We start from the raw sequence: 65,472 nt of genomic DNA on the forward strand, positions 1-65,472 counted from the left end.
TCAAACAAATGTGAAACAAATAGATATTTGAATTAAGATATAAGTAGATATTTGAATTTCTTAATTATTTAATCGAAAGTTTGATGTATTATTTATCGATATCAGAAAATATATATTGAAAAATTTCAACCACTTAAATTAATTTGAACTATTTTGTGAGATCAGTAAATGCGTATAGATAAAAGATGAACTTTAGATTTTATCTTTTTTTTTATATATTTTTTTTCTTTTGTTATTATAGTTTTATGTTTATACTTATACACTTTTTAAAATATGGGACATAAATTACATATTTATTAATTTTATATAAAAAAATTATAATAATCATAATTTTAAAATAATTTCTTAGAAATAAAAATGATATGATCAACCAATGGGAACGATGGTTTGGTTTACCAGGCAAGTCAACAACAGCGAAATGTGCCGTTAGCTATGGTCAAAAAGAAGGTCTTTTTATAATATATATTAAATTACTAACTAGCATCATCATTTGGAAAATACTTTAATCGGTGCATATCCATGATGAGAAACATTTTCAAAACACCACCTACCTCAGCGTGCCCATCAAAATTATACTAGTACTGCAAATTAGTAGTAACATGCTTATGCTTTTCCTGTGAGTGATATTTTTCAGTTGTATATAGTACTTTACTTTTCTATATTGAACAAAGAAGAATGTGCCAAGGTTAACTTATTTATATTAGGGTGTGATTTTGTGACATATAAACTGATTTAAAAGATCGGGTAAATATAATTCAATTAATAACAACAAAATATTATTATGTTCTAACTACTTCACATATATTATTTCTCAACATATAAAATGTGGTGAGTTTAGTTTAATGGTTATTTGGTTTTAAATAAAATTGATTTGCAGGAAATATAAAGTGGTATTGAGTGAGGTTCCGTATAGGTTATGAGGTATATAAGGGTTCAATCCTTGTTCACTAATTTTCAAATAAATACAAACAACTAATTTTGACTATTAAAAGAAATACAAACTAATTTAATATTTCATTCAATATAAATGATATATAGTTTTAAAAAACACTTAAATCGCCCTGTTTTGAAAAGAAAATAAATTAAAATCAGATATTGCTACCTCTATCTCATATAGTGTTTTATTAATTATTATTTATAATATTTGATTGTCTCATTATTTCTCTTTATAATATAAAGAAAATATTAATTAATTGTCTCTTTAGCAATTAATTGTCTCAATGAAATTAATAATTCTTTTAATAGGTGTGCACAACTAACTAAAATCAACCAATTGATTAACATTTATTTTAATTATAAATATAAATAATTTAAGGTCATCTTGTTGGATCTGACCTAAATTATGAGTGAGAATATGTCATGTTATGTAAGACTTTGAAAGTCTGGTCTGACTTGAAAGGATATTTAAAATTTTTATTTATATTAAAATATTATATTTTATATTCTTTTTAAATAGGTTAAACTATATATTTATATAAAAAAATTAATAAAATTATAATTAAATCTAATAAAATAATAAATAACAAGACTGCACTGACAACAATTACAAGAAAACAAAAAAGCAAAATGAATTCATAATTAGTCTCTATACACATATCAAGCTACATGCTCTATCCATACTAATTTACATGATGCTCTACACATATCTATATATATTGAACAAAAAATGATTTTTCAAACAAAATGATTTTAAAAAAATCTGAAACAAATACCATTTAAACCATAAAAAATGATTTTTTGTTTCAAAGAATATATATTTTTCCTAATACAAACGAACCCATTATTATCTCTCTAACAAATATGGAACGATTATTGAGTGATTGCCTAATTGAACGACTACTGAATATGAGATCGCTACCGAATATGGAACGGCTACCGAATGATTGCCTAATTGATAGACTTTAAAATATGAAATAATATTATTAATAAATAACAAAATATATATGCCGGCATGTAAGACCTAATAGGTTTTTTTATATGTATGAGTCTAACCTATTTAAATAAATAAGCTTTAAAAATAGTCTGAATCTATCATTTTTATTAAATAAGTCAGGTCAGATCAACTCATAACTAAGTCAAACCATAAACTCCCTTAACGGATGGTCTAACTTATTCCATCCTAACCTAAACTAATGAGAATTGATAGTTTTTTTGAATAAATAAAAAAATCACGCGGTTAATAATTTTACTTCCATAATGCAAATTATATTGAGCAAATATGCTCCTTTTATGAGTCAGGCTACATATAAGTCAAGTATCTAAGTATGTATCACTCATTCACCAACTACTACTACGAAATTTCATAGTTAGGTATTGGTAGGTAGGTCACTAAGCTATGTCATGAAAATTAACATTCAAGTTATATTTTCTCATCTTGAAATGACCACGCTTCTTTCTTTCTTGCCTGTCAATGACAGTAATTGTTCATCAAAAAAATCAATATATGGATTTTATGAGTATTCATATTTCACAACTTAAGAAAACTAATTGACTAAGGAACTAGTATTAGCTATCCAATTCTGATACCACGACAATTTGGTGCAAGGTCAATTCCATTTGCATATAAAAATTCTATAAATATGTATATTTCGTAATTAATATATTGTATTTTACCCCTTTTTTTCCTTACAACTATATTATATTTTACAAATTTTTAGATATATTTATTACTTTTTTAAAATATATTTCATATTAAATATTCTATTTATCTTAAAATAATTGTTATATTTGACAATTCTACAAAAATTATGAAAATAAGATGATAAATAAAGAAAAGAGAATGATTATTTTATTCTATTATCTCTATTGATTATTAATATATTTCTATTATTATAAATGTAAAGTAAAAAATAATAATTTAAAAATAATGCATATTGTATTAATTAAAAGATACAATTAAAATAAAATAATTAAAATTATATTAAAAATTAAAAAAAATTAAACAAATGTTTACTTCATTCATCTCAAATTATATTTTATAATAGAAAAATACGTTTTTCTCAAATTATACGTAGTTTTGGTATATCAATTATTCATTATTGGTTTTTTCTTATTAGATTGTTTATTATTTATTGTTCTATATTTTTTAAATTATTTTAATTTATCTTTTTCATATAATTAATAAACGATATTTTCGTAAAATAAGTTATAATGGAATGTCATTTGAATTTGGCAAATGTTCAATGGAGGTGGGGATGGAAAGGTGAGTTGTTGTAGATATAATGAGTATTGACCAACCAAATATACATTTTGGGTATAGGACGTGCACTTCACACCACCCACTACTACCAAGCTTTTGCTTTTCTCCTAATCACATCGCTCATCACGGATACATAGATTTAGATACCCCTATTTCCCATTGTCGTTTTCTAAGAATCTGGTTTCCCATTTACAACTATTAATCAATCACTCACTTTTTCCTTTTCCCAATCACACTTGCATGTGGGTTTTTATGACATCATATCTTTTTTTTCTCTCTTTAATTTATTATAAAAAACAAATTCACAGTTTTCTTCATCTACTCATTTAATCAATCCACTCAAATTTGAAAAAGTCATATCTAAAATAAAGGAATTATGTGGCAGTAGGCCACACGCTTATATGATATCAAAACCCAAATTATAAAACATATCTGAAATCCATCGCATGAATTCTCATTCGTTCCATTTTCCTATCATTCCATCCACCAAGCACAAGCCATGCAACACTTTGGCATCAATTTCTCATCATCTTCCTATGAAAATTAATTAGACCTAAAAGACATCTAATTTTATTGTTTTATTGTTGTTAATTTATAAAAATGTTACGACACAAATTTAAGGTAGTCATTGAACTCTTAAAAAAAGTTCATATTTATGAAGGGTTTTAAAATTGATCGAAAATCAAATACGTAAGTAGAACATACAAATATATGTCTGTTATTTTATAGTTTTTAAATGTTAGTATTTATTAAATTCTTCATTTCTTCAATCCAGTAATTAAAATAAAATAATTAAAAGAATTTTACAATTAATTATATATCATTATATTTTAAGATTATCATTCATTTAAAAAAAATTTAAATAAAGCTGCAAAAAATGAAGCATTGAGTTTTGTGACACCATAATGATGTTGTCTATTTAGTTTGGTGCTAAACTAAAAAAAATCCATATTATGTTCAGTTGATGCTCTAAAAATTATATGAACTAATTGGGGGAAATGTTGGTGTGAAATTCTCTTTAAATAATTTTTGAAATGAAAATGAAGTAATAAAAAGCTGAGGGCAACACCACTCAATCCTTCATAGAAAATGTTATCACATACTACTTTCATTATACCCCTACTCCTTCATTCTATCTAAATTACTCATTTTACTTTTTATATCCCATCAGATTTCATTTGTGTTCTAGAAACTTCAGAATTTGAAAACTTAAATTAAATTATCCTATTAAAAAAAAATTTCAATCCAAGCATTCTGAAGATTTTGATTTAAATATAGGAATAGAGATATAATTTTTGGATTACAAAGTAAAATTTTCCCATATACAAGGCAAAAGAAAACAGGGCCCAAACATCACTGGCCCACAAATAAATTGGATGAACTAACCTTGTAATTATTGTCCATGGGTACGAGTCATACCCCCAAATCATCCCAAAAATGCATATTTGTCCCAAACTTTAAAAAAAAAATTTAAAAATTAAAATAACCCCTCAAAATGTCCTTAGACAAATTTAAATTAAGTTGTATAAAACATAAATATGGTCTAAAACACTCCATTGAAGTTTGCCAGTATCAAATTTGTTCCATAAAATAGAATTTAAGTTTTTTACAAACAAATATGCTTTAAAAAATTTAAATTTTGAATTATCTAAAATACATTTAAGTTTCAAAATATTTAAATTTAAATTTCAATAAATATTTTTAATAAATTTATGTTTCTGAAATCTTGTAGAGTGTATCAATTGTTACTTTTTTTTTTTAAAGGATTGAGTTTTATGTATTTCGAAAAGTTAATTTTAAATTTTTTAGAATAAATTTAAACATAACTTAAGTTTGTCATAGCCGTTAAAATCAATAATTTGATGAAAATACGATGGTGTGAGTATAATTATTGGGGGTATTGTGTAAGAAACCGGAGATCAATATAAGTCTTTTCTCAATCCAAATCGAAATGGATCTTATTTGTAGTCTAATTTATGTTTGCTATTAGATTATTTTACCATGTATTCTTACAATTAAATATGTCACTTTCAATCAATGTAAAAATACAATTTTATCTTTTTAGTTATTTATAAAACTTTCAATTTTTGAGTTTCTTATTTTTTCACCCACTCTTTCGAACTTTAGAAAAATTATTTTAATCTTTAAAACTTTCAAAATCTTCGAAATTAAAAGTAAGTGATACTCGAAAATTTCAAAGTTCTGAAACATAAAATTTTTAAAATATTCGAAACTTTCGAACAATTCAAAACTTTCAAAAAAAAAAAATTATGAAAGATTAAAAAAACATCTATTGTTACAAAATACCAGAAAAATTATTTCATATACCACACATCTAATCTCCTTGCCACATATTTTTTACAAGTTATATTTTACTACAAATAATTTTTTGAGATCAAAATTTCGATTAAAAAAAAAGATTTATAATTATTTTTGTGTATACTTTTGAAATGGATGTAATTATAGAATATAAAGAGCCAAAGAGCGATGGAAATAAATATGTACGGCTTTTGTGTATATTTTTGTGTCTCGATTTTAATTTTGAAATGCCTCTTCTAATCGGGTGGGTCCATCAATCAATACTGCTCAATAGTATATACTTCCTATAACTCATTGGCTTCGACAATCAAGTTGGAATATTCATTCAGATCAAATAATTAATATTTTAAAATAATTTGGCTGAATAAAAATCTATTATTAGATATTAATATAAAACTATTTTATATTAATAATACATTTTCTATTTATTTTACACAAAAATAGAATAAATTGTGTATCATTAAATTGGTAGTATCATCAATTAATTATATGCTTGTTTCAGACGAGCGGTTGACAAAAAAATTATGAATAATTTTTTTATTAGAAAAATCAACTATAAAACTTATACTCTTATAGTTACTAAAACGAAGATGATTAATATTACAATATTTATTTGTATTTAGATTGTTTCGATTCAACGTATTTTTCTCTCTTTTTTTTAAAACCAATTATTCGTTAAAAAGAAAGTTGAGTAGACTTAAGCACGGCCAAGTTGATAACAAAGTAGATCAAGTATACAAGGAGTACAACATGAACACAAACTGGGTTCAAGAGAGACATATTTTTATGACATACCACATCATAACTTGATGATTTTTATGCCTTGATTATCGCTAACAGGCTTATATTAGTGTCAATTGTGAGATAAAAATTTAACATTCGTTACAAAAATAAATGTTAGAAAATATATAAATGAAATAACTTATATATCTATTATCTCAAGGTTTTAAATAAATATATGGTGTATAACTCACTCGTGTGATTATTCTTAGTATAATGTCACAATCATCATACTTCCCTTATGACCCAAAGTAAATTTTATTAAATACTCCCTTAATTCCACAATGATCGTGATAGTTGCTTTTTTCACATAACCATTTTACTAAATCATCGTTATTAACTATTAGAGTATACAAAATAACTAATTACACTTATATTAAAAGTAATGGTTAATTGTATTAAATGTTCTCGGCGAAGTCAAAATAATTATTACATTTTCGAAATTACCTCTTTTTATTTAATTTTATAGAGAATTTGTTATGTTTGAAGGATATTTTCATAATAATAGCATTAAATACGGTGAAACTAATTAAATTTTTGTCCACCAACTGTGACTAATTTTTTATTATATTAATTAAGTCTATATATAGGAAGTATTTTGGGTCGATTTTTACAATATTTTTCAAGAATTTCAAACTAACCAAACCAGTAAAAAAAGATGTTAATTTAGTTCGATTTAATCGAATTAACATTTCAAAAAAAATTAAGACATTTATTTTTTAAATTGTTTCAAATATTATAGAGTTGTTATACATCAAAACAAGGTTATGATATATGCAAAGGAGGAGAGTGTACAAAGTTATGGTCAATGCATGTTCCACCTAAAATCAAGAATTTTATGTGGAGGTTGAGAAGCCAGGGAGTGGATTGTGTGTCAACTTGTGTTGTATGCCAAAGTCATTCTGAGACAAATTGGCACACTTTCATTGCATGTGTTGGCAGCATCAAAATCATGTGTGTTGATGGAGAATATGGTGAAGGATTTGAAGAAGTTTTTGAAAGGCATATGGATTTTTTTGAGACATTCTCGGGTATTGGTTGGAGTGTATGGAAGAGAAGAAACAAATTAAATAGTATGGAATGAGAAAGAATGAAAAAGGAACGGTCGATGTGGTGCTATTTGATGTTAATTGATAATAGTAATAGTAATAGTAATTTGATGTGGTGCTATTTAAGTCTTGAAACTATATACTTGTCAGTCAAACACCAACCAATCACACCATAAAACGGTTGTTAGTTGGTTGAGTAGAAAGCTAGCTAGTAACAAACAACCAACATTTCTAATTTTAGTTCTAATTCTTTTCTCAACCTACAAGTCTTCTCTTCTTCCATTTATTTTCCATCTCCCACTTAATCAACCCTCTCTCTTTGTTGTTATGCAACTCACAACTCACAAATGCAGAGATCACTATGGTTGCATCAATATTCTCCTCTTACAACATACCAATCTTTAATCCATCCAATTCCAACACACTACTATACTCGATGCCAACACATTTGGCCGTTATTTCTTGCTACTCTCTCCATTTATTTTTGTGGCATGTATACTTTTATTTTCATCATCTTAATTATATTTCATTCTCTCATTTTTTTTAACCACTCTTTCTAAAACATTGTCACTTTTTTTTCTTCTTCTTTTTTTCTCTTTTTTATTTTGCAGTTTCAGCTAGTCTTTTATATGGTTTTTATGGTGATTCTCGCTTGATTCTTGGTCCTAGCTCATCACGTTTGATCAAAACAAGTTCACTTTTTGTGAAACAAATTGAAGTAACAAATGAGTATACTAATAATAATAATAATAATGATGATGATGATGTTCATCTTTATGGCTTCAATGAGAAACCAGAGTTAAGTTCTCAAATAAATTGGACTACATCAAAGTTCCTACTTGTTGAACCATATAGTCGCAAGGTAACAAAAATGCATTTTATACTTAACTTTATCTAAAGTAATTAATGTTGTGTTACTTGATTTTTTTTCTTCATATATAGGGAATTTCTCTGTGGTTAAATAAAGGTTCCACTATTTGTTTGAGGTGGGAAGCAGAGGCTAGTAGTTTAAATCAGCTTGAAGGCATAGTGATTAAAGGTTAGTTAAGGGGAAATGTGTCATCATGGTTCCTATCTTTGTAATATTGCTTTATTTTCTTTTTTTTTTTAATCTGTTTTTTATTTCATGAAAGATAGATTTTTGTTTCACAGGAGAAAGGAGGTTAGAAAAACTAAAGCCTAGACAAATGATTGAGGCAACAACAATTGATGTTAGGGAGACTGAGAATGGTGGTAAGTGATGCAACATCAATTATAGTCGTAAAAACGTTGATGTCACAGTTAGGAATTTAATAAAACTAATTTAAATGTAAACATTAGAAAAGGCAGAGTTTGTGTTACAAAATGTTCTGTTAATTAATTAATACTGTTATTGATACTACAATTGCTAGGTAAAGTAGCTGAATACATGGTTGAGGAAGATGATAGATACCACATTGGAGTTCTAAACATGAATCCTAGGAACACAATCTCGACCATGAATATCAATGTTTCTGCAAAGGTATATGATACTACCAAAGCCAAGAATATGTGTTCAACTAGGAATGGATCGTGCAAACTTGGCCTTTTTTTCCCTACCACATATTATGTGATTCTATCAACACCAAAAAATGTAAGCCCAATTAATTTAATTACATACTTTATCTGTCACATATGCTAATATTTTTGCAATTGCTCATACAATATTCTTAATGTAACTTTTCCAATGTAAATTCATTATGGTTCATACAAATTGACTACAGGGAGATGATGATGATGATGGGGGAATGTTTGTTGACATTGCTTTTATGGCTCGTGTTTTTGCCTACATAATTCTTTTAGGTACCTTAAATAATTTTATTTTATTCTTGTGGCTTTTTTTGTATTTATATATAAGGAAATATATGGGATATATTTAAATTTATAACAAAATAAAGATGTTTGGGCATACTATTGGAGATAAATTATAAGTTAGATTTAAATATATTTCATTAAGTATTAAAAAAAAACCTATAATTGGTATCAGAAGAGTCTGTTAAAACATGTTTGATTTATAAAAAAAGAAAATATTCGTTTTAAAAAAATTTATATCACTCTTTTTCTGTATGTGACTTTCACCCTTCTGATTTTGAAGGAGTTTTCATGATTATCATTTTTGTGATATTGAAATGCCTTGAAGCCGGTAATGGTGATAACGAAAATGTAGTTGCAACACAAGAAGTAACTGAAACTGAACCACTCACACGTGTGCAGTCAAATCCAATGACATATGGAACAATTAACAAATTTCATATGGAAGAATCAGATGGTTCAAGTAGCTCTTCAGAGGAGTTATATGATGAAAAATTATGTGTAATTTGTTATGATGAACAACGTAACTGTTTCTTTGTTCCTTGTGGTCATTGTGCTACTTGCTATGACTGTGCACAAAGGTATTTATATATATATATACACTTACAATGTTGAAGATTTTCATTTTCTCTAACTAGGTAAGAATTTAAGGAGATTCACATTTGAGTGATTTTTTTTCCTTTCAGGATTGTGGTTGGGGAGAGCAAAGTTTGTCCAGTATGTCGGAGACTTATTCATAAAGTACGAAAACTATATAATAGTTAGATTTATAATTTTAAATTGCAATTTGCACCTTCTATAGAGGATGGTTGCGCAAAAGCAACCACCATGGTACAATTGCAATTTAAAATTATAGTCAGACATGCAAATTGATGTAGAAAGATCATGTTAATTCAATTGTTATATTATGATTTTGACGGTGCAATTCGCAAATTGATTTAGAAAAGTTTATTTAGTATGTTTTGGCTTCAAAATGCAATTCTATTATCACCAACATTTAATAGAACTCTTCAAAGTTGCTAGAGAATATTCTAATATTTAACCAAATATGTCTCCTGCCAACAGGAACAGAGCCATATATTTTCAAATTTTGAATAGTGTCCTTAATTGAAAGTGAGTCCTAATATCTTTTGACCATAATAAGCTAAAAGATTTATGAATGTATATTGCGTTAGTTTTTTTTTTTTTCAAAAAGGAGTGAAACCCAAAAAAGAAATTAGATGACTATGCGGATACTTCATTTTGTGTAGATAAATATGGAGATATGTGGAATGCTTAATTTATTTAAACGTTTTTTTTTTTTACAAATTTGTTCATATTCGTTTGAAGAAGTTGTATTAAACAGAAATATTAATATATAAAATTTACTTCATATATAATCAACTTGGAAAATTAATGTTGAATAATGATAAAACATTAATTTAAAAATAATAAAATAGAATTAAGTCACATCAAATTATAGAAACTACAACAATATGCTTGCTATCAAAGAGACTAAAAGTCTCTCTTAAAGAGTATTCTCAGCTCAAAATACAGAATAACAACAATATGTGTGGAAGTGTTGCAGGACTTTGAAAATACTATCTCAATTTGTTTCACATTGAATATCATTTTTAGTTATTTCATTAAAAAATAATTATAAATAAAAGAGAAACAAGGTTAATAGTCATTTTATTAGATTATCCTTATTAATAATTGACATATTTTTAAGATTAATTTTTTATTGATCTAAAATTTAACAGTTGCATATCATCTTCTTCTTATTCTTGACTCTTTTTCATCTATCCATTGGTGGTTCAAGGTAATTTTTTTTCTTAAATCACTCCAACTTGTTTTTTACTTCATTTTTTTTAATTATATAAGGATTTTTCGCATATATTTAAGTTTTTTTTTCTAAGTGCAGCTTTTGATTTTCTATGTGAATGCAGTGTTCGCTCGTTTAATTCAGATTGACATATTAACTATGATAAAGTGCATATTCAAATTCAATTAATGACTTCAGCGTCATCAACGTTACTGCTATGAAGATATGTATATTATGAATATTTCAATTTTAATATATTTATAGATTTTTTGTCACTATTATATGTATTTTACTATTTTATATTATTAATATAGATGTCTTAAATTTGTTCGCATATTCATCTTTTTTAGTTTTTGCAATTTTAAATTGAATTAATCTCGATCAATGTAATTTTTACAAACTTAAATGAATTAATCTAATTTTTAGTATAAAAAATGGATGTATTTTCCATTATCATAAATATAAATTAAAAGATAATACTTTGAAAACAATGTAATAGCATTAATATATGGTTCGATTAAATTATAAATAAATTTTTTACTTAAAGATACTTTTATTAAAAATAACACCGAATGACATAGAGAATATAATCTAGTTGACTGTATCAGATCTTGTTTAGTCATGTTATACTTTGAAGACAGGGTGGCAACAAAATGAATTTTCAATTTTAATTTGTAAAATAAGTATTATTTTATTACTTGTAATAATTAACAAACCTCCTTTGCACACCTAAGCATAACTTTTTTTAAAAAATAAAAAATGAAAGTTAAGAAATTAAAAGTTTACATGACAAGCAAATACAATGATGAGTTACTTTTATTAACTAAAAAGGACCACAGAGGGTGATTAACACAATACACAAAATGGCACAGAGAACACTGATTTATTCCCTTTTCTGATAATCATAAAGATAAATTAATCAGGTAGCAAGGACAGGGTATGTATATCTCATAAGATAGAGATACCTGCAGGACAGTAAGGTGCATTTTGTATAAGAAATTAAGGGCATTTAGGCTTTCCCTTAGAGTTCTTCATGTCCCTATAGCAAGGGCACTCATGTTTGTTACCGTATGTTCCTGATGGCACACACTTACATTTACTGCAGCAGATCCCACAAAACTTCAAGCATCTGTCCCTCATCCCAGCTTTTGAACACCTCATCGCACATTTTGGAGAACAGAAACCTGAATCTCAAACATTTATATCATCGCTTAATGTTCTTAACTTCATATTCACAAATACACTATTGTTAATTTTTGTTTAAACCGACGGTTTATTAAAATAAAGTGAATATAATAGTATGTTAGACTTTTATTACTAATGGTATCCAAAAAAATTTTTATTGATGATATATTAAAACTATGATATATATATTTTTGATATCTTAGAATTTTGTTAGGTACCAGACAAAATAAATTCAAAAATTTTAATTTAATTCAAAGTAATTAAATGTAAACAAATGATGGTACTAATTTCAATAAAATTCTAAAAAATACTACATTTTAGGAAAAGAAAAATTATTAATCATTTTACAATTATGCTAGATTTGAACCCTTAAACTAGTTGTATATATTATGAATGATTTGAAAGGAATTGGGTATTAATAAAGTAATGAGTATTAATTAATTAATGAATTAATTAATTATAAAGTAATTATACAAGTAGTAATTGAGCTTATGACTAGTATACCTTCATAACCAGCGAGTGAGATTTCAAACATAGATGAGCTGAGGATTAGACACACAAGTAGCAGAGTTGCAAATGCTGGCTTCATCTTGGTGTCACGATGTAGAATAATAAAGAACAGATTAATTATAATTTAGGTGAACTATATGTTAAGTTTAATTAGAGTGGCATTCACTGGAGCAGAGGAGGGGAAACTCACACTGTTGGAAAATTGAGAGGTTTATGTGGTTTACTTGTGTGACTGAACGAGATGAGATTATTTATAGTAAAAAATTGGTAAACTCAAAAGGTAGAATGTAACTTTTACTAAATAACATTGAGTGAATGTGATTGTACTGAAATTCCATCAAAAGATGCACTAAATCTATTGGCATCAAAATTGCAAGTAAAGAGACAGCTGGCTAGTGGGGTTGGTAGTGTGGTATATTGTGAGGAAGCCGCGTACGTATTTTTTGGCTTTATTAATCCAATATTTGATACTACTAGCTACTAGATACTATTAAATTGTCGTTTGTCCCCTACACACATATATCATCAACATGAAACGTTGCATTTCTATATTGATATTGTCAATTTGCCATATTCATTGCATTCTATGAGTTGTTCCTTGCACCAAATACTTTGTTTCTTACGTGCCTCCTTCTCTGGTCCCTCACACACTCACACTCCTTTTCAATTCTCTCTCTTTTTAGTGTCCATCTATGTATACATAAGAGGAACAGAAAATGCCAAATTATATTTTTTATCCTTTAAATATAATTAGCCCACTAAAAATAATTAAAAGATTTAAAATTTAGAGAGAACAAGCTTCATATCTCATTGTAGATAATGATTTTAAAATCCTTATATATTTATAAGTTTGTGAATCTATCAATAATAATATATTAATGTACACAATAAAGAAATTTATTTTAATTTAATGTACACAATAATATAATAATATCTCATTTTAATTTATTTATTTTTCGTACCTTTCCTTCCACAATAAAGAAATTTAAACATATGTACTAAATAATTTTGGAGAGTACTAATATCATTGTCCTAAGGCAAAGTTGATTTAGCTCGTTAATGTGTAGGCCCCATAAATATTAGAAATGAAATTGATTATACATATTGGAGTGGATGGAGAAAAGTTATGGCTGTTTGACACCTGCCCTAGTGTCTCAAATTTTGCAATAAGGTGAGCACAGCATGGTGTAGTAATTGGAGTGGCAGTGGTAGGACATGCCATGAGATGGAGCTTCTTCATTTAAACACTCTCTATTGCCATGTAAGAAAGAGGATGGTTCCACTTTCCTCTAAAAGATATGGTGCTATTGCCAGTGTAGTTCAATTACTAATTTGTACCACTTCCTAAGAATTGGTCCTGCTAATTCACGTGATGTGTCGGTGGACTTGGTATTCTTCTCTAGATGTCTCCATTCCCAAATCCACCTATTTCACCAACAATTTGTTTCTATCAAAAATCTAGAGAATATTCATCCACAAATGTTATTACAATTCTAGATATAAATTATAGATAAAAAATGATTTTTGCATTTGTTGTTTTAAGAATAGGATCTGCAACAATAATAAACCAACAAAACAAAATACTAATAATTGCAGAATCAGAATTGAAACGAAAAATATTATTCGTTTTAGCTTAAACGAAAAATGTTCTTCAACTGCAGAACCACAACTGGAACGGATAATGTTCTTCCTTTGAACTTAAATGAATAATGTTCTTCACTAGGACTGAAACGAATAATGTTCATCGTTTCTACTATAATGTAGTTTTTGAAATCAATGTAAAATAAAAATTAAAGAAAGATAAGGCAAGAATAACACCAAGATATATGTATTCAGACTCAATTACTTGAGACACACATCACATGCAAGAAAGCAAAACAATTCACTATAAGTATTTGAATTTACAAGATTAAGGCTTCTTCAATTGTAATCTTGTAGTATATATCACTATTGAGAATACAACAATACTAGTTTCCTCTTACAATCTTTCTTTTCAATCTCCCTTTGTCTCTAGTTTCTGATTTCTATGAATCCCTTTTGATAATTGCATAGACTTCTGTTTTTCCAGCAATACAACTCAATGCATTTAAAATATATATAGTCTTCAAAGGCAAATTAGCTTAACTAACTATAACTACTTTGTCATAACCAAATTGGCCAAATTCAGTTATAAGAAACACAACAACATAACCAACTCTAGTTAAAAGATTTGAGGCATATCTTCACAATTCTCCACCTTGACTCAATATAAGAATAATTAAATAATTGCATTTGCTCCCATGCCATAGCTTTACTCTTTGCAGAAACCAACTATGTATAAGCAATGTTTGAACTTAGTTTGTCAAAGTGATTTTGTGAAGGCATCAACATGATTCTCCTCAGTTGCAATCTTTTCCACTGAAACCTATTTTGATTCAGTCACATCCCTTATGAAGTGAAGCTTGACATCAATGTGTTTATACTTATCATGATACATTTGATGCTTGGATAAGTGAATTGCACTTTGATTGTCACAAAATTGAAACACGATTTTGATTTATTCCAAGTTCACCAATCACTCTTTTCACCCATATAGTTTCTTTAACACCTTCAATAAGAGCAATGAATTCAGCTTGAGTTGTAAAGAGAGCTATCATTGACTGCGTAATTGCTCTCAAACTCACAACAGTCCCGTATAATATGAAAACATAACCACAAATTGATTTTTGATTATCAATGTTTCCAGCATAATTTGAGTCCACATATCCCTTGATTGGTTCCTTGTCATGATGAGCCTTTTTTAATTTCAAACTTGTGGTCGGATAGTCATTTAAGTACCTCATAATCCATTTGAGTGCTGACGGATGCAATGCTCCTGGATTAGTCATAAATCTGTTGACAACATTCACATCATAAGCCAAATATAGTTTGTTGCAAATCATACCATACATTATGCTGCCAACTCCACACTAGCATAAGGAATGATACTCATTATTTGTCTTTCCTCATCAGTCTTAAGTGAGTCGTGCATGGACAATTTGAAATTGTATCCTAAATGAGTATTAACATGTCTTGCATCATGTTTTCTATATTTAGTGACAACTTTCTTCACTTTGTTTCTTCTTATGTCCATACCTAAGATCATTTTGGCTTCTCCAAGTTCATTCATCTCAAATTCATTACTAATATCATATTTGAAGCTTTTAATTTGGTCCTTATTTGAACTTGCAAGAAGAATATCATCTACATAGAGTAATAGGTAAGTGATAACTTGTTCTTGACCTTCCCTTTTCAAAATGTAAACACAACTGTCAAAACTACACCTTTGGAAACCACTCTTTATCATAAAATTATCGAACTTCATGTACCATTGTCTATGACTCTGCTTTAGGCCATACAAAGTTTTTTTCAGAAGACAAACCTTGTTGCTACTTTTAGCAAATCCTTCAGGTTGTTGCATATAAATGATTTCTTCAAGGTCACCATGTAGAAATGTTACTTTGACATCAAGTTGTTACATTTCCGAGTCTTGTTGAGTTACAATTGAAAGCAGAATTATGATGGAACAATATTTCACTTACATGATCTAACCTCATATGCCATATTGTAGTAGATGAATGCAAATTGGAGCTAGCAACATAAGCTTGTGCAATTATGGTAGAACCATCTAAAATGTACAAGTCATTTCTTTGTATACCTTTAACAATGATATCATTTGCATTAATAATGGTCATGACACCATTCTTTATATTCGTGAAATATCCTAATATATCAAACATGCCAACATAAATTAAACTTCATTTTAATTGAGGTATGTAACTTGCATCCTTTAGCAGTACCTCTTTGCCATTGAACATTCTGAATCTAATAGTTCCCTTCCTTGTACCTTGCATAGTTTGTTGTTGCCAAGCAAAACGACTCCACCATCACGAAGATCTATTGATTCAAAATAATATTTTCTTGGACACATGTGGAAATTACATCTTAAGTTTAATACCTAGTTCTTTTCGCCTTCAGAATTTGAAATCATCAAGGCCTCTGCAAATTCATAACCAGTATCAACAAGTGCAACATTTCCAGAATCGTGAGAGTTTCTTGATTCCTTCCTTTCAGGGCAATCTTTCTTGAAATGTCCCTTCTCGTGACAATGGAAACATTTATACTTTCCCTCAGATTTAGTTATTGAATTTGACCTATGCTTATTCCCATTTGATAATTTCTTACCAGTTCTTCCTCTGATAACATTCAAACTTTCAACATGATTTTCATTCTTGATGTCGTGTCTTTTAGCTTTCATTTATCTGAATAGAGGTACGCACTTCGTCAAGAGTAATTGTTTGTTCTCTTCCAAACATGATGGCATCCTTGAAGTGTTCATATGAACTTGACAAGGCATTAAGAATGATCATAGCTTTGTCTTTATCATCTAACTTAACTTCTAAATTTTCTAAATCATCAAGAATCTTATTAAAATCAACAATTTGTACTGGAATAGGTTTCTCTTCATCCATTTTAAAAGAGAACAATTGATGCTTCAAGAAGACCCAATTTGAAAATGATTTAGTCATATAGAGAGACTCAAGTTTAAGCCATAAGGTTGTTGTTGTTAGTTCTCTTGCAACTTTCCTCAAAGCTTTATCTCAAAGACACAAGGTGATATTACTCTTTGCTTTTTCAATCGGTTCTTCCTTTTCATGAGTAGTCATTGTTGCAGGAAGAGTTGATCAACCATTCATTACATTCACCAAACCTTGTTGTACTAGAACAACATGCATCTTTATCTTCCAAATACCAAAATCATTTAATCCATTGAACTTTTCAATATCAAACTTTGTGGTTCCACCCATTGTTGCCCTTGTCCCCACAGACGGCGCCAACTGTTGTTTCAAGAATAGGATATACAACAAGAATTAACCAACAAAACATAATATTAACAACTGCAGAACCATAACTGGTACGAAGAATGTTTTTCAACTGCATAACCAGAATTGAGAATGTTATTCGTTTGAACTGAAACAGAGAATGTTCTTCACCAGAAATGAAACGAAGAATGTTCTTCGTTTTTGCTATAATGCAGTTTTTGAAATTAATGTAAAACGAAAATTAAAGAAAGGTAAGGCAAGAATAACACTAAGATATACATGTTCAGCCTCAATTACTTGAGACCTACGTCACAGACAAGAAAACAAAACAATTCATTACAAGTATTTGAATTTACAAGATTAAGGTATCTTCAATTGTAATCTCGTAGTATCTATTACAGTTGAGAATACAACTATACTAGTTTCCTCTTACAATATCTTCTTTTCAATCTCCCTAATCTCTAGTTTCTGATTTCTATGAATCCCTTTTGATAATTGCATAGACCTCTGTTTTTCCATAAATACAACTCAATGCATTTACAGTTATATATAGTCTTTAAAGGCAAATTAACTTAACTAACTATAACTACTTTGTCATAACCAAATTGGTTAAAATAATTTATAACAAACACTAAAGCATAACCAACTCTAGTTAGAAGATTTGAACATATTTTCACATCATTAATAATTAATAAGTACAATAAAATTTTTATAGTCAATAAAAATAATTAATTAGTTTAATTAATTAATTTAATAATTAATTAGTGTGACTAGTATTATATTTAATAAATGTGGAGGAAGAGAAAATTTTCTAAATTCAAACTTGCACCCCCAACTTATTAATATTGATAATATATTTATTATTTGAGCGGAATGATTTGTTTATTTTTAAATTACAATTGTTACGAACAGGGCTGGACAAGATCTGGTGGCCCAACCGAAACCGACCGGTCCGAGGCTCAAAACGTGCATACGAGTGGATAAAGCTGGGACTAACGGGTAAGTGGGTGAAGAAAGGCGGATTGGGCTGGTTACACGCGGGCGGGTTTAGGTTGTAAAAGTTGGACCGTAATAAACTGAACTCGACCGTATATGTATGTGGGGGCGTTTGGGCCACTAGAAAGCAACATGCCCAATCCTACCGCGATCCAAAGTATTATAAATACTTAACATTAACAATCAAACCTTAGATTTTCATTCCGCATCCACACACAACTCACTTGTTCCTCTTCGCCATTTCCACCTTTAAACCCTAACTGTAGCACCCCATTTTTCAAAGCGAGGGTATATTTTTTTTTTCAAAAGTAATTAAAAACGAACAAAGAATTAAATCAGGAAACGCCTTTGGATAAATAATTCAGTCATTATAATTTACAAGCAGCGGAAAAGTTTCTCCAATTATAAATCCAAAACATTTACACAACATCAAATGGTACATAGAACCCATTCGAATAAGAAGTCAAACTGACAATATTAGTATAAATACAGTTTTCCAAACTAAAAATACTCCAATCCAAAAAGAAGTACACCTAGTTCCTATACATCATCCAAATCAGATCATCCTTCCAATGCTCTGATACCACAATGTAACACCCCGTTTTTCAAAGCGAGGGTATATTTTTTTTTTTCTAAAAGTAATTAAAACGAACAAAGAATAAATCAGGAAATGCTTTTGGATAAATAATTGAGTCATTATAATTTACAAGCAGCGGAAAAGTTTCTCCAATTACAAATCCAAAACATTTCTACATAAACATCAAATGGTACATGGGACCCATTCAAAGATGATATAAAACTGATAATATTTGTATAAGTACAGTTTTCCAAAACTAAAATACTCCAAACCAAAAAGAAGGACCCCTAGTCCCTATACATCATCCTAATCTGATCATCCTACCAAAAACTATACACCCTGAGTAATCTCCACGCGCCCCGTGAGATCCTCCTAACACAACAGCAGTCAAGCGTTCCCATCTCCATCCCTGTCCGTAGGGTACGAACCAGTAGGGCCGTCCTGACTCTCATCTGAGGGCAAAGCCCAGATTTCCACAATAGTGTAAAGGGTCACCAACCAGAAAATAACAGATAACACATAGCAATTAAGTTTTTGAATGCTCAAAACAACTTTTTAACTAAGCATGCACCTTAACAGGATTTTCAATGTGCGAAAAGTTCATACATTACATTGCCAATGAAAATGAAGGTAAAATGCAGTTCTCGATCTCCTAATTAACACATGATAAAACAAGGCATGGATAGATTCATGAGCAATTAATCATACAACTAAAAATGAGGATTTTCACTGAGCCAATCGATTGGGCAATCGATTGGGGTGAAGATTTTTAATGAAAACAGAATCCTGGGCTGAATTCAATCGATTGGTAAATCGATTGATTGGTTCCTGAGCCCCTGGTTTCGAGCCAATCGATTTCCTAATCGATTTGGTGAGGGATTCTTAATGAAAACAGAATCCTGGGCTGAATTCAATCGATTGGTAAATCGATTGATTGGTTCCTGAGCCCCTGACTTAAGGCCTAATCGATTGGGCAATCGATTTCTTAACTGATTCCTTTGAAAATTGTTTTCGAAATCGATTGGCTAATCGATTTGTTAATTGGCCAAGTCCCTGTTTACCCATCCAATCGATTGGGAAATCGATTTCCCTGATCAGTTTTCCAAAAATTCATGAATTAACCTAAGTCATTCCTAATCAAGTTCACCACTTAACACTTAGCAATTTCTACGCGATTACTACGACACACAAAGGTTCGATAACCATCATACTCACACACAATACACAACACATAGCACTTAACACCTTCATCTCAGTTATCACGATAAATCAAAATTCGAATCACTCAATCATAAACTCAAATCAAACATGACTCGCGTGCCAGGCACCCTAATGCAATGCGTATATGCCAAAATGCATGGACTCGGAATTCCAAACCAAAACCCTCCTCGAAGGGCCGTAAATCATAATTGTACCGCCTATCGCATGCCAAAGTACCAATTACCGAGGTGCCACCTATCACGGGTCAGCACGATTTACTAAAATGCGTAAATCATAAACGTACCACCTATCACGGGTCAGTACAGTTTACCGAGGTGTCACCTATCACGGGTCAACACGATTTACTAAAAGAAAAAGCGGGAATCGTAAGTGTACCACCTATCACGGGTCAGTACAGTTTACCGAGGTGTCACCTATCACGGGTCAACACGATTTACTAAAAGAAAAAGCGGGAATCGTAAACGTACCGCCTATCACAGACCAGTACTGTTTACCTAGGTGCCACCTATCACGGGTCAGCACAATTCACCAAAAATGTAAATCGTAAATGTACCACCTATCACGGGTCAGTACAGTTTACCAAGGTGTCACCTATCACGGGTCAACACGATTTACTAAATAGTAACTCGTAAACGTACCACCTATCACGGGTCAGTACAGTTACCATGGTGTCACCTATCACGGGTCAACACGATTTACTAAATAGTAAATCGTAAACGTACAACCTATCACGGGTCAGTACAGTTTACCAAGGTGTCACCTATCACGGGTCGACACAATTTACCAAATGAAATGCATGAGCATACACAGACTCCATTCACAACAATCGTTAAGCAAATGCAGATATTAAAAGATTCCCCATTTTTAATACCCATTTAACTTAAACGACTTTCAAACAACATTAATTAAATAAGTCATTAAGAGATTCCCCGTTCTTAATACCGATTTATCTTAATGATTTTCAAAACAAAACGTTAAGCAAACAGTCATATTAAGAGATTCCCCATTCTTAATATACTTTTGACTTAAACGATTTTCACACAAAATATTCAGTAAACGAGTCATTAAGAGATTCCCCATTCTTAACACTCATTTACCGGAACGATTTTCAAAAACGATCGTTAAGTAACCGGGACATTAAGAGATTCCCCATTCTCAACGCCCAGTTAACTTAAACCTTTTCCTCAAATGCACATTAAGTAAACCGAGGTATTAAAAGATTCCCCATTTTTAATACTCGTTTAACTCTAATGGTTTTCAAATTCCACAGAAACAAATTCAAACATACTTTCACATTCAAACCATAATTCACAACAACCACACCAATTAACAAACATCAAGTATGAACACGCCAAATACGGCGAACACAAATCAAAGCAAACATAACACCCAGATACATCAAATTTCATTTACTCATAATCATACACAAGACTTCAAATTCATTTACCACGAAACATTCATCATTATAAACAAAACCTAACTCTAAGGTTTTTACCCATAACGCACTAGTTTCGTTTTTCCCCAAATCGATACATTTAACCCTAACAAATTCCTTCCCACACAACCACAGATAAGTCCCTAATGCAAACTAGAAGTTTGGAAGGAGCCCTTACCTCAACGTTAGCTTTAACGTGCGTTTCCGGTACCGCGAGTAATTCCGGTAAAATCTCCGCTCGCAACGCCGCTTCCAAATTAGTTCACTAGCACCGTAGCGTGGTGGTGAGCAACTTTCCCTTCTATCTCTTCGAGAAATGAGGTTTGGATCTAGGAGAAACGGAGGGGTTTGTGTTTGGATCTCAAAAACCGTTTTTCTTCGTTTTCGAATCAAAGAGGAAGAGTGGAGTTGCGAAATCCTTGATCTAACTCTCACCCAACCTTGGGTTACTAGTTTTGAAGAAAAGAAAGCGACGAAAGAGAAAATGGGAGAAAGGAGGGATTTTGGCCGCGGGTTCAGAGGAAGAAGACGATGGAATGTGTTTTTTAGTTTTCTTTCCTTTTTCCTTTCCTCTATTCTCTTTCCTTTCTATTTCCTTTCCTTTCTTTTCTATTTCCTTTTCCTTTCCCCTCAAACAAACATATATACATAAATATATATTCATATATATGTGTATATATATATATATATATATATATATATATATATATTACTTACTTTTAATAAATATCTCCAAATACCTTGATATTTATTAAAATTACCATTTCACCCATAAGGCATAAAATTCTACGTAAAAGGTTCATCGCAGTTAATTTTAATTTATTTATCGACGAGAAATTCTAATTGGAATCAAAATATCTTTTTGATTATAAAACTCCCAAAATATTATTAACTTTGGCTTAAAAGCCTCCGAGCCAAAATCCAAAATACACAAAATACATAAAGTACACTTTAAAATTACGGGTCTTACACTAACTCCTTTGTTTTCTTCAGTTCTCTCTTTGAGACCCTCTCGTTCTCGTTCCAATTTATGTTCGTTGTGGTTCCATTGTAAGTCTCACATCCTTCATTATCTTAGTTATTTTGTAGCTTTTTTTTATGTCTTTCAAATTTGGGGTTTTCATTTTCGTTCAACATATTTGGCTAACATGTATTTATTTTCATTGTTTTGGTTAATAATCGAACAAACTTGATGGATTGAAGAGTTGAAGTATCACCATACATTTGCTATTAAAGGTTATATCTTTTAATGTTTTTATTTTTTTGTTTATGATGTCTTTTGATAAAGCTTTTTTAGGTTTTGATTTTAGAGTCGAGACTTAGGATTTTTGTCATTTTTATATTTTATTTAAGACTTATGGTTTTTGGGTTTTGTTATTATGCATGTTATTCAAAGAACATTTACAGGTTTTCTCTGTATTACTGATTATGGTTTGTTTAAAGTGTTCTCTATTTTTTTTTATTCCTAAAAAAATGTATGATGTTCCTCACAATTTTATTTCAAGTTTAAGGCTTAGATATTGATTATGATTTGTTTAAGTGTTATGTTTTTTATTTTATTTTATTTTAATTACATTTCATCTATTCTTAGTAATTTGGTTTCTAATTTAAAATATGCTATAGTTCATCATCAATCAATGAAAAAATAAGAAAAAATAATCAATTTAAAAATGAGACAAATTTAGATTAATATATTGATAAATGAAAGTATTATTATTCTGATTAGTTTTGCATTGTAAAAAGGTTAACAATAAATTAAATAAGGTTAACAAAGGAAAACTGAGTCAAAAATAATTTAATAATGAAAGAATAAATTAACAAAATTGTTTTACTCAAATTAACCTCTTAAGTAAATATAAAAAATGCTTGGTAAAATTAATTGGGGAAATTTTTGAATGGGCCAAAAAGAATTTCAAATTTTATTGGACAAAAAAAATTTATTGGGCCAAATTTTTTTAAATGGTCTAAAAAAAATTACGGACTTTATTGGACAAAAAAATAAATTTAAACAACAAATGCTACATAGTCCAAAAAGTGTCTTACCCGAATCTACCCACCCGCAAGACCCGCGACCCGTCACCCGCCCAAACCGAAAATTTAAATGGAGGGAAATTGGGTCTCTTTTGACCATATGTGGATTGAAGCGGATTCAGAATTTGAGCCCAAAACTGTCCAGACCCGCCCGTTTTCCACCCTTAGTTACCAAGTTTGCCAACTTGTGTTGCAGTTAAAGTCAAATATAATTTAGGATGGCTCTTAGCGGAAAAATTCCGGTCTTTCTTGATGAGGGAAAAATACATATCGATTTAAACTGTAATATATCCTTCAGATATATTGTTCTTAAATCTTCTCTTTCTAATCGATTTTCTTTTTTGGCTCAACAACTTCAAATCGATTAAAAAATTGTAAATCGATCAATTAAAGATATTGAGATGAAATTGTTTCAAATTGAAAATCACTAAATACTTTTGGACATTTTATGAAAATCGATCGAATAAATATATGTTCATTTAAATTGTATTATTATTTATTTTTGGTATGAATATTTTTTTTCTTCTTCTATAAATACAGTAGTAACACCGTGTGTGTATATATATATATATATATATATATATATATATATATATATTTTGCAAGAAAAAAAAAAGTAGAGGTGACTTCCATGAACTTGTCTTCAAGATTAATACCATAAAATTTACTTTCTTTAACTTGGACACCAAATCAAAACTTCTCAAGATCGATTTTATACTCCAAAGATTATGTCAACCTCCTTCACCAATTAAAATGGTGTTGTCTACAAACTGCACTATTTCAAACTTAAGTCCATCAATAAACTTATAGCAACTAAACAAGATCTATAAGTCCTTCATCAATAATAAGTCCTTCATCAATAATAAGATACAAAAAAGATGATAGTGGATTACTCTGTTGCAATCCCTTTTTCAATTTAAAATTCTTTGTGGGACTTCCATTAGCGTTAACTGCTAAATACAAGCAAATTCTTTCAAAATATTCGTTGTGTTGAAAATCTCATCCTTCCTAACCTATACTCCCAATATGGTTCCATCAACTGTGTAAACAATATGTATTTAAATTATTTTTTGTAATTCATAAAAAATAATTCATTTAATAAATATAAAGGGGTATTTTTGGTATATGTTGATTGGTCTGTGTGATTTTATAATTTTTATTATGGAAGAAGCATTTTGTAAGTGTGTAAAAATAATAATTTAATTTTAAGATGAGTCCATAGTGCTCACATATTTTTTAGATTTATTCATGATGTGTTTCTATTGTCTTAATATGTGGTATTCAATTAAAAGACTTTGGAGATATAGTTACTTGCAAACAATCTGTTTTGAGCAGTTAGCTTCAGTTAATTAGTTGTAACTACTTTTGTTTTTTGCTCATAAATTGTAATCAACTAGTATATAAGCCAACGTAAGCAATGTTGGTTGCATCTGAAGGCAAGTTGCAGTTTCGCATTTGTGCAGAAAAACTGGCAACATAAGATAGAAAACATTGTAATCATTTCATCTCATATTAGTGATAATTTCGAAATCGAATCTAGTCCCATAGACGTAGAAGTTTTACTTTGAACTGGGTTAACAATTGTGTGTGTTCATTTTAACAATGAAAGCTTCAACTCTATTTCTGTTTTAATTGTTGCAAAACTGAAACCAGTAATATTTTTGGGTGAAAATTGACCAATCTTCGTTTTATTGAAATCAATAACATTTTTGGGTGAAAAACTAATCAATCTTCATTTTTTTTTACTTTGATCTTAATTGAAATTAAACAAAAATTGGTATCAGAGCACGAGTTTATTTGATTTAAAGAAAAAATGGCATCAACATAGTATGTACTCGAAAAATTCGACGGGAATAATGATTTTAGATTATGGCGTCTCAAGATGAAAGCTTTGCTGGTTCATAAAGGTTTGGCAGAAGCACTGGGAGGAGAAAAAGACGTGACATCCACACTTCCAGAAAAGGAGAAGGAGGATATCACGAACAAGGCTCATAGTGTTTTAATCTCGACTCTTGGAGACAATGTTCTAAGGGAAGTGTCAAAGGAGACCTGTGCAACAAGCATTTGGCTCAAATTACAATCTTTATACATGACAAAATCATTAGCTAATCGTTTATACTTAAAACAAAATATATATACTTTCAAGATGCAATCTGGGAGGTCAATTGAAGATCATATGGATGAGTTTAATAAGATTGTTTTAGATCTTGAAAATATTAATGTAAAATTAAATGATAAGGCTCATACCAACTATTGATAAATTAATTACTAAACTCTCTTGAAAATTTGTGTGATATACTCTTTTATGGTATAAATTCTTTGTCATTAGAAGAAGTGTAAGCTACACTGATCTCTAAAGAATTAAAGAGGAAGTCATATGGAAAAGAAGAAAACAATGGTGTTGGACTATTTTTCAAGGCCAAGGCAGCGAAGAAGAATAAAAAACAGAAGAATAAGTTTAAGAATAAAGAAAATGACAAGTATAAAATGAAGTGTTTCATATGCAAGAAATATGGTAATTTCAAGAAAGAATTCCCACATTGGAAAGGAAATAAAGGATCAAACGGTGATGATGATTATGGAAATGCATCTATAGCCTCTGAAGGATATGAAAGTACATAAGTTCTTATGGAAAATTCAACTGAAATCATGGACGATAATTGGTTGCTTGACTTAGGGTGTTCATTTCACATGACCTCAATTAGAGATTGGTTCCTTGACTACAAAGAAACTGATGGAGGCAAGGTTATTATGGGGAACAAATAATCCTACAAGGTAGTTGGGATTAACTCAATCAAGGTGAAGCTGGAAAATGGAACCATGAAGATTTTGTCAAAAGTCGGACATGTTCCAGAGTTGAAAAGGAACTTAATTTCTCTATGAATGCTGGAAGAAGTCGACTTTTTATACAAAGTAGATAAAGGTATTCAAAAAGTGATAAAAGGATCATTGGTAATCATGAAGGGAAAAATTGATCATGGTATTTATCTTCTCAATGGTCAAGCGGTAACAGGATTGGCAGTTGTGGCAGTCCAAGCATCAAGCAAAACCAACTTGTGGCATCAAAAGCTGGGACATGTAAGTATGAGAGGAATGCAGGTTCTGGAAAGACAAGGCATGCTAGGTGGTGACAAGATTGGTGATCTGCAGTGAAGTTGTATGCAGTAAAGCATTGCTCAAAAGGAATCCTAAAATATTTTCACAATGATATATGGGGCCCTGTCAAAATTGCTTCACATGGAGGTAACAAGTATTTCATTATATTTCTTGATGATTATAGTACAAAAGTATGGTCTGACAAGTTGAAAAGTAAGGATGAACCACTCAAAACCTTTAAAGATTGGAAGTCTATGGTTGAAAACATGACTGACATAAGAATTAAAATAAGGACACACAATGGTCTATAATTTTGCAGTGAGCAACTCACTAGTTTTTGCAAAACTAATGTAATGAGCAGGCATAAGGTTATAAGACATACACCTCATCAAAATGGACTAGCTGAAAGGATGAATAGAACATTGCTTGAAAGAATGAGATGCATCTTGTCAAATGCAAGTATGCCTACACAGTTTTAGCGAGAAAGTTGTCGATACAACTTGCTATTTTATAAATTTGAGTCCTTTAACTGCGATTAAACTCAAAACTCCTCAAGAAATATGGACTGTGCATGCTGCTAATTACAATCATCTTAAAGTATTTGGGTGTGCAGCATACTATCATGTAAATGAAGGGAAACTAGTTCCTAGAGCCAAGAATGGGTATTTTGTTGGATATCCAAGTGATGTAAAAGGTTTTAAGATATGGTATTCTGAAAGTAGGAAATGTATCATCAGCATAGATGTTAAGTTTCAGGAAGCTGGCCTATATAAGTCCTTTGCCAAGACAACTAATGAAAGTTCACATCAAATTGAAGCTGAGATGTTTGATCTTAAGGTGGAGCAAGCTACAAAAAATGAGAAAGATCAACAGCAGGCTCAACAAGACAGAACTGGTGCAAACCCAACTTAACATGTTATGTTTCCAGACCATGATAATTCAACATAACAAGAATTAGATGATTATAACCTCATCAGGGACAGAGTAAGAAGGACATCAAAACCCCCTCAAAGATATGATTATGTAGACACAGTCAGTTATACATTACATGTTGTTGAAGAAATCATACAAGAAGAACCCAAGAACTACAATGAAGTTGTCAAGTCTCAAGACAAAGACACGTGGATCTTAACTATGACTGAGGAGCTGAACTCACTGGAGAAGAACAAGACTTGGGAACTTATACCTAAGCCTGTCAACTCCAAAATTGTAGACAACAAGTGGATCTTTAAGAGGATGGAGGGAATTCTATGAGTAAAACCACCTAGGTTCAAAGTAAGGGTAGTAGCAAAGGGATTCACTCAAAAGGAAGAGGTAGACTACAATGAAATCTTTTCTCTTGTAGTCAAACATGCATCTATAAGAATAGTCCTAGTCATGGTAGAACACTTTGACACGGAGTTATACCAGATTTATGTGAAAACAATATTTCTCTATGGTGATCTGAATGAAACAATCTTAATGCAACAACACGTTGTTCATTATTGTATCTTTAAACTAAAAATATTAATTTTTAAATATTTAACTTAGATATAATTTTTCTTTTATGCTAAATATTATATTGTGTTGATTCAATATGTTTTTCTGTTGAATTGTATGCATTGAAATTTTGTCTTTTATGTCCATTTTATTTACGGTAACAAAATTGAATGTGGTGAAGTGTGTTAGGAAATGGATTGATGATGCGTTTGATATGTGCAAATTTCTTTAATTTGTGTAAGATAGAGATAGAGAAATATTGATACAGATATTGATTTTAAGCTAAATTATATTTTTAGTTTATCAAAATTTATTTTGGTTTTTTAAGTTTTATTTATTTTATTTTGATTTCTTAAGTTATCAATTTTAGACACTTTTATTCTTGAATTTTTTTAATATATTTTAATTCCTAAAATTATAAACGTTATATATTTTAGTTTTTTAATTTATAAAAAATAGACTTTTTTGTCACTTACATTATAATGTTAGACACTAAAATATATATAATATTTATAATTTAAAGGACTAAAATAAAGTAAAAATAATTTGATGAACTAAAATATTAAATGTTTATAATTTAAAAAAATTAAAATGAAATAAATAAAATTTAAAGAATTAAAATAAAAATTAAAAATAACTCAAACGACTAAAAGTATAATTTACGCTTGATTGTATATGAGTTCCTTCATAATGTTACTTTATAGTACGTTATGTATTGGTAAAACCTGAATCATTTGATTCTATCCAATGTGTATATAATCAAATTCTTTTAAAATAAAACAATCTTTTTTATTTTATTTAATATTTGAGTCGAATTACTTTTTGTCTTAAATAAGCTTTTCTCTGTGGTCAAACCTATTGACAAATATCAATTACTTTGACTCCATTCAATAATATAAGTCATACTAATATAGTGTATCACATGGTAGACATTTGAGTTCCTCATGATCAATAATTGAATATTTAATCGGTGTGTATAATAGTAGGCGAGACCAATTTCAACAGTTATACGTGCATTTATGTTGATTTATGGAAATAATTATTAAAATATCTCTTAGTTAATTTAAAATTTAACATTCTAATAACTTCTTTTAATCTCTTGAAATAAATTTCTATAAATATTGATTTGATAAATATATTTTCTTTAATTACGTATAGCAAAATTGTATTATATACTCTTCATATTTTATTATTCAAGGCCATAGATAAAAGAGAGTCAACTTATATTTTTGTCATTTTTTTTTTAAAATATAAATGACTTTGTTTAACATTGTCATTGTTATTTTTCTATAGACAAATGTTACAAGACTAGAGGAGTGTTTATGTTGGAGGAGATAGAAAAAGACAACATTCAAATTAACAACACAAAATTTAACCTTGTGTGAAAATCCCAAATTGTCCTCTGTCTAATTTTTAATAAGTTGTTATATACGCATTTACATTAATTCATTGGTTGTGTTTTTCATCTCACGCACCTCTTGTTTTTTTTAACCCTTACATTCTCACAAGTTTTGTTCTCTTTTTTTATTTTTTCTATATCAATGTTTTTTTGTTACGTGTGTTTATTAATTGGTTTTTGATAAATACTCACTTCATTAATTTTAAAATGTGTTTTGGGAAATGAATTAAACTAATAAGTTTGTTCAATTTAAACTATTTCTAAAAATTTGCATGAAAAAAGTTGAGTATAATATATATAGAGCATTGTGTAAATTAGTACGAGTAAAGAATGATGTAAATTGGTATGTAAAGAGTATCATGTAAATTGGTATGAATAGAACGTAAGGTAAGATAAGTGTATATGTAATAAAATTTATTTATTTATTTTTAATTATTAAAATTATACTTTTTTATTAGATACCCAATTTTTAAGATTAGAACAAGACATCCAAAATCAATTACTTTTTTCGTGATGATTTATTTATACGTTGATTTTTTGTGAGAGAGATAGTAGATAGAGGTGTAGAAGAGAGTACATACACATATACATTAAAAAAATCACGTATTTAAAAAATGTTTTTTTTAAACAAATATAATTTCTTAAAAATTATTTTTGATGTCTTTTTATGATCATTTTATAGTTTAAAAAATTATTTTTACATAATTGTATACAATCAGATTAAAAATCATTTAAATAAATTATTTTTATAATAATAAATAAACAAAAATTAATTTTTTTTTTAAATATCTTAAAAAATAATCTTTAAATTATTTTTATTTAAATTAAAAAAAAACGCACTCTAAATTAAAATTTTTTTTCTTAAAATTCCTTCTATTTTGAGAACCCAAAATACTAGAATCCGAAAAGCGGGCGGGAACAGCGGCCACTGGAAAATATTCGAACACGCGCTTCCGCTTCAAAATCTCCCAAACACCACACATCACTGCAAATATTTCCAATCACCCCGCCTCAACTCAACCAAAAAAAAAAAAAAACCATTCTCATGCGTCCTTTCTTAAACCCTCATTTTGCCTCTTCTTTCCATTCTCTTCTAATAACAACTTCTTCTTAAAAACTTCTCAATGGCTGATCAAGATAACTCCACGCGCCGTCCCCAACGTGAAGCAAAGAAAAGAGCAGCCGCTGCATTATGCGAACAACGAAAAAAGAAGCGCGTCGCTCTCAGCGACTTAACAAACACTAACAACAATATTAACGACGTCGTTTCACAAACGGAGAAACCTGTTTCTGATAGTCAAAAGCAGAAGAAGAAAAACGACTCTAAATCAACTCCCGTTGAATCTCCGGTAACGGAGAAATCGGAAGATCCTCAGTTATGTGGGACATACGTTTCCGATATTTACGATTACCTTCGTAAATTGGAGGTACAATAATACGCCGCAATTTCACCGCGATTTAATTTAAAGTTTAACTAGGGTTTTAGTTTTTCCCAAATTGGGGTTTTTTGAAACGCTGTCATTTTTTTGAAGAATATGAACTATTTTTATTTATTTGGATTTACATTGTTTCTTTTGTTGTGTGTTTTCAGGTTGATCCTAGTAAAAGACCGTTACATGATTATATTCAGAAAATTCAGAGGGATATTAGTGCTATTATGAGAGGTGTTCTTGTGGATTGGTTGGTTGAAGTTTCTGAGGAATACAAGCTTGTTTCAGATACTCTTTATTTTTGTGTTTCTTACATCGATAGGTTTCTATCATTGAATGATTTAAGTAGACAGAAGCTTCAATTACTCGGTGTTTCTTCAATGTTAATTGCTTCGTGAGTTTCCTCATACATTGCTTCCTTGTTTTTATGTTTATTGTTAATTATTGTTTTGATTTGTAATTAAATTGTTTAATCATATTGTTTATTTAATGTGGAAATAGGAAATACGAGGAGATAAAGCCACCTGAGGTGGAGGATTTTTGTTACATTACCGACAACACATACTCCAAAGAAGAGGTGATTTTTTGTAGTTTAAAGTCTTCTTGTGTTTTGCCATTTTCTCTAAGGTTTGTTATTTTATTTTTTTGGATTTTGCTAATTTTGGATAGTATTGTTTTATTTTTTGTTTGACTGAAGGTTTTGAGCATGGAAGCTGATATATTGAAGTCTTTGAAATTTGAATTGGGTGGCCCTACAATAAAGACATTTCTAAGGCACGTGTGCTTTATTGATTCTGTTCTTTCTTTGTTGAATGATTTTGTTTTAAGCATGTTGACTAACTCTTTCACTTTTGTGTTTGCAGAAGATTTACTAGAGTTGCTCAAGAGGGCGTTGATGTAAGTTAACTTATTGTTAAATTTATCTCATAGCTGTTATGACATTGACTTGGGTATTATGGGGTGCCTAAGTTTTACAATTAGTTGTGTTGGATGTTTGGTATAGTACTTAAGTGACTTGAATCTTGATTGTTCACTCTTGGAAACTAGTTTTTAAGCCAGTGTATCCCAAATAGCACTAAATGTAGGGAGATAGTTTGTGAAAATAAGAGATGTTGCTTGCATTTAAATTGAGACTTTTTTTAGAGCGCTTTATCTTATCATTTGGGAAAATAGTTGGGACCTACTAGCATTCGGGATGTCTGAGTTTGTTATCAGACCTTCTGGATTTAAAACCTAATTTCTATCTTGTACTATAGAGTATAGGCTTGGGAAAATCATGCAATCTCAGTACTGCCTTTAAGAATTTTGATGGTGAAGGGATGTTCCAATGCTACAAAGTTGGCAAATTTGGTCAATTGAGTTATAGGAAATTTTGCTCTGTAACATAGAAAGTCCTCCAATTGAGTTTTCCCGAAGTTTGAAAGCAATTTTACTTGCATTATTACTCATTAAGTTGCATGCAGACCCATTTCCATTTATGGGTGTTCCAGATTTGGTGACTTCATCATTTGTTTAATACTTTTATCCCATGGTGCAGGCTTCTGAGTTGCAGTTTGAGTTCCTTTGCTGTTACCTTGCTGAGCTCAGTTTGTTGGATTATAATTGTGTAAAGTTCTTGCCTTCTATGGTGGCCGCATCAGTTGTATTTCTAGCACGATTTATGTTAAGCCCGAAGACTCATCCTTGGGTAATGTTTTAATTTATGTCGATCTTTATATGGTATTTGACTTTGAGCATAACTAATATTATTGTCATTTAATTACAGAATTCAGTGCTCTATCAACTCACCAGATATAAACCTGCTGAATTGAAGGAATGCGTTCTAAACTTACATGACTTGTATCTTAGTAGGAAAGGGGGTACGTTGCAAGCTGTGAGAGATAAATACAAACAACATAAGGTAATATTCCTGCACAACCATTTTTTATCAAACAAACTTAAATTGTCGTATCTCAAGCAAAGCTTTTTAAAGAAATGAGTGATTTAGTATTTCATTACACTTGTCATATTTGATAAATTTATGCTGATTCCAGTTACATTTGTCATTTTGGTCACAGTTCAAATGTGTGGCAACAACACCCTCTCCTCCGGAGATATCTCTTTCTTATTTTGAATTTAGAGGGGCAGATCCTTAGGCAATTCGGTCTTTGATTTTTCTTGCTATAGTTCTTAGTTTCAACTATGGGTTGAGGCATGAGCAAAAGAGTCTACTAACATTGAAGATTGAAGTGAGTTGCTGATGCTGAGTGAGGGGCTTGCCATGAAATACTATGGCATTTAATGTATCAATTGTTGGTCTCACTGACTTTATGACTGAATTCATGTATGGCACAATATTATTCCTGTTAGTTTTGAATTAGGTTTTCTTTTTAACAATTTAGAGATCTCTTTGCAAGAGTTCTTTCAAGGAGTTTTGATCTTTTATTTCCATGTAAAGGGTAGTGTTAGAGGTTTTCATCCTAATTTTTCCATTCTATGGTGTCCTTGCTCTGATTGCAGAAATCAAATTATTGGTGACAAAAAATGTTGGATTGATGACAGTACCACAGTTGCTTGCGTTAGTTTATTTTTCTACCTTCTGTTGTCCCAGCAAATGTCATTGTATAACATTATTGTTAATTTTTGCTCAATTTTGTATAGTGAAAATTTCTCACGTCTCAGTTATTTTCTAGTTTTAATATATCTATATGTATATCTAAACACTCAAATTTAGTTAGTATTGGTGGATTGTCTCAATTTCACAAAAAATTCAAATTCTGCAAACATCGTATATTTTAAAATAGAATATGCTAATTTTGCGTGGTCTAGAAAACCATTGGGAACTTGAGCCAACATTTCTTAGTGAAATGTTGCATAACTCAAGTTGTGCAGTGTAGCATAATCTAAAATCTTTTGCTAAAAAGTGTTCCCTTTTGGCAATGGAAGTTGGCTGGAACTGGGTGATTGTGGGGGAGGACAGGTAAGTTATGATTTTCCTACCTTCACTATTAATAAAGAAACCTCGTTTCTTTAGAAGTACTGAATGTTAGAGGTGAGGAAAGTAGCCTCCAATGGACTTGAAAATGTGTAATGCTTTAAAACACATTTCCATATAAATCCAATGGACTCAAACATATCTAATGCTTTGGAATAAAGCCCAAAAGGCCCAAAATTATCAATCTAACCCAATGGTGGATTTTATTTTAGTGAATAGAATCATGCATAATATTATATCGTCAAAAATTGATATTATTTTAAATAAAAAGAACTAGAGAGAGAATTTTTATTTTTCAAATTCAAGAGATAGTTAATTTATCTTCTTCACGAGGCTCCTATTTAAGGAGTTAGAGGCAAAGGTTTTAAATAATTATAATTTTTTAATAAATTTAATTGTACTTTTGGTTCTCTTATTTTATAATCTAACCTTTTAGCTCTTCTATTTTCACATTTGTTGTAATGTTGGTCTCAAATTATAATTATTACTCTGAAAATGATTTATAGTCTTAAAAAGGTGATGTTTTTTCACTATACATACTCTTTTCTCTTCAAATTTATAATTGTGGTTATGAATCATCATTTTATAGGTCAAAAGTTTAATTTTAAAATAGAGATATTATTTTTATGAAGGTAAAATATGAGACCATTAGTGCAATTAAACTTTTTTAACAGAGCTCTTTTCTTTTCTGCAATAGATAAGTCTACTAAAAACTAGATAAAACTTTGTTGCGAAAACCGTTTCTTCTCCAACTCTATTTATTGTTCATCTTAGAAGATATGTGATTTGAGATCGTATGGTTAAAGATCACCCTTTACGTTGTTTTCCTCTATCTTTTATTTTTAATAAGTTATTTTCACACATATTTATCTTTTTTGTGATTTTTTTTTTATTTTGTTGCTATAATACTACATTAATTTTTAATACAGTATTTTTATTTTTCCATCTTGTTATGGTGTTCAAAGACGAACCTAGAGGAGGGTAGACATTAGTCCTAGCTCCTCCCGATTCCATCAACCACCCTAGTCCATATATATATATATATATATATAATTTTTTTTAAATAAAAAACTAATTAATATACTCCACATTGAAAAATATATTCTAAAATGTACTTTTTTTCTTTACTTTAGTATGCAACCAAAAGATTTTTTTTTTTTTTTTTTTTTTTTTTTTTTTTTTTTTTTTTTTTTTTTTTTTTTTTTTTTTTTTTTTTTTTTTTTTTTTTTTTTTTTTTTTTTTTTTTTTTTTTTTTTTTTTTTTTTTTTTTTTTTTTTTTTTTTTTTTTTTTTTTTTTTTTTTTTTTTTTTTTTTTTTTTTTTTTTTTTTTTTTTTTTTTTTTTTTTTTTTTTTTTTTTTTTTTTTTTTTGCAATTGCCAACATATATAACTTATATCATTTTAACAACTCCTTACTATTTTACTGATTAATCTATATTATTGTAACAACTTGATCCTATTTTGGAGATTAAATAACAACTTAATTCAATTTTGTTAACAACTCCCTCCTATTTTTTTGTTCTGGATATAATAAATAATAATAATAATAATAATAATAAATAAATAAATTATATTAATGTTTTAAATTAATAATAATACATCAAATTGAATAAAAAAATACATGAAATTTAAATCAGTGATGTCTACTTAAATGTCCTCCAGTTCTACATGTGAATGTACTTATCTACGTTGATATTATATTGTTAGAGTACAACTTAGATGTGAAACTAGAGAACATTTAAATGAACATCGTTAATTTAAATTTCATGTATTTTTTCTTCAACTTGATTTTTTTCTTCAATTAAATGTATTTTAATTGATTTTATTAATATAATTTACTTTTGTTATTATTATTATTATTATTATTATTATTATTATTTATTTCTTAGATCCGGAGAAAAAATAAGATGCAGTTGTTAACAAAATATAATTAAGTTGTTATTTTATCTGTAAAATATGAGAGAGTTTCTAAAACAATATAGATTTATATGTAAAATAGGATAGAGCTGTTAAAATAATATATCACGTTATTTATTTTGCCACATTTACTCAAATGAATTAAAATTGATGTATTTTTTCAATTAGATGTATTTTATTTTATGAATATAATTTTGTTTCTTTTAATATTTTAACATTAATTTATTTATTAAATTAATAATTATTTCTTTGTAAAAGTAAAAAATAAAAAAATTAAAAGGTAATAGATGCTCGCGGGATACGACCTCCTATTGCATAAAAAAACTATGATTCATGTGATCACATGGCGGTGATTCAACCTAAAAAAAGTAGGACAATATATATTTTTGATTGTGTGATATATTGATTAATTTTTTTAAAGAGAGGATATATATATATAATCCGAAAATTATGTTTGTAGCACCCTAAACCCAAATTGAAATAAAAAGTAAAATGCACTAGTTTTGAAAGGGATTCACAACAATCCAATAATAGAGTATAAAAAAAACCTTTTAAAATATAAGACTCAAGACATCACACTTACACAAGGTTGCATAACAATTCTTAATTAAAAATCACTTAACATTGAATATAGTTGAGAAGAAAATCCCTACTTCAAACAAAGAACATTTAGATTCTTCCCTTAGTGGCCTATGCTACTCACTCCATTGAGAGAACCATCATTGGCACATGTGGAATTAATCACTACTCAATTAAACACAATATGCATTTCATTATATTCATCAAGGTGGTAACGTCATAAGTCAACAAGTACAAATCATTAATACATATTTCCAAAGCCATATATGACATTCAAAATTTATCACCATAATACACAAGCTCCAATAGTACAAGATTTTAACTCACAAATAATAATATTAGATCACTCACACACACCACGTAAATTGCAATGCAAATAATTACAACTCATCATATCAATATCAATGGTGGATATAAACAAGACACATAATATGTCAAATTCGCAATTCTACGATAATTCAACTACCACACAATCTTCAAAATCAAATTAAACAACACCCTATAAAAGTTTTTAACTGGTATTCTAACCTTACCAAATTCAAGTTTTCTCATTGTCAATTATTACTCATAAGGCTTCAGCCGTACATAGCGAGTCTCGAATAAATTATGTAAAAAATATGGTTTTCTCGTTTATCTCATTTAATTTACACACATGAATTTGAATTCACTCTCACCTGATACCTAAATTTGACACTTTCATAAGATATAAGGACCAAAATAAGTCCAAAAGCATCAATGAGATGTCGACAACGCGCAACGAACAAGTCCAAAAGCATCAATGAATTTGCAGAGTCAATGAAAGATTAAGAATTTCGCGGGGCATAAAATTAGTGTTACGTAATTAATAAAAATATTAGGCAAAGAAACATATTCAAATTATCGTGAAACAAGTTATTAGAAAAGGTCTCACCGACGTGTTATAGCGTCGACAGGGTCCAACATCAACTTCACCGAAACACGTAAATGAGTAGTACTTTTTTAAAATTTCGACAAAAGAATCCAAAAGTACTATCAGTTTTTCAGGACAATTAACGTATTGGCTGGAATTCGACAATACAGCCACGACTAGGGTAAAAACTCATTTTTTGATTGAATATACAATATATTTTCTAGAATCATAAAATTTATGGAGGCTTAAAATAAAAAATAAGTAATATTAAAATGTGAAGTTGTCCCCATTAGCAACATACTAGATCTGTCATTGATCAGCCACATACTAGATCCGTCGTTGATTATATATATATACAAATGTGAACGTATTTGTATATTCATTTTTTTTTTAATTAGTTTATATTATTTTTTATCGATATATTTTTTAAAACTAAATGAATGAATATGATTTTTTATAAAAATAATCTAAAAAAAAATTCATCAGTGAGACAGCATGCCAATAGACCAATAATAGTTCTTCTATCCCTTTATATACTTTTGACCGGTCATACAAATAATACCTTAGCACAAAGATGAAAGTGTATCTCAAATATATCCTTACTAATTAATATTAATTTTAAATTGAAATATAAATAAAAATAGTCATTGAATATTAATGTATTTAAATTAATTTTTTAATTAGATATATCATCTTATTAACTATCATTTTTATTTATATTTAATCACATACTACACTAAAAATGATTGGAAAGCAAGATGGGGAAAGATTGGGCAAGCTTGCCTGCTTAGTGCTACTTAAGCCTTACATAATTAGGAACTAAGTATATAATTTTGTGTTCTGATATTTCAGAAGAGTAATAATATCAATCTGGTATTTTATATCCTTTGTATTTTAAAATTTGTAGAACTTCAAAATAGAAATATTTTATTTAGTAGAATTAAACTATAAGATAGTTGATAATTAAAAAGTTAGTTTATAACTGATAGATAATAATTGATGATTTATAGTTTTAAAATGTTTGATAAATTTAGTTTTTATAAATATAAAATAATAAAAAAGACATAATTATTTAATTTTAAATATATTTTATCTTGAATGTATTAAAAATAACAAATTATCTTCTTTCTCTTCCTCTCTCACGTTGCTCACTCTCTATCTCTATGTCTTTCTCTTTTGGTATTTCCTGTTTATGAATTTTAAGGAAGAAAAAAATAATAATAAACTTTACAACAAATTCAATTTAAAATTTGAGTAAAAAAAATTTCAATTCTAGACTCCGTAACAAATTTTCAATTACAAATAATTAGACGATGTGACCGGTAAAGAGGTCAAAAATCTGATTGAAAAAAAATACATGACAATAACCTTAATCAAATTGCATTATATGATAAAAGATTTTTTTAAAGTAAAAATGAATTTTTACGATAAATAAATTATAAATTCAAATACTAATTAAAATAACATCTAAAAAAAATTATAAGCTCATATAAAAAATTTGTTAACCAAACAACCACTACAAGAAAAAAAAACGTTTTGCGGCGGTTAAAAAAAGGGTTTGCGGCGGTTGTAACCGTTGCAGTTTGATGTTTGCGACGGTTCTGCAACTGTCGCAGATTCGTGCGTCGGGAGGCCAGTTTGCGACGGTTCACAAAACCGTCGTTCCAACTGTCGCCAACTTTTGCGACGGTTCACAACCGCCTCTAAATATATTTTGCGACACTTAGAACAAACTCAAATTTATTTTTTTCTGCACAATTACGACAGTTATCAACCGTCGCTATATTTATTTTGAGTCAGTTTGAACCGTCGCAAACCTAATAATTTAAAATAAAAAAATATGATACAAATTTTTTCCTATTTTTAATCAATTAAAATAAAAAATATTCATAAATACCATCCACATAATTTAAATACATAATTAATAACTATTGTACCTAAATCCAATTTATATAATTTTTTCAAAACAAATAACACCAATTCATACATTGAAGTTAACTAAAACAACAAATAAAATAGTTTAAATATTCAAAACATTAATTAGTGGAGTAGCTAACAATACAAAACAACTCCATCAAACTTAGAAGTTCATCCAAATATCTAATTAGTCCCTAATGAAGTTGTTCCACGATCATCAGGTTGGTGGCTGGACTCAGATGAACGTCTACTATCTATTGGCGATTCTATGTCCATTGCCTGAAAAAAAAAAGTATATATTAACCTCAATGAATATTGATAAATATTGTCAAAACTAATTAACTAAATTTCTCTTATAGCTATAAGAAACCTTTACACAATTAATATTTTTAATCAAAGACAAACAACTCTCACAAGATTTTTAAATATGTTTGCTATGAAAATAATTTTACCTGTTTGTCTCTAGAATTTTGCATTTGCATCAAGAAAGCAATTTGCTCCTTCAACATATCAACTTCAGAATCCCTTTTCTTAAGCCTATCAATTTCAGCTTGCATTTTCTCCATCTTTTCATTAGCTTCAGAGGAAGACATTGATCTTACAGAGTGAGAAGTAGATGTAGTAATTTGTGATGGTGTTATTCCAAGTCCCATACAACGAACATATCCAGGATGTTCTTTTCCAAACACATTAACAAATGCTTCATTTGGAGAAGGAGTCTTCCCAATTTCAGCTTGCAATTGTTCCTGTGCAAACAGATAAAGCAAACTAAATTCCTCACTATTACCAAAACTAACAGTTGCATCTTTGATTTATAAGGTGGTCAATAACAAATATTTACAATTACATAACACTTCTATTATTTACACTTACATATTTTTCCTTGGCTTCGTCGTTGACAAATGACCCATCAGACTTTTTATGACAAATTGAATACATTTCACCCCTACTGTATTTTCGACCATCTCTCAGTTCCTACAAGTAAACACATGTAATAAGTACATGTTCAATTAAGTATGCAATCAATAGTAGATTGAAAAAATCCTACCAACTCATCCCTCTTCCTTGCAAGCGTCTTAGAGCCTAATGTATGAAGGATCTTTAGCTTTTCTCTATTTGCAGCATTTTTATCAGCCTTCTCCTACAATGATAACAAATGACATAAAAAAACTAAACAATAGAAAACAAATGACAACGCAAGAAAAGAATAGTTACCACTGTATCTGTCTTACGCCTGTATTGGACAAAAATAGTCCAATGGTCTTGATTAATAGAACGTGGATAATTTTGTAGATTTTCCTCCAAAGAAATGTCCCACTTATAAAATTTCTTAAACAACCTACATCGTGCATCTCGCCATTTCTTTCCAAGGCTTGAAAGGATATATTTTTTGTTGTCTTTATCATCGACAACAAATTTTGACTAGCATAATCATAAAAAAAAAAAAAAATTAGTTTACAATCAAAACAATAAAGAATATTCAGTTGTTTATAATTGATACCTGTATTTTATCCTTAAAAATTTCATTTTTTCTTGTCGATGGAACTAGTTTCCAATTGTCGTACATTATAGGAAAATCCTTAAACTTCCTTGCAATTTCACCCAAAAAACCGCCTAACAAACCAGCAGCTGATCCTACCGGTTGCCCATTTGAAACCAGAAGCCACTGGAGAATCAGAAGATTGATGAGCTGAATTTATGTTTGGACAACCAGTTTTATTTCACATTTCTAGTTTCTCCGATTATATCTCCAGGACACAGGTCCAGCATAAATATCATTGACATTGCCACTACTTTACAAGTTTTACATTACTGGAGACCATCATTCAAACACATATTGTTGCCTTCAAAGTTTCAAAGGCAACAAACAATCTGGAAATTATTTTTAAAAGCAAACAAACCAATCTCAAACAAACCAATCATTAACATATATCAAACAATCAAACCAAGAGAACGTTATATCAAACAGACATCGCATACCTGGCCAAGCTTGATTTCTCCTCTATTTGGATTGTAAAGCACATGAATGTTGCAAACCACAACTTTACGAGAATCTGTCAAGCTGCAGAATGTTGCATTTATGTTATATTGAGTAAACAAAGATATCTCTTCAAAAAAATATGAATGATAATTTGAAAAATTAAAAGAAAGCCCATAAGGCTATCAACACCTCAGTCATTAAAAGAAAAGTTGCAAGCATAACACAAGCAAGGCTCAATTAAAATCATCCCCTGACCTTGTGCACCAATCTAAATCTTTATGTAAGCACTCAGCAGCATAAAATATACACTTGTGAGTTATGAACCTAAACAGTGTCCTCATTCTCATAAGATTTAAGGAAACAACAACAAGCTTTTCATCCTCTAATGATAGATGGATACTCTTAATGCTTACTGTAACTAGCTAGTACAGGAACTCACTGGGTTTGTACCCCAATACTTTCTCTTTTCCCCTCAAATTATATTATCAGTTGTCTGAACACATTTGAGTTAAGCATCACAATAAGCCAACATCACTCAACTACAAACCAATCCATATAAAGACACTAAGTTTGGCTACTCTGTTGTTTGTTTTGCTTCTAAATGAAACAATGGCTATTTCATCCCTTTGTGCCCCTTTATAGAAATTTTTACTTTATATACAGCAAGGAATTTTGTTGAAAACTTCAAGTTAGACCATTATGGACAGAGTATTCATTTAGTTTTTTTATTTAATAAAATTATGCAATATATCGTGTTGTACCAGTGCCCCAATTTACAGAAAACAATCTGTGATGCTTTTCATTCATTATGATTAATTTCAAAATTAAGATAACACTTGCCGCACAAAAAAATTGGAACTAAACTGTTAAATGGAACTGAATGATTACCTTTGCAATAGTTGATTTTGTTTCCAAGATGATAAATCACCTTCTTTTACAGAGTAGATTTCGTTTCTCTTCGCTTTCGTTTCTCTTCGATTTCGTTTCCTTCAGAAGTTTTAGGGTTGACAGATTTGGGGGTTTTCAGAAATTTTAGGGTTGTGAAAGGATGTGTACGGGGATAACAAAGCACTAAACGAAAGAGAGAGTGAGGAATGAACTTACAAAATCTGGAAAAATAAAACACGTTTATGCCCTAAACGACGACGGCGGTTGATTAAAACCGCCCCAGGAACTGTCGCAAACTGGCGGCCAGATTAAAAAACGCAACTCGTGTGCTTTATATGGTGTAGTACGGTTGCGGCGGTTGACGAAAACCGCCTCCAAAACCGTCGCGATGTGAAGGTGAAGGCGGTTATTTCAGAACCGTCGCAGGCTAAGTGTCGCAAACTTAAAAAATTCTTGTAGTGAACGATAATTGGATCAAACAAATTTTTAAACTACTTTTATAAATTATAAAGTAACTTACTAATGTTACCAATGACACACAATAGAATTCATTACTCTTTCAAATCTATTATTAAATACATCTAACGTTGGAAAAAGAAAACTACATCTATCGAATTTCCTTTATTTCAAATGGATATCCATCATTACTAACTAAATTAATATTTTTATAGTTTTTACAAATAACCAACATCACAAATTTAATTTGTTTACATGAAAATAGACGTAGATAATCTCTCACTTTAATTGTTGAATGAACGTGACGTGATGAATCATTTTATTAAGTTTAATAAATTTCTTTTTATCATCCCTCGTTTAGCTATTTATTCATCATCCTATCCTATGAGATGATTAACCTTATACATATCATAACACTGAAGACTTGTTATTAAAATAATTAAAATAATCAAAATAATAATGCCACATGTTACTTTTCTGTGAGTGTGTCCAAGACTTGTTACCATGACTTGCTCACGATTTGTAAAAAACAAGAGAGCGATACTTTTGAAAAAAACACCACCTCTCACGGTCACGGAAGCACACGAGACATCAGTGTCGAATACCTGTGGGTTTTTAATGTTTTTTATTTTTATTTTTTTGGATACAATGTGGCTTTTTAATGTTTTAAGTATCCACAATCAAGCCATTTATTCAGGCATTTGGTAGAGCCCCATTAGTCTCACGCATGACATGACCACTCAAAAACCTCTACTTTAAGCTAGCCTTGCTTACATTATTTACTTATTATAAATAGGATTTTTTGGATAATTGGTTACATTTTGTTTTTGTTTTTAAACGTCTACTTCAAGCTAGTCTGTTTATTAATTAAATTAATTAAAATGATATTAATAATTATTTTCTAATTATTTTAATAAGATTTAATTTTTTTCATTTAAAATTATTATGTCAAACTCTTATTAAAAGTTAATACTATGATATGTCATGGACAATAATTAATTACATTAAGTTTATATGTTTAGATCCACAGAAAGTAATGTAATAATAAATAGACAATTTCTGTTAATAAGCTATCTATACTTTTCAAAAGTTTCTGCGACATAGGAGAGTAAGGCATGCAAGGAGCTAATGAGCCATGCAATTAAAAATAAATAAATAAATGTTCTCCGTCTTAAAATGAATTCACATAAAAAAAGTAAAATGTTTTTAAAAAATATTTTTTTTCTATTTTAATATAATTGATTCATAAAAATAAGTTTTTGTGTAAAATAATTGATAATTTCAATTTACTTTTTTTAATTAGACATTTGAAATAATATTACTTATAAAATAATTGATCATTTCAATTTACTTTTTTTTTAATTAGACATTTAAAATAATATTACTTACATCATTTTCAATGTAATATTTTTTATTATACATTTATGATATTGATAATTCACCAATATCTAACAAAAATAATTTGGTAAAAATAATATTATCTCTATTTTATTTATATATTTTTTTAATATGTGCGAAATAATAAAATAACTAAATTATTTTTGACATAGGATGTATTTTTTTTAAGGTAACTTTAATTATTAATTTATTTATATTACCTTCAATTATTACTATGTAGGTTTTTTCCAAAACAATAATTATGCTTTACATTTATTACAACAGAAAACAAATTAATAAATATAATTTTATAAAAAAATTATTCACTTTCTTTTAATTATTACTAGGCAAGGCAATGGGGGGGACGCGGGGACGAATTTTGTCTCTCCTACACCCAAGAAGTCGAGAAAAACCCGCATTTGCATCCATTTTTATTGGGTGTGAAATTTAAATCTTCGTCATTACCCGTAACATGGTTCGATTTATTTTGTCCGCACCCACTCATATATTATATAGGTGGGGGACGAACATCAAAACCCAAAATCTGCCCCCGAGTTTTACTATCGAAGAAATTCACATCCACATTAAATGAAAGTGGGTTTCCCCTCCTAAACTACGATAGATTCAAATGGGTATCCACACGTGGGTGCAGATTGTATTGTCATTTTTAACTATTATATTTTTTTAACGATGACTTATTTGATGTACCACTTTTATAAGTGGTCTATCGTGGACATGTCTTAAAAATTAAAGCCGACTATTGGTTAGGGCTCCAAATTTTTGTTATAAAATAATAAAATGAATGTGAGTTTATTTTTCTTTATACATATTTTTTATCTCTACCAAATTATGATTTTTTAAGTTTAGTTCTTAAATTTTTTTTTATTCACTTAAAATCTCTATTTTGATTTTATAGAAATTTTTTTGTGACTAAAAATATAATTTTTTTTTTAATAAAAAAACAGTTCAAAATAAGGACTATAAATGAATACAAAAGTTTTAAGGATTAAAAAGTTGAGAATTTTTTCATAATGACTAAAATAAAATTTTTAAATTTTTTTATAGGACCTAAAATTTATTTTATCCTTTTAATTATTTAAAATATGTTTTTTACAAAGAGCTTACTTTTAAGATTAAAATAACATCTCTAAAATGTTATAGACGATCTATTGAAAATCATCAAAAATTATACCATATTCATTAATACTTTTCAAAAGTAACAACTCGTGAATTTTTTTATTTTTATGAATAAAACTATTACTTAATTTATATCAATTCAATATATAATACATTTTTTATTTTATTTTAATCAAATCAAAATCATATAAATAAAGATTATATATATATATATATAAAATATCTTTTTTTTAAACTAACCAATATATTCTATATTAAAAAATATATATTAAATTGTCATATTGTGACCTTCGGAAGGTCGCATTTCTGTCATGCGACCACTTGGATTTTTTTTATGCAATAGAAAGTCGCATATCGGAAATGCGACCATCTATTACCTTTTAATTTTTTTTATTTTTAATTTTTACAAAGGAATAATTGTGCCCAAATAAATATAATGCGGTTGAGTAAATGTGTCAAAATAAATAACATGCAATATTATTTTAACAAATCCTTTTTATTTTCATATAAATCTCTAAATGTTCTCGAGTTCCACATTTAGGTTGTTTTCCAACAATATAATAACAGTGTAGATAGGTACATGCAGATGTGGATTTGAATGACATTTAAGTAGATATCATTAATTTAAGTTTATGTATTTTTTTCTTTTTCAATTTGATGTATTTTTTTTATTCAGTTTAATGTATTTTATTTGATTTTATTAATATAATTTACTTTATTATTATTATTTTATTTTATTTATTTATTATATTTGGAGAAAAAACAGGAGCAAGTTAATAACAAAATAGAATTAAGTTGCTATTTTATCTTCAATATAGAATGTAGTGATTGAAATAATATAGATTGATGTGCAAAATACATGAGAGAGTTGTTAAAATAATATAAATTTATCTGCAAAATAGTACGAAATTATTAAAATAATATAGTAAGTAATTTATTTTGACACATCTATTCAACTATATTAATTTTAATTTTTTTTAATTTTAAATATATTATATTTAATTTTATTAATATTATATTAAAATTTTAAATTATTTATTAAATTAATAATTATTCTTTTATAAAAATAAAAAAATTTAAAATGTAACATATGATCACATCCGGAAGATGGATGTAATCTCTTTGCCTAAAAAAATAATCATTCAAATAGTCGCAGAAGATGCGACCTCATAAAGATAAAATAAATAGAATATTTTAGTATATATTTTTTAATAATCAATATATTGACTAATTTTAAATAAAAAATATATTAATTATTATAATTATAAAAATAAAAATAACTATTATTATTTACTTTTAATATACGACATACGTGGTCGTTTAAATTTTTTATTTTAAAAATCTGATTTATAGTCAATATTACATATTAAATTTTACTTCTTTTACTACATATATAAAAAATTAAACAATAGAGCGTAATATATAAAATAAAAAGTCCTAGAAAGATGAGGGAGCAATTATGGATGATGGGGTGAGTTGAGACAGCGACATGTTAAGCTGTTACCCAAAGCAAAACCAAAACCCAAAAAATGAAAAAGCTGAGGCAAAAGATACTCGGAAGTTGAAGACTAGAACTTACTCATTTTTAGGTGACACTGTTTATTATTGGGTTCTGATGCTACCAGAAATACCTATAGTTAGCAAAACTTGTGTCACCTTTACAAATCAGACAAGTAACGCCAAGACAAATAAATAAAGAAAAGCAAATGAGCCAAAATCAGAATACACATTGGCCGAAAATTGATCTTGGAATGACCCTTATTACGGGGAACTCAAAAAAAGCTACTAGAAAATCAGATTCAGTAACAGTAGATAGAAAAATAAAAAGTGGATTTGGAATTTTGTAGAACAAATCGATGATTTAGTCTCTAAAATTAGTAATATTTTTTAAATCATAAATTTAATTTAGTGTTCCAAATTGTTTTGATTTAGAATAATATCATTAATTTTTTGAAATTTATATAGTTTGATAGTTTCCTACAAATTTTGAGATGTTTGGTTGTTGGGTTTTGATTGTTGTATAATGCAGATGATATTTAGCATATGATGTCCATAACTTTTGATCTTTTTATGGTGTTATTGAAACAAATGCAGGATTCCAATAAAAACAAAAGTTAATCGTGAAACAGACAGAATATATACTAAAAGCAAAAGCAACAAAAAGACACTCTCGTGAGATGTGTCCCTTGTTTGCAGTGTGTGCATAATGAAATCACTGCATCACCTTTTTCCTTCTACACTGCCCAAAAAACAAACAAAGCCTATTACCTTTTCCCTCTCCTCTCATACTATTATCAACTCTTTCTTTTTTGCCTTTAATTCCTCCAACTTTTCTTACATCTATGCATCTATCTATATTACCACCTCATCTTCTTCTCCTTTGAACCCAACAAAACATGCACTTTCATAAGGTAATTGTTTTTGTTTTTCTTATTGTCACTTTCTTAGTATGTGGAGAAAAAGAAGAGCCTTTAGTTGTTGGTATGAACAACAAGCAACAGAGTAATAAGACAGAGAAAAAACAGAGTCAAAGGAAGCATGAACACCAACGTTCAAATCAACCATTTGGTGTTTACTTATCACAGATGAGGAAAGTTCCTAATGCATCAGACCCTCTTCATAATCGTTGAGTTATAAATCATAGTTTCATTATTTATAAAGTGAGTTAAGGTTTGTAAATGTGCAAATTTGAATGTGTAGAGAGTGGTAATATTGTAAAATTCTTTGTTGAATTTTTCAACCATGATTGGATGCTGTTTTCTTCGAAGTTTATTAAGCAATATATATATGGTGGCTACTTAATTAGCATTTTTATCAGTTAGAAATTAGCACTTTGATCCTATGTATGCAGTTTATACATGATGTGTAAATTTTGAACATATAGTATTATAGTTGGCTAAGTTAATGTGTACTTCTTCCATCTCAAAATATAACCAAAAGCGGATTAAAAATTATTTATATATTTGACTCAAATTTTTGACAGATAAATTTTCAAACGGATGATTAATGTTTAATTATTTAATGTGTCCCGTTTTATTTGGCTAGTGTATTAATTTCTTGTATTCTTTTTTTCCTTTACTCTGTCCAATCTAGATTTCTACTGGTTAGTTACTTAATTTTATTTATTTTTAATTATTATTATTTTGATAATTTATATTTATTTGTTTGTTTTTGTTTTTTTTATCTTTCGTGTAAAATTTGTTTTTGTTTTTAATAGAAGAATAAACTTATATAATTTTATGAAAAATAAATGACTAAATCGATTATTAAGTACAAAATAAAAGACAAATAAAAAATAAAAAACTAAATGAATTTGAAAAAAAAAAGATTAAAAAATCAAAATAAATATTAAATAGAAGATAAATAATTAAAATTATATTTAAATTTCATTTTATAACTAACAAGTGTTTGTCTAAATTATATTAATAACATCATTTTGTTGAAATTTTAAGATGTAATTTTTATCAAAATCACAATAATATATGGTAATATTTTAAAAAAATAACAATGATATACTGTACTTTTTTAAAATTTCACCGTTAAATGTACATTATTTTTATTTTTATTTATAAGAAAAATAAATTAATACAAATTAATATATTTAATCTAAATTCATATTTTTGTTTTGTTTTTATTAAAAACAAAAATAAATTAACAAAAATAAATCTAAATTCATCAATTTTTTTACATTAATTTTATTAACTCACGTTTTATTTATAAATAAGAGAAGAGGAGTACTAACTTGTGAATTAGGAATGCTATTCTTAGAGGCAAAAGGCATGCATAAAATAATAATTGTTTGACCGGTCTTGGGTCCCTTATGTATCGCGAAGTAAATAAGACAAAAAGGAAAACACATTCACACAAGAGTAAACACATTTACAAAGATCAAATTGTGAACTTTCTAACACAATTTTATATAAAAAATTATAAATAAAACTAACTCTATGTAGTTATAATAATAACAATAATAATTATTTTTTCTTAACACTACTCAATATGAGATTTATATAAGTACCGAGTTTTACACAATAATAAAAGATAAGATAGTCTTCAAACATCAATATTTTTTTATTAATTCAATTCTTCAAACATCATAAGACACCCCAAAATGCATTTGTGTGGAAATATCAAACAACTAGAATAGATATTTTTGCATTTGCTGTTTGTAATATACTTTTACAAGTGTCATGTGTGAAGTTGTGTGATTTTTCCGAAATTGAATCTGATGCAGCAGCCTCGTATGTTAGCAGTGGGGTATCCCACTGTAGTTGCATGCCCGAATATAAATAGCAGAGACGATATGAAAGAAAAGATAGAATGACAAAAAGAAAAGAAAAGAAGAAATAAATTGAAGTGTTTATTCGCTTTACCAAATTCTTGGTGCAGCTAGTTAGAGTTACTAGTTTGCTACTATATCCTGACTATATAGTAAATATGACTCTGAAATCTGTTCAGAAAATTCTCCTAATATTCTCAATGGAGAACTTTCTATTTGAATGATTCACCAAATTTGTGAATCCTATTTATACTACACAACAAAGGACTATTTTGGCCATATTAAATAAAAAATTTATATAATTAGACTCTATATGATTATATGTCCTCACACAAATCTTCTTTATATATATAAAAATAGATTTTACATCCAGTTATGATATGTTATTAAACATTGTGTTATCTCATTTAAATATTATCAAATAAAAAAATTTGATGTGAGACATCTAACAAACATTATATTTTTTTTATTATCTTACCTACAATTTGTTTTTAGCACAAATTTTATTATATTTTTTTCATATAACATTTTGTACAACTATTCATATTACTTATTCGACATTCATTACTTATTCATCATTATTGATAACAATTATACATCCATCATTATTGATAACTATTCTTATTTTTATATGATTTTAACTCTCAATTAATATATTGGGTCATTTTAAAGATTTCTCAACAGATAAATACATAACTATAATCGGTGTAAGTTATTTTATATTTCGAAATAGGAAGACAATGACATATACGATCGTTTGTATGCTTTCAAACTTTTTTTCTTTTAGATAAACAAAAAGTGTGATAAGTCTTACATTTTTGTAGTTTACCTCTTGGTTTATCAACAAATAAATACATGACTATAATTAGTGTAACTTATTTTATATCTCGAAATAGGAAGAAAATGGCTTATATATCATTTACATTCTTTCAAACTTTTTTTCTTTTAGATAAACAAAAAGCGTGATAATTTTTATATTTTTTAGTTTACATCTTTGAGCTTTAATTCTATTTATATACTTCGATAGAAAAAATTATATGTCATCTGAAATATTGATATATGATTATGTATAGTTATATACTAAAATATATTTTTATGGCTTATATTTCATAACATAGTATATGTATGGTTATATACGTTGAAACTTAAAAAATGTATGATTATATAAGTTGAAACTTGAAACATGTTTTTAACACCAATGCACATTCTTTAAATTTTAGTGATAGTATTTTAGTGGCTTATTTTCATGTCTATGAGATAGACCTATCCCACATTTTTACTTTCTACAATTATTTAATTTCTTCAAATTGAATATTACATAATATCATTACTGAGAAAAAAAACTCTTTTAATGAAAAATAGTTATTTTTGACGAGATCTATAAAATATACACATCTATCACATGTGACTTGTCAGATAACTAAAATTAATATTTAAATCAAATAGAGATATATAATTATACCATTATTGATATGGACTTAGAGAAAAATTTATGTATTTTCTGAAATATTGATATTGTTATGTACAATTATATACTAAAATATATTTTTAACTTTCTTTAAATAGTAAATTGTTTTTTTTTTGGGACAAAATAGTAAATTGTTTTATCACGAGAAAAAAAAAACTATTTTTCATTACTTTCAATTTATGTCAATAATTTATATGATAATATTTTACTTATCAATATTCCGCACAATTATTTCAGGTAATGGTGAGTAATGATTCATTTTCTCTCTCTTCTTTTTATTATGCATTTTTTGATAATATTATTATTTATTTCTCATTACACTTAAATTATGACAATCAATTACACTTATGAGTAATATTTTACACTTAACAATCATTCTTTATTATTCATGCATAATGTAATGATCTCATACGTTGAAAATTCAATTACTCATTTAATTTAATGACAAAAAACTATCGAACCACTCATAAGTATTGTCACGAATGTAACCCTTGGTATTATTTCTCTATTTTGTTTTATCAGTCTCTCAGCATAATGTTTTATTTATTTATTTTTTGATACAAATTATTTTCTTTTCTTTAACTAATATATATTATTTTCGATCTGTCGAACACTTTCAAATTCTTAAACTATAAAATGATTTTTTTATACGATCTTTAGCATTTTCAGTTCATTTATTCCTTATGTTTTTTCAATTCAAACCATCAATGCATCGTGAGTATTATTTCAAAAACATTTTAATATGTGTAAGAAAAAATGTTAAAAATTTAAAAATTCCTACGAAACATATATACTTTAATAAAAATAAAGCTTACGATTATCAGTTATATAACTAATTATCTTATAAATCATGGTTAACATTTTATATTCATGCACTAATATATATCACTTTATAAAAAAAATTAAATTTAAACCCACGCAAACATATTATAGTTTGAATTAGATGCATGATTGATATTCGTGTGAGTCACACTACATATAGTTTATTGCAATTAATTGTTTATATAAATTTCTTGACTTATAAAACCAAAATAGCCTTTGTCGAGTAGTGTAAATAGGATTCACAATTTTAATCAATCAATCAAAATACAATGACTCTCTAACAATTAAAATTCAACCATTTAAACTTTAAAGTACATTTTATTAAAAAAATCAATTTTGAAATTTAAATTATTTGATTTTGATCCCATAGTTAATTGGGATGATATAAATGCGTGTAGTCATCACCATTATTGTAAATGTTATATTATTTCTCTTAATATTTAATTAATAATTCTTTCGTCTCACATAATTAACTAATATGATTATTTTATATTAATTAAAAAATTAATAAAATAAGAGGTAAAATGGTGATTCAACTAAATTATCTTAACAAGTAATAGTCAATTTACTATTATCATTAGCATAAATAATACAATAGATAGAAAAAAAAAATTATATAATATTTTCTTAGAATGGTTGGCTTATTGGTTATGTCTAGAGATTAAGAGCTCTTAAAGTAGATCTTTGAAACATATGATTCCTCAGTTTTTTTCATCATGAAAGTACGATGAATTGACATCAATCGCAGAGAAACAAGTTTTCTTGAAATAATGGTGGATTTAAACACGTATTTTAATATCATGGAGACTAAATTATCTATCTCTAAACGTTGAATTTCGAGTAGTCACAAGTCTTCAGCTTAAACAATATATCATTGATATTTCTATTTGTGATTAAATAAATTATATTTAAAAATTTATTTTTACAAATACTATCATAGAATCCTTATGCCATGAATAAGATTCATATTTTCCCCAATCTTTTATATATGTATCTCCAAAATTTTGTACCATGCATCCTTATCTGTATCTTCCAGTTCATCCTCATGTAAAATATTAGATTGCTCCATAATATTATTAGTAAAAACTTTAAAAAAAATTCCTTCTCTTGTTTTACCAATTTTCTTCGAAAATTTGAATTGTCCGAATCACATATTTACAAACATTGGAATATTTGAAACTTTCGAAATCCAAAAATAAAATAAGCTTCAAAATTTTGAAATTTTCAAAACATTAATTTTTCAAATCTTCAAAAGTTTCCATGGATATGAAACTTTCGAAGTTTATTTTTTTTTCAAAATTTTGAAACATTCGAAATGCAAAAACCTTCGATACTTACTAACAATCTGAAAGTTTCGAAATGTAAAATTCACAAACATGAAATTTTTCAGTTTTGAAACTTTGGTATTCATGGAAAATTCCGAAATTATTTCGAAAAGTTGGGTAACAATACGAAAATTCCGAAATATATTTTTTTAGTAATAAATTAATAGTAATAAATAGTAATAAATTAATAGTAATAAATTAAAAGTAATAAATTTATAGTAATAAATTAATAGTAATAAATTTCATATATAATTTCAAAAATAGTAATAAATTTAATTACTAATAATATTATAAATTTATTTTTTAAAATAAAATTTTAATTATAATAAACAACATATATTTTTTTAAATAAATTGAAAATTTCGAAAGTTTCGAATATTTTGAAATTTTCAAAATTGAACTACAAAAATTTAAAAGTTTTGAAAGTTATGTGTTTCAAAAGTTTGTAAGTTTCGAATATTATGTTTCAGAAATTTCAAACTCATCAAAACTTTCGAAAGTTTTAATGCTTTCGGGAGAATCACACTTCAGAACTTTTAAATTTATCTAAAGAATTCTATTTATTTTGATCGAACCAAAAGCTCTAATACTAAATGTTAAGGGAAAGGAGATAGAAAAATTTAAAGAACAGAGTCAAATATACAAATATGAAATGGAAACAGCAAAAATAAAGGAAAAAATTACCGTTCTCCGGTGGCAAAGAAAGATCAATCTTATGTATTTTTTTTTTTTTTTTTATAAGACCTAAACTTCTTAGAAATATATGATGTTCTCCAACGTTAAGAATAAATAATAGTTTTACAATGGTAGCCTTGGCTATCCCACTTTTTAAACATATTGGTATCTTTATATATTTATCTATTTTAAATAAACTTATTTTTTAAAATAGAGTAGAAAAAAAACTAAAAATATATTATTTGATTGATTAATTTATACGTTTTATTTTGACTTTTTGAATCTCTATGCAACTATAAAGAAATAAACCACACCTGTAAATTTGTAATTCACTTTTTTGGAAGTGTTGTGTATGTCCAAACAAATATATACTTAATTTTATGGTAAGGGAATGAAATAGTTGTAGTTCTTTCTTTGTCATATATTAAAGTATGAAATAAAATATATATAAAAAATTAATCTATATTTTAAAAAATAAAATATAAATACAAATATATAAATTTTCTCTTATTTAATAATATTACCTTTTCTATTTTGAAATAGGTGACCAAAATACTTATTAACAACTTTTTAATCCATAGTTAAAAACTCTTTAAAATAGGTGACCAAAATTAATATTTTATATAAATTTTATCAATTTGAATGATGAATTTAATATTTTATAATTTAAAAATCGATACTTCCATTTTAACAAGGAATTAATTTTTATACATTATTAATAAAAAGGTTGTATACTATCAATTAATAATAATTATTTGTTATTAATATTTAATTTTTTAATAATTAACTGTAAAATCATCTGTATAATTCGTCAGAACTTGTAAAAATGAAATTTATTATAAAAAACTGAAATAGTAAAATATCGCATCCCTCACCATAGCCCACAAGACGAGCAAAACCAATTTAACCAAACTAAAATTAGAACCCATTCCTCTCTTAACAATCTCAATTCATTTCAAATTCAAATTCAAATTCAAATTAATCACTTGTTAACAATGTCCGACCCGGAAATCAAACCCGAACAATACTCCATACCCGTTCCACCACCATCAACGGAGGCTCCACCACTGCAACCAAACCTTACCGCCTCCTTCAGTATATGGCCTCCCACACAGCGCACTCGGGATGCCGTCATAAACCGCTTGATCCAAACATTTTCCACTCCCTCAGTCCTTTCTAAACGCTACGGCACATTGTCTGCCGACGAAGCCTCCACCGCCGCACATCAGATCGAGGAAGAGGCCTTCTCCGCCGCCGGTACCTCCTCTTTCTCCTCCGACGATAACATTTGGATCCTCCAGGTCTACTCTAAGGAGATCAGCAAGCGCATGATCGATACTGTTAAATCCAGAGGTTCGCTAGCCGATACCAACGCTTCCTCCGACGTCGATCCTTCCCTCGCCGAAGACGCCGTCGCTGTTTCAGACTCATGATTACTCATCCGGTTATAGCATTTTAGGGTTCGTAAATTGAAGGATTAGTAAATTCTGTTATGTTTTGATTCTGATACTGCTAGTTTTCGTTTATCTGCATTTTGTGAAATTGAAGGAATCAGAGAATGTAGAGTTACTTAGAGTATTCAATTTGTGTGAAAAGTGATATCTGTTCTAACTCCATAGTCTTTTTGTGTTCTTCATTTGTTGCATAGAAGTTTGTGCTAATTGTAATCCATTTATTCATTCACATTGTGACGATGGATATGAGAATCTGAGATAATTCAGTGCTTAGTGATGTTGATTTCTCCTTTTTTGCGTGTCAATTGATTTGTCTTATATTAACAATCAAATTGAATCCCTTTGTAGTTCTAGCTTATAGGAGCTTTGGTTTATGAAATGGAAAGTTCAAATGTGATACATTGATTATTGTAGATTGGTATGAAACTTCAATGATGACCAACATTGGTCTCTAGAAATAAACTTTACTGTCTTCTCTTCAGTAAAAGCAAGAGAAAACATTCTTGGGTGTTTTAAAATTTAATTCATTTTGATTATGTCACCTACTCAGGTGAGGTGTTAGTTGTCATGTTTGGGACGATTTTCAACTATTGATCTACAATCGATTGTCTATTGTAGAAATTTTCAAAAAGAAAAAGTGAGAGGTAGGAAAGAATATTACCTTTAATGGAAATTATTGATATTAGATGCAGATGTATATTTTAATTTCTCAATTATGAACTTTTAGTAAAAAGGTTTATATTGTATTTAATTATTATAATAAATAAATAAACATATTGGTATTGGTGTTGGTGTTTTATGTTTTTGACATATACTAAACATTAACTCACACTTATCATCAAAATCCCTTCTTCCCTATCCCTAAAAACTAACACACACTTTTCTTAGCTCCCAGCATTAATGATGGATGTAATGTCTATTATGTTGCCATGGTTCGTGTACATTTTGGTTGTAGCAACTTATTGTGGCAGAGGAGCTAAAGACATTTTCATATTGGGTGGACAAAGCAACATGGCTGGTCGAGGAGGTGTTATTAATGGAAAATGGAATGGTATTGTCCCACCAGAATGCAATCCAAACCCATCAATTTTAAGTCTAAGTGCAAAACTCAAATGGGTGGAAGCCCATGAGCCTCTTCATTCAAATATCGATGTGGGAAAGGCTTGTGGTATTGGGCCTGGGCTTGCTTTTGCAAATGAAGTTGTTCGAAGAAAAGGTGGTGTTGTGGGTCTTGTCCCTTGTGCAGTTGGTGGTACGAGAATTGAAGAGTGGAAACGTGGGTCGAAATTGTATAATGAATTGGTGGGACGATCCATTGAATCAGTGAGGGATGGTGGTGGAAGAATTAGAGCACTTGTTTGGTATCAAGGTGAGAGTGATACAGTTAGAGAAGAAGATGCTAATGCATATAAACATAGAATGAAGAATTTTATTTTGAATCTTCGCTCAGATCTTCATCTTCCTTCACTTCTTGTAATTCAGGTTAGCCTTTCTTTTCCCTTCCTTTACCTAAAATGAGACTTTAGTTTCAATGTTTCACAATTTTCTCCACAACAAAATTTGGATTTTTACTTCTTCTAATGCATCATATTCATTAATGATATAAGATTACATTTAATGAATATAACTTGTTGATTTGGACCAAAAATTATGGATTTTTGAAGAATAGATTTACATTTAATGAATAAAGTTGGAGTGCAAAATTAGTGCGTTAACTGTAGTTCTACACTATTATTTGACTATTTCTGTCACATTGTATTATACAGTTTTAAAACAATTTTACAATGTCTATATATTTACTTTATTCTCATCAAATTGAAAAAAACTGTAATAGCTTTTTTTATCATCTGATTTTATTCGAATCAACAATGAATGAATATGACATGTTATAAAAATAAATCTCAAATTATATTTCAAAGAAAAATCTTGAAAATTGTAAAATAGTGAAACTAAAATTTCAAGTTTAAAAATGAAGAGACTAAAATCTTAATTAAGTCAAAATAAAAGAAATCAATTTGAATTTAAACCTATTATTTTTTGTATCAATAATAATACTGAATTTGTTTTTTTTTTTAGAAAATAATTCAAACACTTTATAGGGGCACACCTTTTTATTTGAATTTCAAATTTCAAACGAGCATGAAGCGTGAATATACCAGTAAACAAATAGGACTCGTGACGTTATTTTAAATTTTTGGCGATTAGCCCGTTATCGTTCAAAAAAGTGTATGGAGGTCCAACTAGTTTAATAAATGGGCCCAACTTACCAACTTGCAATAATTTTTATTTTTAAAAACAGCAATGTAAAATTCATACAAGTAGAATGTTGTCACTTTAATTCTTGAATCACATAAAAATTCAAATTAGACTTCAAATTTTTAAAGCGTCACTCAATATAGTAAATAACCGCATATTTGTCTCATTATTTTAACAATACATTGTATCTTGTAGAGATTTTTTGGTAGTAAATTGTATGTTTAAGAATTATTTTGATTATTTGATGAAAAAATTACTTATTTTAATCTTACTATAGTAATTTCTATCAATCAATAACTATACATTAATTACATTGATATCTATTTCTAACATTGATCGGACAAATGTTGATAAAACTATCATGAATATTTTTGTGTATTCAACTATTTTTTGCTTTTCTAATAGTTCCTTTATATAGTTTATTATTTTTCTACAATTTATTTTCTATATCAATATTTTTTTTTTTTAAAACAACGAAAGGGGATATTGTTATTAAATTGGAACTAGTGAACATTTTTTAACCGTTTTAAATGAGATTTGATGTTTTTCTATTAAGGTTATAGTATTAAATTCTTATAACTAAACTCCAAAGTGTTTTTTATTTCAATTAATTAAGTGAAAGCGATATGAGACTAACCAAGAAACTCTCTTTTCAACACTTAGTCATTTATTGAATGAAACTCGTGAATTCTACCTTTTACGTGGAACACATTTCCAAAGTGATAATATTTACAGAAAAAAGGTAGAATTGAAGTGAGAATTAAATAAACCAGCAGTTAATTTGTCTTATGAATGGAAGTAACAAAATAACTATCTTTCTCAAATTCAATTAGAAATTTTCAAAAGGAATATAATTCTGTCTCAGTGTTTGTTTCTCTTCAAATTATAGAATTAAGAGATATGGGAAAATCCCCAAGAAAACAGATTAAAAAAATACCCGAGAGAGATAAAGTGATAATTATATTCTTCTCTTTATAAGTTAATTTTATAAGAATTAATTAATATTAACATTAATACGACAGAAGAGAGACATTCTTTACGGTATAAAACCAGTGCACAACAAATGAGACTTCGAGTTGGAAACAAAATTTAAAGAGAAGACCATATCTTGGCAACAAATTGAAGAAATATGATTTAAAATGGGCATGATTAATAGTCATTATGTTATTTAACAATGAAGTTAAGAAATAAAGAAAATAAGGGCACTAAAATGATTGCAATGCAGGTAGCAATTGCATCAGGGGAAGGCAAGTTTATAAAGAAAGTGAGAAAAGCTCAACTAGGCATCAAACTGCCTAATGTCAAATGTGTTGATGCCAAGGGATTGCATCTCAACCTAGATAAACTCCATCTTACAACAATGTCTCAGGTTCATTTGGGCATCCACTTAGCTCATGCTTATTTTGCTTCCAACATCCATCACTTTAATTATACACAACTTAGCTAGTTGTTGCATTTATCTCGCTAGCTAAAAATCCAACTTATAAGTCCAAAGATATTTCTCTTTATAAACTCTTATAAAGTGTCATCTATTTTTAATGTGAATTTGGATTCCTTCCAATATATGCATTTGACAGTCTCACAATTCAGATAATTAGACTAAGATTAACAATTCACGTTTTGACTTTGTAAATTTATTTCGATCTCGATAATGCATGGTGTTTTAGTTTGTAATTTATTTTTGTTGGGACGGATGGACTACCATGCCTCATTATGTATATTCAATTTATCCATAACATTTATATTAAAATAAAAGATTACAAAATATGTGTGAAAAATTCCATAAATAGTTATTATACCTAAAAGAAAATAGAATACTCAATTATAAAGAAATGGAAATGCACAATTTCCAATAATTTTTTTTTTTATCTTTAATACACTAACATGTGTACCAACTAAATTATCTTTTTTCAGCAGATTTGGAAATGAGAAAATGCTGATTAAGTGACATACCGCACCATACGCCATTGCACCACAACCATGTTAAGGAATGTATTAAGGTCCATCACGTGTGAAGAGCTTGTAAAATCAAGTTATCAATGTCACTTAGTTTCTAAAAATTATGGTTATTAATTTAAAGTGAAGTTGAGTAAATAACTAAATACTATCTATGAAAACAAGATTTTTTATTTGTTAGAGTCATGTAGGTGAAAATGACAGGAGACATAGTAGGCCACTTTGAATTAGACCGTACAAGATCAGAAAAATAATTGCATTTTTCGAAGGTAAATATGCATTTTTGGATCATAGCAATTTCATATAAAGGCTCTGTATTTAATAATTATACGATTGACAGATTGTTCTGGAGCCCAGTCAGTAAGTATCAATGTCTCTAACCGTATTAATAAAGATAGAATCTTTGCATTTTGTGGTCGTGTTTTGAAGTTTGAAATTATTTTCTAAGTAAATGTTTAGATTTAATTTACAGTTATTTTATATTTCTAATGGCTTTAGTCCAAGTAGTTATTCATGGGTTACATGCATTTTCATGTTGTCCTAACATTTTTATGAAGAAGTAGAAGTCTGTTTTTCAGTCACATAAATACAATTTAATTGATATTTGCAACAACATTGATATATAGGGGCTTAAATTCAAACTGATTGAGAAATAAATTTAGCTGCACAATTAAGGTAGGTTTTTATATAGCAATACCTAATATGCAGAATTTGTGGAGTAGAAACAACATTGGCTTATTATATTTATGGTTTTCAAATATTTATTTTCATAAATTTTTGTATTAATTTTCAAATTATACTTTAGACTGTGATATTTTAATATTCCTTGTGCATAAGCATAATTTTAAAACCCTTAAATAAAATAATAAACAATTTAAAGATCGTTAAGTACTAATTTTTGATACACTTTAAGTGTTAGGTTTGTCTCTGCTTTGACTTATGACACCATAATTTTGAGAAGAACAACACTTTAGTTTCAAAAAATTACAGTATGAAATGTGATTTCACTAAACTCATCACAAATTTTAATATGTATTAAGTCATTTTGCACATGATTTGAAAAAAAACTCATCACCAATTCACTAAACTTATCATGTGTTTGTAAAAAAAAAATATTTGTATCTGCAATAATAATAATAATAATAATATTTTTTTAAGAAACTAAAATATATTAATACTAGTTATTTAGATTGCAAATGTTACCCAAAAAAGAAAATAATACACAAAGATTAAACAATAAAGAGTATAAAGATCTAAATAAAATCCCACTGTTCAAATAGATATCACATTTCATTATAATTATATATAATTCTCTTTGTTACCATGAATCACAGTAAGAACTCTTGATCCAAGCACGATTTAAACTCTTGATAACCATTTATTGTTTAAACAATCATATCATCGAATGTGCTTATAAAAAAAATAGTTATGGAATGTATTTAAATTATAAAAGAAAAAACACAATAAAATGTATTGTTTATTAATGATTTTGGTTTTTGAATGTATTTTTAGTTAGCAACTTAGTAGTTTAGTCATCCGACATATTTCTTTCGTTAATAAATTTAATTCTTAAAATATAATTTTTTTTAATAAAAATATATATTTAATGATATACTTATAATTTTAATATATTGAGATTATATTAACATCGTTTCACGTAGTTGATTAAAAAAAAGACTTTTTACCTACTTTTATATTTAGGAATATATAAAATTATGCCAAAATTTTCGTCTTTGCAAATGTAACCCCATTTAAAAAAATCGAAAAACATTACTCATTCTAGACATTGAACATAAAAATAAAGAGACTATAGCCTTCTAGATCTAGATAAAAGAACCAAATTAAATAACGTGTCTATTAATATTAGACGAAACTTGAAGCTTAGATTGAGATGGTAGAAGTAGCCACTTCCTACAAGACGTGTCTATAGCTAGCCTTCAACAAAATAAGGAGCTATGTCTATCCTACTATCAATATACATAGGAACTAATTTGGAAGCATATATTGAATCATGTTCATTAATAATAAATTTTAAATAACCAAATTTAAATAATTAATAAATTTTAATTAATGATAAATTATAAAAAAAAATTAAATTTTGATTTTTATGTATTGTTAGTGTAAAAAGTTATATACACTTAATAAATTAATAAATTATGATCAATTAACTTTATATGAAGTTAAAGTAAAAATCAAACATTATGTTTATATAAATTAAATTTGTAAATGAATGCATGGAGTTGATGTTCCACTGTATGTGAGCATGCGGTATCCATATCATAATCAAGGCCACTATAAATCATAAGATACGAATCAGTTTAAAACTGTTGCTAAAAAAAGAAAAATCTTTGTCGGGGGGTTTGCTATATATTGTAAGATATACATGTGATACTTTGTGAATTCATATGTTTTAACTTTTTGTATTTTGAAGGGACCTCTGAATGAAAGTCTAAACGAACAAGTTGCAACATAAATCAAAGGTGGCTTCGGTGGTGTGCAGAGTAAGGCAGAGAGACCCACCAATAATAATTTCATGGCTGGTGATTTGACACCAAACTAGCTACCTAGAATCACTCCAAAATACAAAATGTTCTATTTTGTGGAGCTGCTTTTAAAAAGTATATGGCTTGGATTGCCACATTAGTTTTTCAAATTACTATATCAATGCAATTGAACGTTGCACTAAAACATATGTTTGGTTTTTTAAAGAAAAATAATAGAAAATAATGTGATTTTTTTAGAAATTCAAGTAAATATTTGATTATGTGAGCAGTTGAGATTAAAAATATTATACATTAAGAATAGAGAATGTGTATAGTTCTTCTTTTTGAACAATAAATTTTTTAATGTGATATTAGAATTTATTAAAGTAAGTTAAAATGTGTTTTTGGTCTCTATAAATATAACAGTTTTTAATTTTAGTGATTGTAAAAAATTTTGTTTGGATTTTATCTTTGTAATATCAGAAAAATTTATTTTTGGTCCTTAACGTCAAGTGGACGTTATAAAAACGTTAATTGACAAAGGGAAACGTAGACGAAACGTTTAAATATATTTTTTGTCCCTATAAATATAACAGTTTTCAGTTTTAGTCCCTAAAAATTATTTGTTTGAATTTCATCAATGCAATATTCATAAACTTTATTTTTTATCTTTAACATTAAATAAACGTTACAGAAACGTGAGTCGACCAATAGAGGAAAACGTGAACCAATCGTAGCACTCCAATTAAAATATTAATTTAAATATTAAAATAATTTGTATACTTATTTTTATTTATTATGTAAATATTATTTCAGTTAAATAAATAAGAATAAATATTTAAATTTATATAAATATTTATTATATTAGAAATAAGTATACAAATTTAAATAATTATTCTAAACAAATTTAATCAAAATAATATTTAAATAACAAATAAAAATAATTTTGTATACTTATTTCTAATAAAATAAGTATATAAACTACAATAGAAATACAAATTTAAATAATTATTTTAAACAAATTTAACCGAAATAATATTTAAATAACAAATAAAAATAATGCGTATACTTATTTTTAATAAAATAAGTATACAAACTCCAATGTGAATACAAATGTAAATAATTATTCTTAACAAATTTAACCGCAACAATATTTAGATAAAAAATAAAAATAATTTCTATATTTATTTCTAATAAGTATATGAACTCTAATGGGAATATAAATTTAAATAATAAATAAAAATAATTTGTATATGTATTTCTACTAAAATAAGTATATAAATTTAAATAATTAAATTAAATAAATTAAACTGAAATAATATTTAAATAATAAATAAAAATAAATATATAAATTTATCTAATATTTAAATTAATATTCTCATTACAGTGTTACAATTGGTTCACATTTTTCTCTATTTGTCGGCTCACATTTTTGTAACGTTTTAAGGTCCAAAAATAAATTTTTTGAGTATTGCAAAGACGATATCCATTTTTGAATCTAAAACTGAAAAATGTTATATCTACATGGACAAAAAATATATTTAAACGTTTGATTTACATTTCTCTTTGTTAATTAACTTTTTTGTAAGTCCACTTGACGTTAAAGATAAAAATAAAATTTTCAAATATTACAGGAGATAAAATCTAAACAATTTTTTTTACAGAAACTAAAATAAAAAATTATTACATTTACAAAGATGAAATGCCATTTGCTTCGAGAACTCCACCTTTATTTATTTTTGCCCGCTAGAGTTAAGATCGACGAACAAAAAAGGTTTTGAGAGTTTCATATAGAGTTTGGGCCTATCGAGTGTGGTACTTGCCTGAATGGAAGGCCCATCTCGAAAATAATGAGGTAAAAGTTTTCTTTAGCTTTGCTTGATTATGTAAAAAATAATAAGAGAAAAAAGTGGTATATTTTGAAAATGATTAAAACAACCCAAAATTGTAAATATGACAAAATAGTATGGAAAAAGTCTTCCATTTCTTTTCAAAATGTAGAGAAACAATCTTGGTGGGACCCACTTCATATTTTTCTATACATTTTATGGATATGAACAAATAGAACAGATTTTGAAAAATACAATTTGTTTCTGTTGACTCACTCTTCTCTTCTCCTTTTCCTCTGTTCCAAACATATTGTAATACTTTTAACCAAGAAATACAAAACTCTATGTTTATCTCATTTATAAATTGAAGTCTCTATTTCGTTTGAGAAACAAAGAAAACATACTCTCTTTTTTACTAACAAAGAAAATATCAACTAGATACATAGTTAACTAATAATATTTGCTCCTTATAATTGATTAGTTGTATGTGTTTTTTTTACTAAAACAGGACAATATTAATTTATTCAAATTAATAAAATTTACGGTATATATTCATAATCGTTAAAACTAAAAAGAATTAATTTATAAATAAATTCACAACATTCATTATAATATAGTACAAATATGATTAAATTAAAGTGTTTAACATATTCAATTTTTAATTTTTAAAGTGTTTAACATATTCAATTAAAGAGTATTTCAATTTTTAATGGTGGTAAATATATAAATATTTTTGTAATTTTAATTATCGAGAATTTTTTTAACTTAATAACACTTATTTTATCTACAAAAAGTACCCTTCTCCTTGCCTAAAAAACAATTGAATTATAACACCCTTTCTCTAATTAATTAATTTTTTTCCTTTCCATTTCTTCAATTTTTTTACTATGTATGATTTTTATCCACCCCTATAATATTTTTTTTACTTAATAGTACGATTTTGCCATGTTCTTGTTTTGCCATACAACTTGGTCACACTTTCAGTCATCATCAGCTCATCACCATCCCTACATTTCTTGTTTTATTTTGATTCAACACCAACCACAATTTTAAATAGCACCACCCTATTTATATGAAGTGAGTACCCTATTTATATGAAGTGAGTTTTTGCATTTCTGCAAAAGTGTGACTTGTGGCTGTGATTGTACTAAGTACATCATTTTTACAGTTACGATGCACTCAAATTTCAACGTGACTTTGCATTCATAGTCAATTTCACATACTCAAATTTCAACGTGATTTTGTCGATCTTACCATAATTCTAAATATATATATTTAATTCTTTTTTAGATACATATAATTTTGTCGATCTTATCATAATTCTTAATAATTTTTAGATCCCGATAATGTAATTACTCAAATTTTAAGAAAATAAAAGATGTTAAAAAAGTTCATGGTAAAGAGATGGAGAAATGAAATTGGAATAGATGAAATTTGAAATATATGTAGAAGTCGTGCATCATATCGAGATAATTAATAGCAAGAGTTTTTATACATTCAACAGTTTAATTGGAATTGATTTTTAAGGATGGTTTTGAAAACAGGGGAAAGAAAGGAAATGAAAGAAAAATAGCATTTTACTACTAGTAAATTGAGTAAAAGAGAAAAGCTACACACGGGAATATGTAGG

The 65,472-nt window shown here is 28.0% G+C and overlaps 6 protein-coding genes across 10 annotated transcripts; 4 read left to right on the forward strand and 2 right to left on the reverse strand.

The window, feature by feature from the left end:
- Positions 1 to 7,547: 7,547 nt before the first annotated feature.
- On the forward strand, positions 7,548 to 10,135 carry LOC101496542 (E3 ubiquitin-protein ligase APD2). 3 transcript variants are annotated; one of them, XM_027334171.2, is made up of 8 exons: positions 7,548 to 7,836; positions 7,959 to 8,209; positions 8,290 to 8,386; positions 8,485 to 8,580; positions 8,739 to 8,959; positions 9,090 to 9,168; positions 9,506 to 9,758; positions 9,864 to 10,135. In XM_027334171.2, the coding sequence occupies exons 1-8, from the start codon at positions 7,695 to 7,697 to the stop codon at positions 9,940 to 9,942; spliced, it is 1,218 nt and encodes a 405-aa protein (XP_027189972.1). In that variant the 5' UTR covers positions 7,548 to 7,694; the 3' UTR covers positions 9,943 to 10,135. The 3 variants fall into 3 exon arrangements, with proteins under 3 accessions (XP_027189972.1, XP_012570780.1, XP_004499030.1); XM_012715326.3 differs by having other exon boundaries at positions 7,552 to 7,836; positions 9,461 to 9,758; XM_004498973.4 differs by having other exon boundaries at positions 7,557 to 7,836; positions 8,500 to 8,580; positions 9,461 to 9,758.
- Positions 10,136 to 11,779: 1,644 nt separating this feature from the next.
- Positions 11,780 to 12,914, reverse strand: LOC101491452 (peamaclein-like). The gene is made up of 2 exons (XM_004498958.3): positions 12,671 to 12,914; positions 11,780 to 12,165 (listed from the first exon to the last, which is right to left on the reverse strand). The coding sequence occupies exons 1-2, from the start codon at positions 12,753 to 12,755 to the stop codon at positions 11,981 to 11,983; spliced, it is 270 nt and encodes an 89-aa protein (XP_004499015.1). The 5' UTR covers positions 12,756 to 12,914; the 3' UTR covers positions 11,780 to 11,980.
- A 17,730-nt stretch (positions 12,915 to 30,644) lies between these two features.
- Positions 30,645 to 33,834, forward strand: LOC101491767 (putative cyclin-A3-1). The gene is made up of 8 exons (XM_004498959.4): positions 30,645 to 31,178; positions 31,343 to 31,575; positions 31,683 to 31,758; positions 31,879 to 31,955; positions 32,045 to 32,078; positions 32,719 to 32,868; positions 32,947 to 33,081; positions 33,239 to 33,834. The coding sequence occupies exons 1-8, from the start codon at positions 30,876 to 30,878 to the stop codon at positions 33,314 to 33,316; spliced, it is 1,086 nt and encodes a 361-aa protein (XP_004499016.1). The 5' UTR covers positions 30,645 to 30,875; the 3' UTR covers positions 33,317 to 33,834.
- Positions 33,835 to 39,875: 6,041 nt separating this feature from the next.
- Positions 39,876 to 40,586, reverse strand: LOC101497201 (uncharacterized). The gene is made up of 3 exons (XM_004498974.3): positions 40,505 to 40,586; positions 40,330 to 40,431; positions 39,876 to 40,202 (listed from the first exon to the last, which is right to left on the reverse strand). The coding sequence occupies exons 2-3, from the start codon at positions 40,393 to 40,395 to the stop codon at positions 39,891 to 39,893; spliced, it is 378 nt and encodes a 125-aa protein (XP_004499031.2). The 5' UTR covers positions 40,396 to 40,431; positions 40,505 to 40,586; the 3' UTR covers positions 39,876 to 39,890.
- Positions 40,587 to 54,729: 14,143 nt separating this feature from the next.
- On the forward strand, positions 54,730 to 55,607 carry LOC101492320 (MFP1 attachment factor 1-like). Its single transcript, XM_004498961.4, has one exon. It carries the CDS (start codon positions 54,860 to 54,862, stop codon positions 55,295 to 55,297), a length of 438 nt encoding a protein of 145 aa, XP_004499018.1. The 5' UTR covers positions 54,730 to 54,859; the 3' UTR covers positions 55,298 to 55,607.
- A 146-nt stretch (positions 55,608 to 55,753) lies between these two features.
- On the forward strand, positions 55,754 to 59,941 carry LOC101497531 (probable carbohydrate esterase At4g34215). Of its 3 annotated transcripts, none has more exons than XM_027333422.2 (3): positions 55,754 to 56,800; positions 58,800 to 58,943; positions 59,489 to 59,941. In XM_027333422.2, exons 1-3 carry the CDS (start codon positions 56,219 to 56,221, stop codon positions 59,501 to 59,503), a joined length of 741 nt encoding a protein of 246 aa, XP_027189223.1. In that variant the 5' UTR covers positions 55,754 to 56,218; the 3' UTR covers positions 59,504 to 59,941. The 3 variants fall into 3 exon arrangements, with proteins under 3 accessions (XP_027189223.1, XP_027189224.1, XP_004499032.2); XM_027333423.2 differs by having other exon boundaries at positions 59,492 to 59,941; XM_004498975.4 differs by lacking the exon at positions 59,489 to 59,941 and having other exon boundaries at positions 58,800 to 59,195.
- The last annotated feature ends 5,531 nt before the right edge of the window (positions 59,942 to 65,472 follow it).

This window comes from Cicer arietinum, chromosome 4, assembly GCF_000331145.2.
Source record: "Cicer arietinum cultivar CDC Frontier isolate Library 1 chromosome 4, Cicar.CDCFrontier_v2.0, whole genome shotgun sequence".
In the NCBI taxonomy this organism is placed as follows: domain Eukaryota; kingdom Viridiplantae; phylum Streptophyta; class Magnoliopsida; order Fabales; family Fabaceae; genus Cicer; species Cicer arietinum.

Excerpts from the sequence above, each read along its gene's own strand:
- LOC101491767 (XM_004498959.4), top strand. The coding sequence starts at position 30,876 with ATGGCTGATCAAGATAACTCCACGCGCCGTCCCCAACGTGAAGCAAAG. Across the intron at positions 31,759-31,878 it reads ACACATACTCCAAAGAAGAG|GTTTTGAGCATGGAAGCTGA; the intron begins GTGATTTTTTGT and ends GTTTGACTGAAG. Across the intron at positions 31,956-32,044 it reads ACAATAAAGACATTTCTAAG|AAGATTTACTAGAGTTGCTC; the intron begins GCACGTGTGCTT and ends TTGTGTTTGCAG.
- LOC101491452 (XM_004498958.3), bottom strand. The coding sequence starts at position 12,755 with ATGAAGCCAGCATTTGCAACTCTGCTACTTGTGTGTCTAATCCTCAGC. Across the intron at positions 12,166-12,670 it reads CTCACTCGCTGGTTATGAAG|GTTTCTGTTCTCCAAAATGT; the intron begins GTATACTAGTCA and ends TTTGAGATTCAG.
- LOC101492320 (XM_004498961.4), top strand. The coding sequence starts at position 54,860 with ATGTCCGACCCGGAAATCAAACCCGAACAATACTCCATACCCGTTCCA.
- LOC101497201 (XM_004498974.3), bottom strand. The coding sequence starts at position 40,395 with ATGTATTCAATTTGTCATAAAAAGTCTGATGGGTCATTTGTCAACGAC. Across the intron at positions 40,203-40,329 it reads ACGAAGCCAAGGAAAAATAT|GAACAATTGCAAGCTGAAAT; the intron begins GTAAGTGTAAAT and ends CTGTTTGCACAG.
- LOC101496542 (XM_012715326.3), top strand. The coding sequence starts at position 7,695 with ATGCAGAGATCACTATGGTTGCATCAATATTCTCCTCTTACAACATAC. Across the intron at positions 8,581-8,738 it reads TAGGGAGACTGAGAATGGTG|GTAAAGTAGCTGAATACATG; the intron begins GTAAGTGATGCA and ends TACAATTGCTAG. Across the intron at positions 9,169-9,460 it reads TGCCTACATAATTCTTTTAG|GAGTTTTCATGATTATCATT; the intron begins GTACCTTAAATA and ends CTGATTTTGAAG.
- LOC101497531 (XM_004498975.4), top strand. The coding sequence starts at position 56,219 with ATGATGGATGTAATGTCTATTATGTTGCCATGGTTCGTGTACATTTTG. Across the intron at positions 56,801-58,799 it reads CTTCACTTCTTGTAATTCAG|GTAGCAATTGCATCAGGGGA; the intron begins GTTAGCCTTTCT and ends ATTGCAATGCAG.